At 42.1% G+C, this 72089-nt stretch overlaps 2 long non-coding RNA genes across 3 annotated transcripts in view; both read right to left on the bottom strand.

The window, feature by feature from the left end:
• Window positions 1-1169, bottom strand: part of LOC107321517 — a 13051-nt gene extending 11882 nt beyond the window's left edge. For both annotated transcript variants that reach the window (XR_004309075.1, XR_004309076.1), the window contains exon 1: window positions 708-1169. This is a non-coding gene — a long non-coding RNA (uncharacterized LOC107321517). The remainder of the gene's footprint in view (window positions 1-707) is intronic.
• Window positions 1170-34107: 32938 nt separating this feature from the next.
• Window positions 34108-65354, bottom strand: LOC116654129. Its single transcript, XR_004309066.1, has 3 exons — window positions 65286-65354; window positions 59263-59385; window positions 34108-40246 (listed from the first exon to the last, which is right to left on the bottom strand). It is a non-coding gene; the product is annotated as an uncharacterized LOC116654129 (long non-coding RNA).
• Between the last annotated feature and the right edge of the window lie 6735 nt (window positions 65355-72089).

The raw sequence follows: 72089 nt of genomic DNA, 5'->3' as shown, positions 1-72089 counted from the left end.
AGCAATAGCTGAGCACTAAATGGCACCAGGAGACCCAGTTTTGAATCCCTCCTCCACTTGATTTTACAGGATAAACTTAGCCTTGGTCTTCTAAAGACAGATCTCTCAAAAAATCCATGCTTGATCTCCATTTTTTTTTTCCTGCTTAGTAGGACTTCTTAAATGTGACCTGATTTTCTTTGTTCTCTAATAATTTAGGCTGCGGTACAGACTCCTTCCTTTCTTTATCTGTTCTAGTTCAGGCATGGGAAACAGAAAACACTGGATAGAAAGGAGAAATAAATGAAAAGACTTTCAAACAGTTTGGTTTTAGCTTAAATGAGGAAATGGTGAAGGGATCCAAATGTGGGTTTTATTGGCAAATGAAGGTTTTTATTTTTTTTCAGTGTTTTCCTAAAGAAGCAAAGGCTTGTGAATCATGATGTGTATGCATCTGTCACTACCTTCTGGTTTGCAGTAACTTTAGGCAACGTTGAACATTCTTATCCTAGTATGTCAGAGAGAAAGAAGTTCTGAGATTATTAAGTGTCTATAAGTTTCATAAATGCTGGTCAGCCAGTAAGGAAAGAAAGATACAAATTTGTTTCCCCATGCATAATCTAAACCATATAGAAACCTTCCTCATGCTGTTCACCAAGTTACCATTCAGTTTTCCCAGACGTGGTTATAGGAGAAAGGAATATACACAGTAAGTGAAGAACTGTTACCTTTGATTTCTTTTGAAAGTGCTTTTTCTGGAAACAGGTAAGAGCAGCAATCAACTCATTTTTTCCAGGCCACTCATGATTTTACAGACCTCTTCTGTATCCCTCCTCAGCTACTTTGCAGGCTGAAGATGTCTGGCCTGTTCAGTTGCTCTTCATAAACACAACACTTTTTGCTCATCTCTGGATTTCTTTTGTTAGCTGGCTCCTGTGAAGAATAAAGACAAAACATCCCTTAGTCATGGAAGAACTTAAAAGTATGTGTTCATACATATGCTATTCCCCGTGAACAAGCAGAGCCTGACAAAATAAACTGCTTGCTGGCAGCAGGGCAGGCAAAGGGAACAATGACAGAAGGCTCAAAAGGGAAGGGAAGAGGAGGGAGAGGCACTTAGAGGATCAAATCTAGAGGAAAAGTATGTTAAAAACAAATGAACTGAAGAAAGAACTTGTTGTTGGTGAAGTTGATCCTTCATGCTGCCCTGCTATCTTGTAAAAGGAGTTTTATTTGCCTTTTTGTGGGAGTCCTGGGAGGAAACTATTAAAGGAACAGGCTTTAGGCAGTTTGTGGGGATGTGTATATAGGCATGTGCGCAAGTGTGTGTGCGTGTGTGCTTGTGCGTGCATGACTGTGTTTTCTCCCTCCCTTTTACAAGGGCCGGTTAGGTCGCAAGGTTAAAGCCAGAGGGGACTTATTTTGTGTTGTAAGAATTTTTACAAAGTGTAAAGGATCAAAGTAATTAGCTAAGGGTGAGAGCCCAGGACTGTCAGGGAAGTAATGCAGCCTCTGCCCAGAGTCATGATCGCAGCCGGCCAGACTGAAACTCCAGATACTGAGAATACATTAACCAACAGGTCCAAGCAGCGTGGGGTATGTTGCTAGATATGAGACTTGTAAGAAAGAGGAAAGGGAACATTTTGGATGGAGCAACTGGAAAATGTTCCAGAAGTGTGGCTGAATGAAGCACAGGAGCTTTGAGGTGTGAACATTTTAAAGCCAGCTGTCTGCTGCTGCACAGGCTGCCAAACCACGCTGGCACTCCTTGGGGACTGGGCCACTGCTTCCTGCTCCCAGCTAGCTGGAACTGCTGGAACTGCTCTCTGGAAGCGAGTCAGGGCTCCCAGTAAGAGCTCTGCCTCTATGCCCACATCAATTTTCTCGAGAAAGAACCTCTGATGAGAGAGGCTGAAAGTAGCTCTGGTTTTCATTGCTACAACAACGGTGGTATATGTGCACACTATTTGCTTCACAGCAAGAAAATCAATTGCTATTTGCATTGCACAGTCTACCTGGTGATCTACTGTTCCAGGTTTCTCATTTTTCTGTTTTCCTCTTGTGAAAAGAAATATCCAACATTAGGAAATACATTCCTGACACACATTTTTACATAGAAGTAAAGGGATGAGAATAGATCTTTGGCCAAAGGGACTGTCCCACCTATACATGACTTCCTTACCTTCAGGAGTGGCTTCTGTGTGCAGAAAAGCCAAATTACAAGGCAAGCAAGCACAAACCACACCACTGGTGGTGGCCTGCAAATCCTTGGAGCCACCTACATTTTTGATTGACAGTAGTAACTGAGAAGAATGGATTATGTCCTGTCTTGGAAACAGAGACCAATGTCTTCTAGTCAGCCACAGGAGAAACTGCTGGGCATTGTATGCTTCCACCAGCCAGGCCTTTAGATCCATCACCTCCAAGCAACATTCAACAAAAAGCTGATAAGCAGCCATGTCCCACCACAGGTATAGGGTATAGAATTACTGAGTGGAACTCCACCTATCCTCTCTGTATCACAGATAGCAATAAACCATCCACATTACCCAGAGCACTGGGATCGCATGAGGAGAAGTCGTCTCTACACCCCATCTCCTGCTTTTGTTTGAAAGAAATATCTTTACTCCTGTAAAAGCTTCCTTTTTGAAGTACTGCATTAATTTTATTAAATGTTCATCATCTACATTTCACCCTTCCTTCCCAAAATATGTTCATCTTTGAGAGAGAAAAATAAACCTTGATGCCTAACCACAAGTTGGCTTGGAGCCGCCTCCTGTCTCCAGCCCCTGTGAGGATGAGTTAGTGCTCTGGAACTGTTATTGATCCCCAGGCACAAACTGTCTGGCTGCACGGTCCTCATGTCTCCAACCCTGCACTTCTTCTCCCACCTGAGAGCTTCCTTCTTTTGGCATCCCCCTGCTTCTGAGCCTATTTGAGATGCAAAATGTACAGCTGGCAGGTGTGGCTCCATGATGGCCCGCAGCCATTTATCACACAGTTCTCAATAAGCTAATAGCCCTAATGTGTGAAAATTGATTTCTGGGGTGAATGCAAAAGTCCCGGTGATTTACACTCTATTTCCAATTGATGAGGCTCAATTGATTTCAACGAGTACTAAAATATTTACCATTGTGAAAGGCGAGGGGGAGGGTTGTGGTGTAGGACTAGGAACAGGGTCATCACTCATGGAGAAGCAAACAGCAGCACCTGCAAACAGCACCGTCAGCCCATGGAAGGGCTCATCAGGAAATGAGGCCTTTGGTGCACCAGGAAAACTACTGGGTCAGCATTAATTTGCAAGAAGATGAAAAGCAGTGGCAACAAAAGAAGGAAAGCTTCAGGCTAAGCTAAGATTCACAATGAAAGAACCATCACTTCAGGAGTCACCTGTCCTTTGTGGCTGTGTGCTGCCAGCATAAGCTCCAGGAGGCTTTTTGACTCACGCAGGCTCCACGAGCCCCATGACAAAAAGGCTGTGTTCGAGGTTATGTGAAGCCAAGGTCCAGCGAACTTCCCAAACACCTAACCACAACCACTGTCCACTCTGGAGAAATTTCTCCAGCTTTTCACATGACAGATGTGAGTGCTGACTGCACAGTTTGATGGTTAAGGTGTCAGAGGGCAGCCCCAAGTAGGACACCTCCTCCTCCTGCCTAACGCCTTTTCAGTGTCCCCAAAACAACTGCCCCAGCAAAGATCAGTGTACTCAGGAGAAAATGGGGAAGGGAATGGAGAGGAACAAAAGCTGGAACACTCTTGCAACCCTCAAGATCACTTGCTTCTCTTTTCTTCAGCCCCACAGACTTACTACTCTTTTCTCCAATCTCTTCTTACTGAATCTGAACCACGGATCTTTCCAAGTCTTCCCCTATTTATCAACCTGCTCTTCTTCTTCCCTTGTCTCTACAGGGTAAAGTTCCTACTTACCAGATCAAAGGTTAACACTTGTCAGAACAAAAGCTGTGATAAGCATCTCAGCAATCATTGCCAAGTTTGGAGCTGCCCTACCATCTTTTTCTTTGTCACTCAGAAGAGATTCAGGCTTGTGAGCTTTACACAGAAAATGATGACAAACAATCCCTTCGCAATGGAGTCAGGCGTAGACTCAAGTGTGAAGCTGCTAACAGTTATCAGGCAGGATGGGTCAAAGGGACTCATTCATTGCACATAGCCCTTTGGGACCCTACTGTAGGAATGGAAGTGCTGCCCCACTCCCAGCCTTCAGAATCCTGTCTGCACTGGGACCGCACCTCCACATATGACACTTGGATCCATATTACTGTGGCATGATCTATTCCGAGATCACCTCTTAGTATGTGGTTGTGTATATCTCCAAAAGTCTGTCTTTTCTGAATTTTGAAGACATTGCCATAAGCAGAACTTTTCTAACACTTGTCATGCAACTGCTAACACTCCTATTCACCCAAGATGATAAAATACTCCAGAGACTATGAAATATCAATAAATAAAGAGAATAAACTCTGCTAAAAAAAAAAATATCCTCTTTCTACCAACCTCCCAATGCAGCAACATCAGAAGATCAGGAGCATGACATGCACTGAGCTTAATGTACAGAGAGCCATGACATAACCCCTCCAAACCTCCTGCATTAACCTAATTGCAGATGTAGCACCAGGATCTCGGCTGAAGAAACTCAAGACAACTTTGTAGAATCACCCAATTGAGAATCTGCTTCAAAAATACTTATTAAATCTTTAAAAGGAGCAGCCACAGTTTTGAGCCCCTAGATTTAGACACTTCAGCTAAAGCAAAGCAAGAAGTCAATGGAGCTGTAGCAGGCAACTCACTGAACCTTTATTTATGATTAAAAATTCTTTGCAAACTCCCAGTCTTTCAATCATAAAGGAAATTACTGGCCACTACTTACATTATTCACCTGTGCTATTTTGTTCTTGGAAAGCACAAATGAAAACACCAGCCTTGTTCTTAGGCAGCTTTGGTTTTCGGTCTTAAAGTGCTCTTCAGTCTGAAAGAGCTTGGTTCTGAACATTCAGAACACCTCACTGCCAAGGAAGTCTTTGAACTAACATCAAAACCTTGCCCTTTACTTCTCACTATGCTGAATGGAAGGACAATTCTTCCTTGTCTGTTTTCTTCTCCTCCTAGCATTCTGTGGCTGATCTTTTAGACGAAGTTATTTGGCCAGGCAAAAGTTCTTCTTGCTGCTAGAGTCTTGCTGTTGTGTTTGCTTTTCTCACTTCATTTGAAATGGCAGAAAAGGAGAAAAAGAAAGATGCTGATGTTACCACCAAGTGAATATTGGTCAGTGACAGCAGTGACGAGTTCTGTAAAACAGATAATCTTCTCTGTTGTCTTCTGACTTTCCAGTTCCCTATTTGAAATAACTCATCATTTTTTCTCTCAGTATATACAGTTCAGATGATCTCTCCCTTGCAAGTTCAGGAGATAAAGATGTGCCAGAAAAAAGGAAGAAAACAAATATACACCACCCCCCACACGTCTAATAGGCAAAACCAAAACAAGGCAAGGTTTTCTATTTCTCTGCCAGACCTGCTCTGTGACATCTAAAGACCTCATCAGTTTCTGCATTCTCCCACCTTTCTGGCTTGCTGCAGACCTGCTGCACTTGAATAAACTTGATGCAATAAGCTCTCACCAGCATAAAGCAGCACTAATTGTTATTCACCTTCACAAAAAGATGACGTAGTGTTTCATCAGCGAATGTCCCAAAAGACAATTTAGCTCTCTAGGTGAAAAATGATACTCAAGTGCAAAGTGTTTTTAAAAAATACTGGAAACACATTTTATAAATAATAAAAGAGGAGAAACTTCCATTTTAGCCTATGTCTGTTCCTCCGGCCATCCCCACTCCCCTTTCTCCTGCTCACTCTGCATAGCTGTATCGAAAATCAGAACCCAGTCTCAGCAAATCCTATTGACTGTCTCCTGTCACTCACCTGATTAAAGGTTCCACTTACATCCAAATGGTTAGAGCCATGACTCCAAGCCATTCATAAAACTCCTATTGAAGGATTAGCTTTCACAAACTTTGCCTTAATGATTATGTATTCTATTGATCAGTGGGGAAACTATAAAAATTGACACCAGAATAAACTTTGAAGGACTGCTCTCGCTCAGCAGAATTAGGATCAATTTGAATCGACCGGGATGATAGGGAAGGGGGGAAAAACAACTGCTCTCCATTAGCTGGGTGTAATTGTGATTAGCTAAATGTTTTTTGTTTGTTTGTTTGTTTTTTTCTATCTATCCCTACTTGACTGCTGAAACCCAACAGCATTTTAGTGCGATGCATATTATCAGACCCTGAGGTTAACTCTCTAAAATGCTCTGGTGTATGCTCATGCCACCTTTGCTTCACAGATAAACCCTCATTCATGACTACTTCGATGATGAAATTCTCTTATCCCACTTTAACACAATCCAACACACTCCACCAATGATCCTGTTCACAGAGGGAATAGGCATTAGCCATTGATAACAAAAAGGAAGCAGTATGTTCATATGACATTAGTTCTTAAAATCAATCAGGAATTCTTTGTGTTTTTTTACCCCTGGAATTCTTTTCCAAACCCTTGTTAGCAAGCATAAGTATACATTCAGGTATCCAGTTTTGGCTAGCCTGTCCTAAATAGGAGATGACTGGAGAGAGATGCACTCTGAAGTTCAGTGGCTTTCCTAAATATTTCACTTGAAAACAAACAAACAAAACAACCTGCATACTATTATATTATCTATATTATCTATAGTATATATAGCATAGTATGTATATTAGTATATACATATACTATCTATGAAAATACTATCCATAAAGCCTTCCTCTTTCAAATTTTAGACCTTGAGGGATACAATAAAGAAAATAGTTTATCCGTATGGTTTTCCATTGAGCTGACTGCTTTCCAACTGCTAGCCCAAAAATCCAAACATGTACACAACTGCATTTCTCCAAGAAATTGCAGGTTATCTGGGTTAGCTACTTTTTCATCTTTGTATCTTTACTGTCTAATCACAATTGCCCAATGTCATTTCAACGCAGTCATCATCCGCTCATCCCACCTGAACTTTAGGAAGTGCCAGTTCATGGCACTGAGTTTGAAACAGCAGTTGTGAAGATGGATACATGATCATCTCAAGGTACTTCCCCTTCAGTGCATGGAGAGGATGAACAGCAGCAGCTCTCCAAGAGATTTTACAAAAGCTGCATCCAGAACTTGGCTAACACTTCCATGTTAGTTGCTGTCCTTTTCCAAGAAGGATGGGTAAGAGCCAGTCCAGGGAATCAGATGTTTTTAATCACAGAATTAACCTTATCTAGAGTCCAGCCTTCATGGCCACTGGCATCCAGCTCGAGTTTATATTATGCTAAGATATTTTCCCAGACTCCATTTCCAGGTGGTCACTTTTTGGTATTTTTAGTGGTCTCCTATTTACAGTGAATTTATTCACAGTAATTGTGAATTACTTGTTTTGATACTCACACCTATCATTTTATATGTCAACCCAGAAAGCTGAGCTAGTCCGCAGGGACAGGTAATCAGAAATGAGAGCTGAGAATGAGCTGATAAACATGGGCAATTTGAAGCATTATGGTCTGTGGGAATACAAGAAGGACTGTACAGAGCAGCAGCTGTAGAACAAGATAAACAGCATGAGAACCAAGGACACCTCTAGAAGAAAAAAGTATGACTCACAGCTCCGCTTGGATAAGTGCCCGCATGAACGGTTGAAGAGTGTTTGTGGAATGCTCTGTTGGCATGTAAAGGTGGGTGGGAAAATTGTATGGGCAAATGAGAAAGTTAGAAAAAAAAAACTTGTGAAGGTATGTAAGTGATGTGATAACTTGTCATAAACAATTTGGATTGTTCACATCTGAGTCTGTGCATCAGATGCTGCAATGGTCCTTCCTAAAAAAGAGGGTGGTTAAGACAAAATTTTCCATAAAGACATTTCTGGTGTTATACAAAATATGTAACTGCAGCTGAGCAGGATTTGTCTCATCTAGCTGCAGCAGTTAAAAAGCTGGCTAAGGTAATCACCCAGGCTCTTTTTTTAATCAATGGCACAGGCACCTCTAGGAGGTAGTACAACTCATCTGCTCTAGATGCCTTTTTCAGGACAAAATAGCTCCCTTTCTAAAGAGCATTTGCCAGACACCATATCCGAGTAGCAGGTATGGTCATCTCTGTGGATCTTGGAAGAAGAAAAAGTATGGTCAAAGCAAGCAGCCAAGGTCCACATGATGAATACGAACAACATTTTAAAGCAATTCTGAGATGTTTTCAAATATACAGGCTCAGTGAAAGAACAAAATAATACATTCAATAACTCAAATGCCCCAAAGACAGTCAGAAGTAAAGGCAGTGTCATGAAAAGGAGGATTGATGCAACTTAGGCTCAAGTAAAACAGTGAGTGGACGAGGTTGACGAGAACCTACAACCATACATATTCACATTAGCAGTTAAATAATCAAAAGTCATAGTAATTAACTGCTACAACAGACAGCTAGTAAACGTACAACATCTATTTCTGAAAATTTGGAAGCTTCTCTGGAAGATGTGTCTCCTACTTGTAACTTAATGGATACAAATGTACTGGATTGCTTTGCAGAAGAGTTCAGTCTGGATAATGTAAGCCCTTGATCTTTAATTTTATGAATCTAGGAAAAGAGCCTTCTGACTGGAATAGAAAGGCCAAGTAAATAAACATATCTATTGACATATTCAATATAAGTGAAGGCATAAAATGAAAACTTCATACAACACTTAAAAGAAATACAAACAATAACTATCATAAATCAAAACATTCACAGTCTTAACTGCATGCAAGCTGCAAGTAAAGACCAAGTCAATGTCCTAAAGTACACTCTTTGAATGTTACTTACATAAGTGGTGTCTAGCATTCATTTTACTTCCAAGGTTTTATGACAGTTTCTAAAAGCTCTTAAATGATGACTTTAGAGTAGACAGTATTTTCATTTAGATCAGAGAACTGAAAAAATATGTGGAAAATCATTAGTTTTGCAGCAGACCAATGAAACATATCTATGTCTGAATTTGAAAAAAGGAATTAAAAAAAGTAATAATAATAATGATAGTACTAACAGGAGTGATCCATAATGGATGCAAGCTGAGTAAAGATAACTTAATTGCTGATCTAAGGAAAGCAAAAATAATAGCTAAAGTGTTTCACTCCACAAAGCAAAGCAGATAGAAAGAGATATATGGGGACGATACACTGATTTGGCAAAATTCACTTCAAATCTATACATGGTCAATAACTCCTTGTGGAAATTGTTAGAATATGAGGTTGGTAGCATTCAGCAAAAAGACATTAATAGACATCTAAGTGGTTAAAATAATTTATTAACAACATAGTTTTAAAATATTACGACATGACTAAGCTGATTGCACTGGGAGCACTGCTCTATACAGGCATAAAGTGTCTGTCAGACTTTTAAAGTCATTCCCAACCGTTCATCTCATTCAAGTTTAATGCAGTTCTAGGGGTAGCATGGAAGGGTATTATCTCCACTCATGGCATCCACTGGGTCAGGGTATTTCTTTGGCATACTTGTTGGTAAAAAACAAGAAAGGAATGCTTTCTTGCTTTCATGGAAACACTTTTGGGAAGCTCAAACATTGACCCCCAAACATATTTTCTTTTACAAATTGTTCCCTGTCTGTTCACTGCTAACCACATCTCAGAGAACTGAAAATGATCCATTCAATAAAGAGCTGAGATGGTGAAAATGGAACTAAGAGGAAGCTCACCCCTCTAGACTCTGAACACCTCTGAATCATTTTGACCAAGAATGAATGCTGTTGGGGATTGATCACAAGGAGAGGTTACATTTGGGCTTCTGGGACATCTCCAGATAGTGGGGTGAGTATTTATCTTTCTAAAGAGCAACATGGTAAAAAGTACATTCCCTTTGCAGTTGCCAGTGATAATGGATGCTGTGTGATCTAAAAATCCAGCAGTTAAAAGCTACATTTATTATCACTCTATCTCACACCAGCAAATTTATGATCCCTTCCAGACCTAAAACATCAAAGCAGAGCAGGAGTCAGAGCCTTTTCAGACTGTTATTTTTTTCTTCTTCTTTTCACATAGATTGCTTTATTTATTTTTTAAAAAGAGGTGGGCATTAAAACCAAAATCTGACCTTTGATCCCCTGAGGCAACTCATTACTTACACAGGCAAATAGGGAGCTGAAAGTTTTTCCTGCATGAAACCGTAAATAATTCTTACATACATCCACAAATCACTCTAGGTTGGTAAAGTAAATAGTAATTGGTGGGTTTCTCCCTAGAGGCAGGTCTGAAAAGGGTTGTAGATGAGAGTTAGGGACTTTTTTGTTAAAAAAAACCAACACAACTTTAAAAACCATGTTCCCCCCAGCTCAATGTTCCAGATGCTCTGATAATATGAGAAGTTTTGGAGGTTTGTGCATGGTAGAATTGTGGGGAAGGGAAAGTTTGGCTGTTTTTTCATGTTTAGCAAATTCTCATATTGGAATTTAAGAGATTCACAACTTTAGGGCAAAGGGGAGTATTAGAAAAAATTAAATGCCACATGTGTGCTGCAGTCTTTTCCCTATACAACCCAGGTTTCAAGAAGGGACATTCTTCACATCTCCTCCTGAAGAATCAGTCCCACTCATTGGTTTGCAAAAGCAGCAGATTATGGTATCCTACCCTTCTTTTTTTTTTTAACATGAATGAGGAGCACACATTATCAGCTTTCAGTGTTATATAAACTCTATCCATCTAAAGTCCACCATAGGTCAAATGCCTTCTCAACCATCACTATTTCAACCATTATCCAAATGCATTTATTCAGTAGCAGTCATTCACAGAAAATAGAATAGAATATCTGTACTCGTTAGTGGAAGAACAGTTGTTATAGCAGACCAGCTAATAGAGTGAGAAGGTACACTAATATTATCAACTCCAGTTGACATCTTCCCACGCTGGACCAACCAGATCTGCCTATCAAAAGAATAGGATTACTCAGTGGTGCACTGTTACAGTGCAGTGATTTTCTCTGCAGGAAAATTATTTAAGAGCTTGCTGTTAGCATGCCAAAGAAAAGCCATCAAACAGAGCAAAACACTGTGGTCACAGGAAGAAAAAAAGAAAAAAAGCATAGCTGTTACACTTTGATGAGAAAAGCCTGAATCATGAGAACAGCAAGACAAAGGAGCAGGAAAGGGGATGTTTTTAAGTGTGACTGACACGTTTCTATCTGTATGGACTGACTACAGGCAGATGTGGTTATTTGCAAGGAGAAAACTGGTCCCAGGCGTGGTTGTATTTCCAAGAAGAAAACAGGGGCCATAAATCCACATTTAATAATTGAAACAAATGGTCTGACTTTCAGCCAGGCTGAGCACAGTGCACCAAAGAAACCAAGGGTATTGATTAAGACACAGGTTTTTTCTACCTGGCTTCTGACGTCTTCACAAACTTCCAACGTCCAAAGCTAAAGCCATGTGGAGTTTCATCTTAGAAAAGATTAGGTTTGAAATTTCTTAAGTTTCCTTTCCAGCCCCCTTCAGCCCTGAGACCTATGGCCTGCAGCATGTGCCAAAGTTAGGGGCTCTGCTGAGGACCCAGAGACATTACAGTAAGACATGCAAGAGCTGCGCTAACCTTCCTTCACAGCCTCCTTCATTACATACCCCATATTAGATATAGCCAGTATAAAAAACTGCAATAATTTGCACTACTGGAAATGGGAGTAGCAGAACCACTTGGTATTTTTACCTCTCTGACCTACAGTTTTCCCCAGAAAGGATTTACACCCTCTGGCAGGAATGGTGAAGCCATACATGGAGCTGGTCCCAAGCTGCTGCAGTTTGTATGCAAAATAACAAAGGTAAAACAAAGTATGTGTGGGTTTACTTTTAATAAATTGAATTGAAACATATCATCCATTCAGAGTGTGTTTTACAAAGAGTTCAGTCATCCTTTCTGAAATAATGGGAACTCAGGCTTTTATTTTTTAAGTATATAACAATAAAGTGATTTATTTTTGTTCTCCCAGCAGATCAGGAAATTGGTACTATTCCTAGACAAAGAACAGAAGCAAAGGAAGATTAAACACCCAAGTACCACATTAGATGCCTTTGGCAGAGTGGGAAACCAAACTCATCCCTCCTTTCTGAAATGTAGCTCAGCTTCTAAAACACGAGAGCATCACTGCAGCCCTCATGTGATCAGACACACACCTTCCACAAGGCTCAGGAGCACCAGGCAGCAGTCAGTAAAAGTTTCCGGTCAGCCTGGGCTCAGGTCCTGTCTGATCTCAGGGAACAGATTTCTGGTTTCAGAAAGCAACTGAGCTGAAGTTTGTTTCCATCAGTTGCAGTCTTTTCAATGAAACAGAGAGAGATTTTTCTCCAGCAAGTAAAGCTACAACTCAGGACATCTCCTGAGGTTTTCTTTTGTTTTCCTTCTTTTTTTTTCTCCCCCTAGTTATTGTGCCCTCCCTCCCCTTTCCATCCCTCCAGACTTACTTCATAAACATTAGCTTTCAAGCATCTCTTCCCCCAGAGGACATATCATAAACATCATGTTAAATATTTAGAACAGGAAACCACCTCACTTTTCTAGCTACATAAAAGCTATCTTGGGAGGGTGCACTTTCTGTTCTTATGTCTTTTATTTATTTATTTCCTTGTGCAGATCATTTCAGTACTCAGGGAGCTTACATTGACCAGGGACATTTGACAACATTGTTAAGAAGCCCCTCTGAGCCTGGCTGAAGGGCTATGTTCCTGGATGCCTCGGGGATAGCCAGCATCCTCACAGTGCCTTTGTGGGCCTCAAATAAGATACCACCATATACATAATTATTTTTATGTAGGTTAAAAGAGATCTTCAGAACCATCAAGTCCAATCACCAGCCTAACACTCTTGAGTCCATCACTCAACCATGTCTCTTAGTTCCATACCCATACACACACACAGTATCTCCAGGGATGAGGACTCCACCACCTCCCTGGGCAGCCCATTCCAGTGCTTGACCACTCTCTCCATGAAGAAATTCTTCCTGATACCCAATCTAAATCTCCCCTGGATCAGCCTGAGGCCGTTTCCTCATAGCCTATCATTCATCATCTAAGGAAAGACACCAACACCAACACTGTATAATTACAGGGCTTGGAAGAGGGACTCAACAACAACAAGGCAAGGACTCTTAGTGATACACAAGATGATGTTGAGCTTCCAGCTTGCCCACCCAGCATTTACAGGGCCACTCTCCCTTCCTACTCCTCCTACAGGCCCATGCACAAACAGAACAAGTGTTCCCATCTGAGTACATGGCTGTGGCCACAGGGCCAGGCCAGGAACCAGCTGTGGGCTGCTGATTTCATTACTACCTGCCCCTTCCTCTGCCTGGCACAAGGGAAGGCAGTGCAAGAGTCAGGCAAACCACGAGGCCCTGCTGCAGTCCTGTTTTGAAGATTTAAAAGGTGCAAAGGGGTTGATGTTGGCATTTCAAATGTGGACAAATCTCACCCATTGTACTTAGATGAATCAAATTCTCAGTGATGTAAAATGAAAATTCTTGCCAAGTATGCACACAAGAGAAAGAAAAACAAAGACTATAAAGATTTATAGACTGCTTTAAAACTCATTCACCCTAAACTACAGGCTGCTCTAAAAGCACTACCAATCTGGCTTAAAAGTGAAGGATTCTGATGGAGTGAATGCTTTTGTGAAGACCAACAGAATTTAAGAGCTAAATTCAGGATATTAGTTCAGTAACTCAGAACAATAACACTGAAAGTTTTATATCATCTCTGCATTACATGTTTAAACTAAGAAGGACTTAGGCCATCACGACATACTGCACCACAGTGGTCCACTCCTTTATGCTCACACCTCACACATTCTCATAGAAATGTATCAGCTGGTTGCTGTCAGGTCTGCATCAAAATATATTCCTTCAAAAGGCAAATCCAGCCATCAGGGTAAACCTTCAGTCGTTCACAGGTCTAGATCTCCACGCACAGTTTAACCAGGAAACTCAAACTCCAAGCTGGCAAGACCAAGCCAAAAATCTCTTTACAAGAACAAATTCCCTTGCCACAATCCTAGTGTTTCTTGCTTTTAGTTGGGATAAAAATGAGGAGAAATAGCAGTCTCTGTGGCACTAGAAGCATGGTCACTTCCACTATGTCAGAAGTGGGATCATGAATAGAAGTGTGTGAAAATAAAATGACCAAACATCAAAAAATAACAACAGATCATATTTTGCAATCATTTTGTTTCAGGCAGGAAGGCTGAGGCTGGTTCTAATTTGAATCTAACTGTTGGCTAGGCCCTACCTTATATATTATCTTTGGAATGTGAGTCATTTTGTTGGCTTAGCTATTTCTTCTTCTGTAACATGGCACTCCTGACTACAGTGGTATGTGGGAGCTATTTTTATTGGGTAGTAGTGAAAGGAAGTGAAGGATAGAGCTGGTTGGGAACATTTCAACAGAACCTTTTTTCATTTGAATTTTCTAGTTGGTCAAATGAGAAGTCGTTCACACTGAAATGGTTGGTTCCAGTTTTTTTTGTTTGCAAAGTATGCAAAGCCAAACACATCCTCTACGTAAGTGTGAACTTGACTTTTTTCCTTCTGATTTTACGTTCTTGAATGTTTTCAAGGCTTTGGCTTTTCATCTTAATCAGAACAGTAGCTCCTTTTTTCATGGCCTCTTCAAGAATTTCAGGAACATCAAAACCTTCCACTGATTTCTGTGGCAGAACAAGGAGAACAGTGCACTGTCATGGGTTTGGGAAGGCAGGATCCTTGAAATACTTCCTGGTCAGGGTCACCTTGGTTCTGTAGGATGCGGTCTCTACATGATGTGGTGTGGTCAAATGCAGGTGGTAAACCACATGTTGGAAACCTACCAGTCCCAAGTGCCCACAAAAGCCAAAAATTAAAAGGGTGTATCCTCAATGGATGACCAGCCACTCCTGAGACCTTTCCCTCTGGGCTTTCCCTAACAGCTTTCAAAAGCACGGACAGCTATATCTTAAGCAAAGCTGGCCAGTGATCTAGGAAACTCTTCAATTATAGATGAGCACCAATAAACAGCCAGTGATTTGCTGGAAATTATGAAGTATAAATAATTGAAAAGCAGGGAGTTGGCCCAGAGGTACCCTTCTCTCTTGCTGATTCGTCTTAATGCATTTCCTTGATGTAACTCCCTGCTGTGTACCTAGCATTGAAGGAGCTGCAGGATAATGGCCCTTGAAGAATATGCTGACCTGCTGGTGCAGAGTTATAAATATATGAGCATCTCCCAACTGAAAGGTGCAGTTATGGAAAGGGGGTTAACTCAGCGAACCCAATTCTCACCCCGCTTCTAGTAAGGGAAGCAGAAATTTTATTTGAGTACATAGAGGCTCTTCAATCCCAATGGAGAACACTGCCTGGGAGAAGTTTGTGTGGAAGAACTGAAGTACGTATTAGCTGCTGCTTCCTCATGGTGTCATTAAACAGGAGACTCGATTTGTAGAGTGCAGGAAGCTGCCCTCAGTTCTTTAATGGGCTAACACTCGTAGTCCTTATTGAGGAGAGAGTTAACTTCAGAGATCCTGAGCTTCCAGCATTGACAACTATGGTCTGCAATGGATTTTCAAACAAACACATCCCAAAATGAGGAAAGAAAGCCTTTTCTGGGGCCGCAACACTGGGGCAAGGCATGAAACCAACCCAAAAAAGCTGAGTCTGCAGCTCAGGTCTCCAGAGGTGTTTCTTTGTGGACAAACAGGATTTCGGCTAGAGCTTCTTCTTTACTACAAAGAAAAATCCATGTGGATGTACAGAAAGGACCATCAAGGACATTCATAAATAATCAAGAGCACCTCTCCAAGCACTGATGAATCTAAGCAAATTTTACTGTTAATACTCATTGCTTAACAGCTGTCTTGCATCTTGATGCTTTTGCAGCCTTAGTGTTTAATGTAACTGCGGATGCTGTCACAATCTGTTTAACATCTTTCATTCTATAAACATCAAAGTTTCATTTACAACCAGTAGCAGTGGTTCCCATTCAGTAACAACATATTGGGTCATAATCGTATCTGTTTTCAAGAGCTTTAAATGTGCCACATCTTGCTTACCTCAGGTGTATGAGCTGGGAACAGGGAAAGAACAGCTGTAAGAGTCTGGATTTCAGGGAAAATATTTCACTTGTTCTTCTGAAGGGCTATTCCACTCATTCATGGCATAATATTCTCTCTTACATGAAGATCAGATTGATAATTTTGAAACAACTCTGTATGCTGAGTTATAAACAGAGGGGTTAGAATCATCTGGCTGTCTGCCAGGTAGAAGAAAGAACATGCACACGGTCCCCCCAAGCCCCTCCTGCTCCTGTGCAGCATTAGTGAGCGGTATGCGGGAAAGCTGACTACAAGAAAACAAACATGAAAAGGAATGGGGCGGCCACAAGAAACATAAAATCCTCCTGGTCTAATGAGGTGGCTGCAGAAAGGAACTTGGAGCTGGCAGTGTCTCCAAGGCCAGCATCAGGGCAGGATGGGCTGATGAAGTCTGAGTAGATGCCACAGCTCGTAGCTTTGAAGATCTAAGGAAGCAGCATAAAGGGACATGGAACCAGGGCTCAGTATGCAGATTTTGCTCCATTATGTTTCTGAGCTGTTTTTTCTCTTTTCACTCCCAGCTATGGAAGACGCCAAAGCTGTTAAATATCAAGCATGTATAATGGGAATCCCATGAGCTGGGGGAATGGCCAGGATTCAAGGATATGTCCATAAGAAAGAAGAGAAAAATAAGCATAGAGACGTGGGTGAAAGCGGTGAGGAGGGGGGAGAGCTTAGACCCATGACTTCCCTTTGGTTGCTCTATTTTTTTGAGGTCACGGCTTAACAGCACCAGAGTTTTATTGCTGTTTATTCTATTGTTATTATTATTTTTTTTTAATTTGGGTTTTGAGAATCTATAATGAAACACAGCCCCTTTTAAGCTGGATGCTGCATGTGAGCACACACACCACTGCCCAGAGCTCTCTTGGAGCAATTTCCACGCTCTGCAAGCTGTGATTTGGGCAAAGCACAACACCCTCTCAGCACAGAACCAAAGGAAGCAGGGTTCCCCCTAGACCTCAACACCTCGTTTTAGCACCATGGCACTGCAGGAGCCTTGTCCTGATCACTGGACACTGCACTGCTTTCCATCAGAGACAGATCCCTCCTGGGCAGAAGGCTGTGTCATTAGCACAGTGAGAGCAAAAAGCAGCTTCTGGGGGCAGCAGGATGGTTTGTGCTCTCTGTGCATCCCAAGCTGGGTGTCAAGGCAGGAAGAAGACAGACACAAAATGAGAAGAGAGGAGGGTGTGTGATACAGTGATTTTCAGATGATGCCCCTGAAAATTTGGCTAGGATCTCCTTATCACACAGGATTTCATTCAAACCTCAGATCCTACATACAAAATATGCAGACCATAGAAAACTGCCTTTTCTATGTGACTTGCATGCTTTTAATATAGGACACAATTTGAAGTGAGAAATACCACCACTGTCCCAAGCCACCAGATCTGCCAGCATTAGATATGCAGGCTATGCATTAGGTACAGAGTACTATGAGGAACAGAGGGCAATGGGATCACTGTGGACCTGGCACTCTCACACTGTAACAGCCAGAAGTTACTGGCATTTGTACCAAAGAGATCGTGAATACACTCAGCAAGGAACAAAATGTTTGGGTCTGCTCCCATTTTCCAGTGGGGCTCTCTTGATCCCATTTCATTCTGCCACTATCAGCTGGGATCCTTGGCTACCTAATTCTGAAACCACTCCTCAATATTTTCCAAATATTTCCATGATATTTTTAAGCATTTTCCTTGAAGTAAACACTATTCTCTGCCTTTTAGAGATGGTGGAATTGATATACACAGGCAACAATTAGTGCTCTGCCTAAGGCTACAGAAAATGGAGGCAGAACTAGGACTCCAACCCTGATGCTGTGTGCTCATCCTAAGGTACTCCCTTGGAAGTCATTAACTTACCTTTAAGAATCACTACATCTGAAAAATACTATGAAATTTTGGCTTGAGGATGCTCTTTGGTCATTGTTTGCCGGGAAAATACTTTTGAAACAAGATGAATTCACTATTAAAATGTTTAAGTAAAAACAGATAAAAAAATCTAAACTTGCAAATAAGCCTGGCACAACTGTGGACAGGCTGCCAGGAAAGGCAGCAGTTCTTCCCTTCCCATTCCACTTTGCCTGAGTTTGTATAGGAAACATTATACAACAGGAGGTTGGTAAGATGAATAAGAGCTATTTTTATTTCCTCAGCCACTTAGCTAAGAAATACATCCACAAATGCAGCTTTGCTCAGGTCTGTCAGTTCTCCTGAAGAGGCTCCTTCTGCCAGCATTTGTTTCTGCTGCTTTGCTTCGTTTGCACAGGTGAACCTGAAGTTCAGTCACTGCTGAATCCCTGATGGAGCCATTTGACCTCAGCACAGCTCTGATTAAACAAGTGGCTGTTTTCAGCTCATCAGTTAATGTCAAATCTCAGACTGAGAGACAAGCACACTATGAAACCCCATGGCTTCGGCTCTGCTCCCTGGCCGAACCCTGAGCCTCAGCACTGAGGCGTGTTTCTGGAAGCTCTTCACATCCTACACAACTAAAGAAGGACAAGCGGAGGTGGGGAATACCCTCACCATGTACCTAAGAAACCCACTTTGGAGCTGCATCATCCCTTGCACTCTCAGATTCATTATGAAGATTTAAATAAAGGAATAAAAACAAAGGCACAATTTAATAGGACGACAAGACACAGATAAATACACTGAAAAAAAAGAGAGATATTTAGAACACAGTAAGAATCATTGCCTCTTCCAAAACCATCTCTCTTCCCTTGCTTTCCTGAAACCACTTCCCTCTTTTCAGGCATAAGTCCATAAGGAGAAAAATGATATTTTCCCCCCTTCTTTTTGATAAAATAATCCATTTTACTGCTTCAGACAAGCTGTTATTCATCTTGAACCTGTCCATCCCTCCCACTGGGAGCTCCAGATTGATTTACCAGCTAATCCAGTTAGCAGCTCCTGCCAGCCACAGCATTCCAACATCCCCTAATACAAAGCAGAGGAAAAACTGCATATAGACATACGTGGGTGAGACAGAGAGCACACATATGCTTGCACATGCGTGTGTCTCTCTGTGTGTTTTAAGGTCAGAGAGAGAAAGCCACCTAGAAGTTACATTAACTCAAAATTTCTGGCTTGTATAAGAAATAGTGTTTCCAACAGGAGCAGGGTGTTGAAACCAGATGATCATTGTGGTCCTTTTCAACCCAAGCCATTCTATGATCATCTCCCTGTACTCAGCCCTGGTGAGGCTGCACCTTTAGTACTGTGTTCTGTTTTGGGCCCCTCACTTCAATAAAGATATTGAGTCCCTGGAGCACGTTCACATTAGGACAGTGGAGCTGTGAGGGGTCTGGAGCACAAGTGTTATGGGGAGTGGTAGAGGGAACTGTGATGGTTCAGCCTGGAGAAGAGGAGGCTCAGAGATGTCATAATCCCTCTCTGCAGCTCCTGGAAGAAGGTTGTGGCAAGGCAGGGTCAGCCTCTTCTCCACATTGAGAGGTGATGAGAGGGAATGGACTCAAGTTGCAGCAGGGCCTGGATACCGTTGCAAGCACATGGCACTGTTGACCATGGCTCCAGATTGGTGGGTCACCCATCAGCTGCTAAGCCCTGCCACTCTGGGTTTGCTATTCTTTTACTGAGAATTGCTGTAGCCATACCGGGAAGGTGGAAAAGCAGAGAAGAGCACTAAGTGGGAAATGAGCAAGTGTCACGAAACAAAATCAATAGCCTGGAGCCAAAGCTGTTTCTCTCCCTTTCCTGTCTCTGATTTGTGTGCGCGCATGTGTGTGTAACTGCAGGGCATCTTTACCTCCTCCATTCCCTTCTTTCCCTGCCACTGCAAACGTTGCAGAGCATGATAATGAAAGCTGGTGTCCAAGCCACCAGACAAGCCCATCACTGCAATCAGAGCAACTGCAAGAGATTGCAGCCTGCGGGCTCATCAAGCTGTCCTGATGCCGGCCAGCCTCCTGCACATGAAGATGCCAGTCTCGCCTTTCTCCTGCTCCTCCTCCTCTTTGGCAGCCCAGTCTCCTCACCCTCCTCCTGCTGCCACGCTCCCCTCCTGCCCTCCCCCTCTGCTCGTCCACACACAGCACCAGGAATGCCAGCCCGGGCCACATCCCAGCCGCTGTCTCTTAACGATTCTGATAGAAAATGCCCAGCAGGCTGAATCTTTCCTAGAAAAGCAAGGGGAGGTCGGAAGGCATATGGTTGCTGTCCTCTGAGCTCCGGGTGACAAGGTCTGTGATGCTGCATCCTTCCCAGGCAGAAAAGGGAAAAAAGACAGAGAGAAAGAGAGAAAAATTGCCTGCTCGGGCTTTGGGAAATCACAGGCTGCTCCCTGAAGTAAGCAAACCTCCCTGACCCTGTGCCACACTGCTGGACATGTATCACACCACGCTGGCAGAACAGAGGCTGGCACTGTCCTAAAACTGGAATTTAGAAATGCACAGAGACTGAAATATGTCGGTATTCTTTAGTAGAGTCATGGTCTGTGGGGAGGGGAAGGTTGGCACTGGGCTGCACTCCTCCAAGGGGCTCACTTGTCCATCAAACAACTGAATTCAGAGGCTGCAAGGATTCAGGACAACACTATTTCCAAGCGCTTTATAGAGATTATTGGAACAAGCCCTGCCCTACTCATCCCTATCATTGGCATGGAGGGAAGTCTGCAATTCCAGACTCCGTTTTTGCCCTAGCTGTAGAATAAGTGTAGGATACTACACTGCAGGACTTCTACAGGGCTGTCTTTCAACAGCAGCATGTTCTCATAAAACACAGAGTGGAACTACATGTATTTCCTCAGTAAATGAGCACAAGGGCTCCTCTTTCATACAAATGAGTTCTCTCAACATATGAATTCAGTGATCTCTCTTACTACTCCAACATAAAGCTTTTTCCAAACCATAGACCTCACCTTTAATAATCAATATTTCTTTTCCACTTGCTCAGTTTTCAAGGTCATATGTTGAACAGATTAATCACACTTTTAGAAATCTCCTCTTCCTAGGCTGATGCTAGCACCAATGTTATGAGGAATTTAAAGCAAAAACACACTGAACAGGGCTTGTGTTTGTCTTGCCAATGGAATCCTACACCAAAAAAAAGAAACTGCTGTTTGTCCAGAATAAAAAGGGCAAATAAAATTATTTCCAGGCTTTTAAAGAAGCTATTACGCATAGCAAAGTAAAACAAAAATTACTTGATGACAGTGGCCTTTTACAACCTTACAGAGAGCAGGCATACTATGGTGTTAACCAAATGCTCTCTATATTCTGCTACTCTTCCATGTGCCCTTCAGTCACGGTACTTTATTTGTAACACAGAACAATTACCTGTAATCCTAGATACTGTCATCTCCATTGATTCCATACTGTACCTCTTAAAAATATTAAACTAAATGGATTTACATCTAGCCTGCATTTGGAAGGCAGTGCTCACTATAAGCAGCATGAAACAGAAATTCAGGAACTTTTTGTCTTTTAAACACAAAACACCTCTATTATCAAGATGATTTGTATCCTAAAACCAGAGAAATAGAGTAGTTACACAAGGTGCCAGTGAGCACCATCACTTCTAGGAAAGCTGTGGCTATCCACAGCACTAAATAAAGATGAGCATGATGGAATGGTGATACAACAGGTATAATGGCAAAGGGACCTGAGCAATAGGAAGATGTTACAATAGGAAAAGTGCTCACCCATCTCTGAAGGTCTAGGCTCACAATAGAATCACCACAAGGGAGGGATCTCCACACAGAGATCCTTTCCCAGTGGCACTCAGCCCTTCAGTGGGGTCTAAGAGAGCTGCAGCCAGACTCCTTTCCTTCACCTGTGCTCATGGGGCTGACCAGGCCCTTTCCCCAGGTCTCAATCAGTGGTTCATGCCAGGACTCAACAACTACCATACATCTGCTGCAGCAGAACTTAATCCACAGTCTCTATACCTATACTGGGAATGCATTGGTTTGGACAGAATTGATTCTAACAGAAAGAAACAAGAGTCTGCCAAGCATAACAGTCCAGGTCTGTTCAGTCTCAGTGTAAGATGGACGTAGGGTTCAAATGTTTCTGCACTGATAGAGACTTGAAAGGGAGCTGTTTCCTGGAAATGATTTAAATGAAAATATCCCCACTTAAAATTTTCAGTGAGAATCTTCATGTGAGATTCTACGTCATACCAGGACGATGTCTTTCAAGATGTCACAGGATTCCTGCCTTGATTTGACCTTCATCCTTGAGTTTCAGTGGCCAGCTTTACCATCAACTCTGGAGCACCACTCTACTATTAACCATTGTTTTACTTTTTTTTAACCTGAGGATCTGAAAGCATTCTACCAGTATCACATCTAATAACTCCAGTCATCCCCTTTCTTGGAGGCAAATAATACTTACTGCCCTTCTGTGGCAGACAGGTACATTACTCACAGTGCGCTGGCATGAGATGAAGAAGGTCAAACAGTAATGAAGTGGCAGTGGTTTGGAGTAGAACCCAGAAGTCCAGTAGCCCAGACCCCTGTTTAATCTACTAGACTTGGCTATAACCAGTTTTTATGTTTCAGAAGGAAAAGCGGAAGAGTAACGACTGTGACTTATCAAATGTCTAAAAACAAGTAGGGGAAAAAACCAAGTGCATGAGGCTGTCTGACTATTACAAAATGGTGAGCACTTCTGCATCCATTCCTCTTGCCATGTCACTAAGAATTACAATCTGCCTTAAATGCCTAAGCACACTGAGAACATATAATAATAATTATAGTGTCAGAATTCCCTTGGAGATCTGAGCAATATCTTGTTTCCTGAAGTAGCTCAGGGAGAAGAGACTGTGACTACAATTTGCCCATTCTTTCATAAGCACTAAAAATGTGGATATGTTTTCAATTCCTGCTGAAGGGGCAGACAGCAGCCACCTGTACAGTGCTGCTGATAGTCACGACATGTTCATGACACTGGAGTGAGGGTATGTGACAACGGATTCTGACACTGCTCCATAATGGAGGCACCTCGGATTTGGCAGAAGGAACAAAATTCAAAGTCTAGAATACCTGAACGTGCCTGAATGCCGCGTCTTAACTTGGCAAGCCGGTGACTCATTTCATGCTCAGAATCTTCCATTTTAATGATTTCTCCATTTTCTGCTCCGCTAGAGTTTGACCACATCACTTACCAAGGAATTTCAGCTCTCCTTGCTTTCAGAGGGAATACACATTCTCCATCCCCCCATGAAGCACTGCTCCCTTAGAGGCTGCCCGAAGAAGCCTTTAAGCCATGCACAGCTCCTACCTACCAGTGCCAGATCTCTGCATGCTTTCTGGGCCAGGAATGGGTTAAAACTATCAGGGCAACAACAAAAGCAAAGATCCTGAACATCATTTCATGCAAATGACCTTTCAGTGGCTTCCTGTTCGTTCACTGTGCTCTTGTCTGCCAGGGCCCTGGGGCCTTCAAAACCTGAGGCTAGATTTTAACTCATCTCCCCTTATCTGCTTGACTGACTGTCAGCCTCGCACATCTCCCTGCTTGTGATGAAGGCCTTAATTAGTGCTTGTCTGTTTACCCTTTTCCTATTGCCACCTCTCTTTTCCTCTCCCTCTCGCAATTCTTCTCCTTTCTCTCTCCCTCTCCCATCACCCTCAGGCTTGTTTGCTTAGCTGGGCAACTCTTGTTTACTCAGTAGGGAGGTTATAATATATGTAAATAAAGTGAGCCAAAAGTCCATGGAAAATAAAAATATAGATAAAGAAATACCAACACAGGAACATATTTTCACCTTCACTGATAAAGCTGGCCTCTCTCTTTTTTCTAGCAAACAAAACATTTTGCTGTCTTCTGAAATCAAAAGCAGTCAGGGAATGGAGCTGCTTCCCTCCCTCCCCCCCCCACCACCAACACACACACACTCCCTGTCCTTGGAGACTTTATTATCACAAAACACAGACAGCAATGATCACCTACTGCCCACCTGGCTGGGTGCTTCTGGAGAACACAATGCCCACTTCCATCACCCCAGGTGGTGGAAAATCTCCTACTTGGAGAGGGCATTGAGAGCTGTGGAACCTGTCCAGCTTCCAGAAGATGTAGGGATATGGGATGCACGAAGATGAGGCAGGTTTCTCCTCCTTCAAACAGTCCCCCTGGTTACCAACATACTGTAAAACTATCCAAAGAAACTGAGAAGAAAAAAAAGGAATGCAAGTTGTGCTGAGCACCCAACATCCCAGAATTAGCTCTCATTCATGTTTTTTATTAGAATCACACAGTCATCTTGCTTCAGAGGTCTGGTCAATACAAAACTGCAGTCTGAAGCCCTCAGACAAGATCTCAAGGCAGACACACACACATACTTAAAAATCAGAGATATCCTGAAGATTTCTTGAACAAGCCAAAACACAGGAAGGAAAATAAAGCCAATCTCATGCAGCAATTTACTGTCAGCCTCAGAATCGGAGCCTAAACCTTCTGAACACCAGACTAATTCTTGTCCATGACACCTTACCCTCTGTACTGACTGCGCTGTAAAACAACACATTAAAACTTGCTTGCTTCCTACAGCCATTCAGCAGCCAGGCATGGAATGTCCTGTCCTCATGCAATGCGTCTTCAGATGTTTCCTCCAAGCTTTCTGCTGTTTGGCATAACTGGAAGCCATTGGAAAAGCTATGCCAAAGAAGTCACATCACAAGGACTGCTTACAGTGTGTTTTACTAAGTGTCCCCTCATGAAACAGCTCTCCATAGACAAGAGGCTGAAAAACTCTGATGAAAACAAAACACGCCAATGCCCTTCTACAGAAGAGGCAATGACAAAATCAAGAACTTGTGATGGTGAGGATAGGGTGGCCACATCTTTCCAATAAGCAGAGGACCAGAGCTAGCCTGGGTGGTAAGAATTATACCTTATATCCGTAGATAATGGGATACAGCATGTATTCCTGCAGTGTCATCAGACAGCTGGGAAATCTTACCTGCAGAGTTTCTCCCATCATATTCCTCACCAATAAAAGCTGCTTCATGCCCATAATACTGCTCATAAAATTTGCTTTGTAGCTCGACGTTTAGTAAAGTTTCTGCAAGCCTTACAGGAAAGCTTGCAGGTTTTGGGATCAAAAGAGGACCCATGACTATTCACGTAAACACATGATGTGAGCTGGAGTTCTGAGCTGCTCGGGTGCTTGTCAAAGGAGTTTCAAGACTTATCAAACCTCACAGGAAATAGAAAAGCTCAGTGGCTGCCAAAGAGCAAAGGACAGAAGAGAATGGTTCTCTCATTAGATTTAACAGTGTCGGGCTCACATCATGAGAGAGAAGAAAAAAGGAACTGGATTGAAGAAAGTAGGGAAGGAAGCATAGAGAAAAGTGAAGATGAAGAGAAAAAAAGCGGAGAAAAACCTTTTCTCTCTTTCAGAATGGATTACACAAATAGAATCATTCTTACTTGGGAATAAGTCAATAGGACATAGTGGAGCCTGGAACAGAGATAGGGGCTTGAGGCGAGGAAGAAAGGGAAAGACAGACAGACAGGAAGATCTTAGCATAAAAGAGAGAAAGGAATGTGGTAATACGGGGATAGATGGAGACAGGGCTGTTGAATGTCCGGAAGACAGTCGTAGGCCTGGCCAAACATGTCCTGACCCATACAGCAGCTCAGCTCCATACGCAAGGCAGACTGCTGGGTCTGATGCTGGGCTGTGCCATTGGCTCCCAGGCACTGCAGGACTCATCCCACTCACTGCAGCTTTCTGGGACCTCACTGGGAGAAGGATCCTTATAACAAATCCAGTGAGGTTAACAAGAACAGAGTAGAAATATCAAGGGGAAGAAACCGAGCCAGTAATATTTCTTGTGACAGTTTGTAATATTTCTGGGTTACTTCTCGAAGACTTGACATTTTTATGCCTAAATCTGTCAGTGGATCCACTCCCAGCTATGAACAGCTCATGAATCAGAGATGCAAGGTCATTTTTAATTGGGTTGAGAGATGTTTCAGGGTCAATTTGCAAGTATTTGTAAAAGGTGAAATTTTAGAGACTACTTACTCATTAACAGGGTGTGTGTGCAGGCAAACAATTAACTGCATTTTAGAAGATGATCAGGATTGCTAGCTGCCTGTTGGGGCCTGAGCTTTAAGATCTCCATTTGTCCCGATAATATCTTCTAAGACTTGAACATTGCAAGAGGTTGCGTCACTCCATGGCTTTAAATATTAGTGACACACCAGGTGAGAAACACCACACCTCAGTCCTAGGGTGAACAGAGCAGGGATCCACTCAGTACAGGCAGTTATTTCCCTTTTGCCTCTAAGGTTCAAGGGCTGGAGCTTCCTCATCCTAAATCCCACATTCTTCAGGTCTAACCATGCTGAAAGCACTGACGTCAAAAGGAGAAAACAGACTATTTTCTAATAAGTCATCGTGCATGAGCTCTTTCTTGAGCCAGAAGCTCAACATGCATATGATTCTAAACAATATGTAACTCAGCAGAAACACACCACCAAGCTCTATTTTGCAAACAGTGAGAACAGATCTGCATGACCAAGAGAAGAAGAAAAAAGGAGCAGAAAGGGCCTGTCCATCCCTCCTCTCTGCTCACCTTCAGGGCAGTCAGGGAAACTGTTATGGGACATGTCAGCAGGATTCACACTGGAGCTCATGACAGAATAATATTGCCTGGCCACAATCTCCAATGGGTCAGGGTAACCAGGAATTGCACAGGCAGCCAATAAAGCCTGTCTTCAAGAGCTGCCCTTACATTTTTCTCCATTAAACAAACAAACAAATAAATAAATAAAATAGGTCAATCACAGCATCAAACAAAAGCAACAGACCCAGCCTGATGCAGCTAATTAACAATAGAAATAACAGACATAGGGATTTACATTATAAAACAAGGCAGCAGCCCTGAAACCCACCATTCCCTCTCCCTGACAGCTGACAAAACTGTTCTGCCTTTTATTGGGCATCTGCCAATACCGACTGCCTCTGAAGCACACATCAATGCTTTGCTGACCACGGAGCTACTTTTACTTACCAGGTACTACCATACAGCCCAGGAGCCTGTAATTCCCAAGACACCAAGCAGTGCTTAGCTGTCAGGGGGGCTGTTGTCCCACTCCTGTCTCCTCTTGTCTGCAAGGAGTTCACCAAAAAAAGGAAACAAACAAACAAAATAATAAAACCAGCATAACTTTCAGAAATGATGCTCTAAAATATTAACTGAAGGTCTAGAAATGAGTTGCCAAGTGAGCCCCACAGAGGATATTTGTTTAAGTACAAGCTAGGACCGTCATCTCTTATTTCTCCAGAGCTCCTGGATGCAATCCATTTAGTTCTCACTGAATACTGCTTCTTGACATGCAAGTGTCTCACTGTTATTACCTGAAAAGAGTTCAGCTGTAGCACTAACTACTGGCAGCATCTGCTGAAAACGAAGAAAGATGAAAGAAAAGAATATTCAGCTGCTCTGAAATGTTCCTTTTCTCTTTGACTGCTTCCCTTCTTTGTCCAGTGATCTAAATGATGCCCATTACCCCTCAGTGCACACTCTCCTTATTCAATAGCTTAATAATTTTCAAAACATCCTTCAAATTTATTCTTGTGGCTAATAAGTACTCCAGACCAAACAACACAATTTCCACACTCATCAAGCTAAGTTTCCATATACACTAAGTGCAGTTAACAGAAGTCATGCTAGATCACCTTAACACTGAACCATAATATCACTAAAGAAAGAGATGCTTCATTTATTTTGCCACTTTCTCCTCTCAAAACATGAATTTCCTCTGTGTTCATATTACTAAGTCTCTATTTACATAGCATTTCTGGATCCTACTGAATAATGTTATTCTTTAACATTTCTACATTACAGCTAACAATGGTGATGTCTTCTACACTCAACATTCTACAAGGGTGCTCTGAAACTAATGCCTTCTCTTTTATGATGTTGGCGCACAATGTCAGAGGTGGATGTTGGTATGGAAGTAGGGGTTGAACCTTCCCACCAATATCCCATTACATTTTGCTGATGTGTGACAGATGGCAACAGAGGGGAACTCTGACAGAATGGTATCTGACATGGAAGTGTGTGTGAAGCAAGTGGGTGGTATTCAGTTCCTCCCTGCGGAAAAAAATGGTACTTGCTGGCATTCACTGATGATTACCGAATGTTAATGGAGACCAGTCAGTGGCTGTAGCACTGTGAGGGGTGTGTGGTGTTTTTCAGCAGTGGTGACAGTGGCAGTGGGTCACCTCTGCTGGTGCCGACTTCTATGAGCACAGCACGCAGCTCTTGTTCATTGCTGGTGAAAATGAAGAGCTACTGGTGATGAAGGTGTTGAAAAACAGTGTTTTGTAGCTGAGAATGTACTCTATCAATTTGTGTTACTGTGTTCTTCATAACTGTTGTAGTTTCCATGGAAATAAATAGGAGGCATTACTTTCAGAACGACCCACATCATTTCACCAGCCTATAGAAATACATTTAATCACAACCATATTCATTCAGAAGCACTTGGGAATGTGTCAGAGCCCCCATCTCTAATGTGTTTGGCCTATTTACTATCATTTATCAGTTCAGAACCTTCCTATCTTGCCAGCACTTCATTTTTAAAGCATGCGTGTTCACAGGCCATGTTCTCAAATGGAGTAGAGCAAGATAGCACCACTGGATTCATTTAGAAAATTCAAAACAGATTAACACAAAAGCTCTTGCACACAGGACTTGATTAAACTGGGACAGTCATTGCTAAAGGAGCCACTCTTACATCCATTTCTGAATTGCTGGTTATCAGCCACACAGGAATGAAATGAAGCAACAGTGGTTTCTGGGGCCGTCTCATCAAGTACTTCTGCCAGTGCCTTACCCCTCAGACACAAGGGTCTTCCCTTCAGTGCAGTCTGGCAACAAGCACAAGTTCTCTATTATTTTTAACATTTAATCACTAAAAAATTATATTAACATTGCTGGACTGCGAGACAGACTTTTCAAATGGAAAATGTTCCACAGCCCTGTCTTGTAAAGATCAGCCGCGAGCCATTGCCCTGACTCCACAGTCTCCAGCAGAAGAAAAATGCCAATTTTTCTATACTAATTAATGCTCACCAGGGCAAATTAAAGAGGACAGTCATTGCACAATGCACCACTTTGAACTTCTACAGATGTCTGACAGCCGTGGAGCCCTTTGCATACACACAGCCAACAAGCTCTGCAGTTCCCCTACCAACCAAGCACAAAGTCCCCCTGCTGGGTCTTCTCTGGGAGGAAAGACATAATGCAACCAAGAGAAGAAAAGAATGAGCCTATGGGTGGGCCAGGAATAAAACCTGTATCTACTGGCGCTCATTTTCAGCCTCTCTATGGCGGTGTGATGCCAGGGCTGACATTCCATCATGCATTAACCTCCTGGCTTCTGCCCAGCATGCTACACAAGGAGAGATAAATCCATCTTCTATTACTGGGAATGACTGAGGATAGAGGACCTGATGTGAGCAGTGGATCTAAACAAGCACCTTGTTGAGTCTGTGCTGGTCTTCCACTGCTCCAAAAGAAGGCAATGTGCAAGCAGTGTTGATAGTACCTAGATTTTGTTTTCTGACATGAAAGGAATACTGCAAAATAAAGGCAAAGTACTCCTGGATGGTGCCAGTTACACAAAGAAAGGCGTACCCAGTCACAGCTGGAATCGCAGAATAGTTTAGGTTGGAAGATATCTCAAAGATCATCCAGTTTCAAACCCTGCTGTTGGGCAGGTTGCACGCCACTGGATCATGCTGCCCCATCCAGCCTGGCCTTGGGTCCCTCCAAAATGGGGCAGCCACACTGCTCTGGGCAGCCTGTTTCAAATGGCTGTGAAGCCTTTGGGATTTTATAACCTTCTGAAAATTCATCACATTTCTCTTACTGTGAGTTATGGGAACACTCTAAGAGCAGTAAGCTGTGGCACCAAAGCAACAGCAGATGACTTAAAATCCCTTGAGCCATTACACAGATCTGCATAAACAGGATGTAGCTGGTTGTGACACAGCTCCATTAATTAGCAGAATTAACACCTCCCCCTTTACTAGAAAGTCCTTCAGACACATCAGGATGGGACTGTACCCAGCTACTACATCCCATTGGTCAGCAGGAAGTTCCAGGTCAAGTGCTAAATTCAAATACATCACATTTTGTGGATCCTCTTATCTAATTCTCTATAATGTACTGTGAGATACAACTGCCTGCACAGACAAAACAATTTCAGAGCACAACTCCTTAATTGTAACAAAGCAGAACAAGAAACTGAAAACTGAGAACCTCCCCCAACTGATAATCCTGAAGAACTGTTTGGTAGAATATAAAGCTTTTATTTACTTAGCAACAATTATATTTTATTGGGTTTAATATTGATTTAATTGTACAGTACATACGAAGACAATACGTACACCTCAGAGTTAATATTTTACCACGTCATAAAAAAATGAAACGGAACTACTTTCTAAATATGACGTTTCAACACGGTCAATATTTACATTTTGCTACCCATAACAATTAAGGATTTAGAGTATTTGTGCTTCAATACCTTCCCTGAAGCTGGCTGCTCCCCACAACCTCTGATTTCCAAAGAATAGCACATTTCATCAACATCTTCCATCACCAGACGTTCTGTCCCCAACACACTTTAGTTGGCCATTCCCTGTTTTCTCCCTCCTCCTTCTCTCCTCTCTCACACAGCAGTTGCTCTGAAGGAGCAGACAAGATGCTGATGTTGTTTTGCTTCCACTTTCATGCCAACCCTGCTGATGCCATTACCTTGGCTTTGGAAATGGAATTTGGGCTAGGAGCCAGCTGGCACTGCTTCAGCAGCATTTTCCTTTCTGGAGCTTGGCATACACCACACCAAAAAGATGATCTCCTCGATAGGTTGTGCAACACTTTGTGGGAAAGTCTAATCAGTGGACAACGTCCCTTTCAAGTTCACAATGGCTCACACTGGAAAATGAATTAAATATTTTCCTCCTGCCACGTGCAATCAAGAATCACAAACCATCTGCATTCTTTTTGGTTTTGCTTGGGGATGAAGAGAAAGTTTGTTTTTCCTTTTAATTATTACTTTTTTTTTTTTTTTTTTTTTTTTTTTTTTTTTTTTTGTGTGTGTGTGTGTGTGTGTGTGTGTGTAAAAAAAAATCCAACCAAAGGAACAAAACTGGAAATACCAATAAACCAACAAAAGCAGAATGTACTGAAAGAAAAGGAAAGAAATGATCCTGGGGACGGGAGCCCCCATCCACGTAGACCATAACTCACTGCTAGGTAAAAGTCAGCATAATACTTAATCCCTGCTTTGAGGTCAGCAGTGAGGGTAAAGAGAGCATAGGGAATTGCTTCTCTTCCACATGGGGTAAATTCATTTATGAAGAATAATGGCTGCACCAGTTCTGAACACATCCCTGCCTCTGTGAATAGCTCTCTAAGCCCAAGCAGCACTGAGCCTGAAACATTCCTGGTGCGTGTTCCTTCTCGCCTGAATCAATAATAGGGATGAGTGTCCATCAGACAAATTTCTTTAGATATTGGCAATTGCATCTGTGCATCTGTTTTGTACCAGCTTCTGAAGTCTGTTAGAGAATGACTTTTCTAGTAATTACAGCTAGAACTGAACAGGTGGCAGAGAACTTCTCTGTCCCATGAACAAACAGAGACCCATTTCCTTTCTGAACTAAACTTTTCAGAAGGAAGATAGGTGTTCCAGTAGCAGGTTTAAGCTGGGGGGAAATGCAAAAAAAGAGATGATATAATATTTAAATCCAAATCCTCATTATCCATTACTTTTGAAATCTTACTGCTCTATGACTTGCCCTGCTGCCAGGTTTATTGCTGCTGCTATGTATTTTCCTAAGCACAAATCTCTCCTTTTTGCCATCTTTCTACAGATACCTGCCAGGACAGAAGCTCTGGAGGAGGAGGTAAGGAGACGGGGATGCAAACCTGACCTTTCTGTTTCCACTTTGGGTCACACTCTGCCTCACCTTTGGCACAAGCTCTAGTTAAACACTTTAATTTTCCCACAGCTAGCAGCATTTCAAAATCAGGTGGCCTATATCAGAAGCTGGAGAACAGTTCTCAGAGCAAACAGTTGGGCTTCTCCCCTGCAGGGGACCTGCACTTCATAGGTGGGAATTTGCTTGGTGTTAGGCTCCTCTAGGTGTATTTTAATGTTGCCCCTAACCCCCTCCATGCAGTCATGCCAGGCTGTGGGCAAGGGTAAAGGAAGAGGAAGAATAGCTGTGCCAAAGGAATACTGGCGCAAGAAGCACCAGGAGTTTCACTCTGCTGAGTGTGATGCATTTGAGTGCAGCTGACAAAGCCAACTGCAGGAGACTCCCCCCGACGCTCTCTCTCACTCCTGCTCTACTGCCTAGAGCAGTGAGTGCCCTATCTCTGCACAGCTAGAGGTTTTGAACACTAAGCTAAAGTTACTCAGGAAGAGCAACAAAAAAATCTAACAGTGAGAACAGACTCAGTGAGGGAATCTCAAAAACTGAACACAAGCAGCCATTCACTTTGTGCATGAAAAAGACCTGCAAATCCAAACAAAAGGACCTCATGCCTCTCCCCACCAGCCTGAGTACATTAGCATGGTCCAAAGCTCTTGCTGTGGCTGAAGTCATTGCTATCTGTTGGATCACACTTTGCCTGCTATGAAATGTATCTGTTGTTTCCTGTTTCCAGCAAGTAGGTGGCCTACATGGTGTGAAACCACGGCCTGCATTGCTGACAACCTGACTTAAGGGAAGGTGAAATGGGTAAAGGAACAAGAATGAGCTATCCTACCTCAGATTCTCCAATGCAACAACAGGAGAAAAAGAAAAGAAAAGCAATAAATAAAATTTTAAAATAAAAATAAAAAATGGATAAAAGGAAAAATGCCAAAGGAAAAACAGGAAGAGATCCCAGGTAAGAGGGCACAGCCACAAATGGAGGAATTGCACGCAGAGTGGATTTGTCAGATGTTGGTCAGCCTAAGATAACTGGCTTTCAATTCCCACTAAGAGGAGTTCTACAACTCCCAAGGGATCCTCTAAAACTCAAATTTACTGGAGAAATATTTAATTGACTAGCAACTACTGGAATCTGAGAGACAGTAAACATAAAGAAACTGTGTTTAGAAACTCCATCAATAATAAAATCCATAAAAAAATGTTTTTCAATGGATGTTTCAGGATGTAGTCAGTGACTGCATTTATGAATAAGCAAATAATTTCACAGGTTATTCTGAGGTAAATTGATCAAATTAAATAATAATTTCAGGATAACTGAATTGCCTTAAACATAGAGATTCAGACTCATAGAGATGCTATGGGGTCAGAGCAGGTGCTCTCAGCACCTATCAAGATTGACTTTACCTTACCTATTCCATGACCCTGTAAAGGTAGTATCACGCTCTGTTTAGGGTATGCTCCCTTAAAACATGGATACACAGCTGCCAGATTTACCTCTCTTGGCCTTTCATACACAGATAAATTTGTCTTTTAACCTTACCCACAGAAATTATTTCCTACAAAGTTGCAACAATCTCCAATTAGATTTTGATGTCTCCATCTTCACTGTCTACATTAACTGCACAAGGTAGCATACTATAAAAACATGAAAACCATAAAAAAAAAAAAAAAAGAAGTAAACTTACAGAAAAGTTCTGGGTAATAACATGTGATGCAAGACACTTTTCTCTATAACAATACAATTATTCTCTCTATAACAAGACAGTTCTCTCTATAACTTCTTGAAGGGAGGTTGTAATGAGCTGGGGTTTGGCCTCTTCTCTTGTGTCATTAGTGATAGGACTACAGGGAATGGTTTCAAGCTGTGGCAGGGAAGATTCAGGCTGGACATTAGGAAATATTACTTCTCAAAAAGGGTGGTCAGGCACTGGAATGGACTGCCCAATTAGGTGGTGGAGTCACCGACCCTGGGGGTGTTCAAGGAAAGACTGGATGTTGTCTTGAGGGACATGGTTTAGCAGGTAATAGGTGAACGGTTGGACTGGATGATCTTTTAGGTCTTTTCCAACCTTGGTGATTCTATGATTCCCATTATCTGTTCCAGAGTATCAGTGCTGATTAACCTCACCTGAGTCCACTTCATGCTCCAAGGAGGTAACTTGTTCATCTACGAATCAGTATGTGAGATATCAGGACATCAGCACAAACACCACATTCACCTCCAAACACATTAAGTTCTTAATTCCTGCTTTTGTTCAGGACATCTACCTGTCCAGACCTCAAGAGAATATCTGTATTTTTCTCATTTTTTTAATTACAAAGAGCATGCCTAATGCTCAGTTTACCAGTAATTATAGGTCCTCACCATCTTTAACCATCACCGTGAGGCCACCTCCTGCCCATGAAGCAGAGGGTCTACAACACTGCATTATTCTGACTCCACCAGGGTTGCACTTTCCTGTGCCTCACATTTCTCAGATGAAAGCTTCTGTACCATTTGTGTACAGTAGTGTTTGTTTGGGCTGCTTGCACTGCATTTCTTGAGAAGGTCTGAATTACCATGTGTGATTTGAACCCCAGTACCCAGGAGGTGCCATTCTGTAAATCCATCCCAGGACTTGAGTGTTTGCTCGGCAATGGAAGTCTAGGTCAAACTCAGAGCAAAACTGCCTGCTGCCTCATTTCAATATTCAGTGAACACGGCAAAGATTAACATTTCCTCTCTTGAATATCTAAATATTTGCCCACAATCCCCCTGCTAATGAGCAAAGACAAGTGCTGGTAAGTGGCAAGCAGCATTAAGCCTAGAGTCAATCAAATGAGTCCAACAGGCCCTTCAGCGCAACCACAAGGCCCTTGCAAGCTGAATTCAAAGCTGGTGGCTTGCAAATGGCCCTTCTCTCCCACTAACTCTCCCCCCACCACACAGCCACACACATTCCTCCCTCTCCTTTCCTCTCCACCCCCTTTTCCGCTCCATAACCCACTTGGGGGCATAAAAAACTGGTACTGAGAAACCTGCCAACTGCTTTAAACTTTGGAACACAGGCTCTGGTCTTGTCAGCTCTGAGCCTTCCACACAATGGAAAACATTACACATTTCGTTAGCTAACGACTGCGCTGCTCATTTACATGTCGTAGGCAAATACTAACAAGGTCGCAGCCAGAAATTGCGGTCAGGAGCTGCTACTGCTCCTGGCAAGAGGTTAGTGCCTGGAAAAGGGCTGCACGGGAAGCTCTTTAAACACCTTGGAACATGTGCTAAGCTGCTGAAGTATGAGGTGTGGTGACAGCAAGGTGTTGAAACAGCACTTTTAAAAGCTGCCAGTCATCATTAACACATCTCTGCAGAGTATTGGCAGCCAAGGCAAAGCCAACACCTAGAGCATCTTCTTGAGGGGTGGGTGGGGAGAAGAGGAAAGGAAGCAGGTGTGGGGAAGACAAAAGAAGCACACAGATCACACGGAGGGGTTTTCCCTCTTGTTAGTGTGCTCAGAAATTCCCATCCTTGCTTCCCTTTGGCATCAAACAGCTGGGCAACCTGAGTGGGAAAATATGAGCCTCTGGGAAGTTCTGACCCTGTCCTCATTACTTTGGGGATTGGGTATTTCTGATACTTGTGAATTTTGTGAAGCAACCAACGCAAGGCTGGGAGCAGCACAAGGAACTGGGAGCTGCTGGTTCAGCAAAGAACCATCAGCTCAGGCAGCACAGGCCACCAGCAGGAAGTTCTCATCAGCACATGGCCAGGCTAAGTGCAGTGCATCTTGGAGAGCATCATCTGTGTTTGTACACATGTGCTCCAGTAGAGGTACATCAAGGTCTAGGAAAGCAGTTCCCACTTACCATACTCAGTCAGCTCTTGTGCATTCCTCTCGGTAACTGGAAGTGCCTTGGAGGAAGAAGAAGCCCACAGGAGCTGTTGGCTGGAGATGCAGGGAAACAGAAGCCTTCAGGCCTCCCGTTCTCCTATAACTCCTGGATCACCTGCAAACACTGAATCCAAATTCTGGAATAAAATATACTTGTCACTTCTTTCCTTCAACAGAATTTGTCCAAATTTTATGGATCTTTTCCTGTCAGAGTTTTGACTGATACATTTTTTAGCTGCATGCTTCCTGAGATTAGTTCCAACTTTATGGAGAATTCTCCCTATCTCTGGTTTTATACACCCAGCCACTTTATAGAAGACTCAAGTCACCAATATAAATCCTGGGCAAAAGTGCACCAGTCATGATCTGTTCCCCAGTATAAAAACTAGAAAATGGAAAAAAAGAAGGAAAAAGTAACACTAAGAAGCAGCTGGGTAGGAAAGTTTGTGTCAAATAAAATAGACAAAACTAAATGTAATTCTATTTTCTAAGAGTCTAAAACTATAATGCATCAAAATCTTAAATATTTATTTGAAATTATGCACCCTAGTAATTCCATATTATAAACCTGTGCAGCAGAGAGGCTGTAATTGTAATGGATTTAATAAAAGCTATCATATTCCATAATTCAGCAGGAAAGATTATGCACAGCTCCTAGATGCAACTAAGAATAGCTAAGTTTTTTCTTGCTAGTGATTGTTCTGAGAACTAAAAGAAAGAAAATTATACATCTCTTTCCTTTTTCTCCCTAAAGTACTCAAGAAGCACCATATCCCACTGATGTGCAGAATGCTCTGTTCCCTTCTCTTCAATAAGCTTCAGGGCAGTTGATTCATTAACCCTTAACAAGCACAGGATTCCTCAATATTTAGCAGATTTCACCTCTATGTTTCCAGGATGTTGCTCTAAGAGAACAACAATCCTTACCTGACTCCCTAAGAAAATATTTTCTGTAGTTGGGACCTTTTGAGCCCATGGTCCCACCTCACACAATCCTGACATGGGGGAGAGGTTTCCAGTGCCTCCCCCAAGCAAAGTGAAGACAGCTGAAACCCCGCAGCCCACCTGTCAGAGCTGCAGATTCCTCCCCAACCATGATCTGATGCTTTGCTCAGCCCCAGCATGATGGAGGACTCAGCAAGGACAGAAGTGTCACAAAATAATCAGACATGTGCTACATGTCCATGGGGAAACCAGGTGGCATTCAATATGCTGTTCATGCAAAAAAACCTGCTGCTTCATTCACTTCCTTTCTTTTTTAGCTAAAACTTAGTGAAACTGAAGAGCTAAAAGATGAGAAAAAGACAGATCTTTAAGGAGACACTACAGGGATTAGATTCTTCATTACTATTAAAAAAAAGTCCGAAGTGACTTCCTTAAAGATACAGAGGGAATGACTGCAGCACATCTCTCAGCATCCATATTTTCAGCAGAATAACTAAAACTTTTTGATAATTCTTATCTTACCTGTGGATAATCACTACTGGAGAGGAAAGGTGAGGTTAAAAGAAAAAAATAAAACACTTCTTTAGAGCCAGACAGATTAAAATCACCATCCAACTTTCTCCTTCTCCTGTTGTCTCCCCTACACTTACACATGCTCACAAACCCATCTTGCAAACACGCTCCATCAGTGTGATGGATAGATGCCACACCTGTTCCCAGCCCCTGTAGGGAGGTTTTCCTCATCCATCTTCCAGACAGAGACTGTTTCTTCATTCTGTGCCTGTGAAGTCCTTAGCACAATGAGGCTGGGCCCTCTAGGCAATATCAGCATAATAAATAATCATAATTCAGGAGTGTGATGCTTTCAGATCCTAAACTTACATTCTTCTGAGCTCCCACCGCACTTATACACGTGTACACGCCCTTCTCTCTTTCTGAATGTGACCTCTGCTCTCGTTCAAAGCCAAAACCTGTTTCTTCAGGGCTCAGGTTCGGCAGGGGATTCCCGGACAGCTCTCTCAGGCTGCGCGTATTCCTGTGCCGCCAGGTGGGACGGGATGGCCATCAATCTGTTCACACCTTGTCAGCAAGGGGCCTGCTCTGAACATATCCCTCGTCTGGCTCTAGGAAATTGCTGCAGACTATGGCAAGGAGCAGCGAAGAGGAGCCGCGCACAGCTGAAGAGACATCAAAGAACATCTTGCACCTTACTCTGAAATCCGGGGCTGGGCAAGACTGAGAGGAGGCTTCTGTAACTCTGGTTTTGGACCACCCTATGAATTTTGAGGGTGACACGACGACTTGAGTGTGGTTCTGCCCCCAAAAAGACTCAATTTGTGCCCGCCAAGCCTTCACTGTGCCCCACAAGTCTTCTATTTTCCTCTTTCCCCTTAATTGTAGCACTGTCCTCCTCCCCTCATCTGAGCTTTTCTCTGTGTTAAAACTAATGGGTTTACCACATGTTGGAAGGCAGCAAAAGGAAGTGGTGAAGTGACAAATGGGACTGCTTATGCTTTAATTTATTATGACAGTCATGCCCGGGTCCACAAAGTAAACTGAGTCAACAGAGAAGGACTTTGTGCCAAGTTATTTATCCACTTCTTGAAGTGGGGGATCTCTTTGTCCCCAGCCAGCCGTGAGGCTGGTTAAACTCATCAAATTTATTGATGAACAGAAGCAGCGGGGAATTTTCTCACAAAACATGTTGTTGTTGAAAAACTTGGATTCATCCAAACCAGAATCTTTCTTCTAGGAATGGTTTGGTGTCACTGAATTTCCAGAGAGCCAAGAGGGGAAAAAAAAGATTGAGGGGGGCAAAAACCCAAAATAATCAAAACATGCTGGTTGAACATTGACTAAAGAGACATTTGTGTTTTGTTCAAAATAACTTTCTGTGCTGTCTAATTAAATTTTGAAGTTTCATTTCAATTTTTTTTCTTCTTTTCTTTCTCAGCTATTTCATGGAGATGTCCAAACAAAACATTTCAACTGAGAAAAACTTGTATATTTTTTCCTTTTTGTTTGTCAGCACATGGTATTTCTCAGGATTTTCTCTCCAGTCCAGCACAACACAAGATTTCAGCATCTCCAAATGTCCTAACTAGCCATAGTCATGTATGCCACCTATTAACTCACTGAATGTGAGCCCAACTACAGACAGTTGTCCTACATGGCTAATGGATTGTTTGTCCAAGACCTCAGTTGTCTCTATCTGTAGGAAGGCCAGAAGACAAAGTTGCTGCCCAGCACATCACTAGCAGATCAAGGCACTTGACAACCCCTGCTAATTTCATTTTGGAAGTTTGCAGAGGCATTTCTTTTGTAATTAACTAACTACCCTTAGTATTGCCAAGGAATCTTTTCTTGCTCCACCGTAGCCCTCTGGCTTTTCTCTGATTATTAGTGTAAATCTATTCCTGGGAGCACTGTCACCCGTGTAGGTCATAGAATGATTTCTTTCTGGCCCGGGAAGGAAACTTCCTAACTGCAGCATCTCATTGTCAGATAATGTTTTTCAAGGGGAAGGAAAGACTGGACAAACCTCATGGAGGAGCCAAGGAAATGCTGAAGAACTTTAGAAACCACCTGCAAAGAAATTCAGAAGGTGCTGTGTCTCTGTAGCGTGTATATGCAGTACAAGCCCAGAGCCATGCAGACTTTCACTTGTACCCTGAGCACACAGAGATCTGCATGATACCCCTTTAAAACACTTCTGTGTCTTTGCTACTGAATCACATTCCAATATTGTGACACAACCTCCAAAGTAGTATTTTAACAACCTGCAGTCAAAACAAGAAACTATTGTTTGCCATCCTGCTTGCACAAGCACCCTTGCTATTGAGCTGGAACGTACCCACATCCGGATAGAGGACACCAGGACTACCAATAAATATTCCATCCAATAGAAGAGAATAGGGCTTTGATCCAGCAGGTATATCAATCAACAGCAGCTGAGTATGCCAGCTCAGTGTAGAAGTCCGTGATGGTTTGTGCACTCTCCCGGTATTCTCTGTTCTGAGGATGTTGCTTTCCACCCTGCTGCATGGACAAAGCACTATGGGCACTGAGGACATGCAGTTTGATGCTGTGTGGATATACCCCTCACTGCTCCTGCTTCCTAGGCTGAAATGAGGCAAAACCAAGATCTGAGCAGAACCTATGTGTTCCTCCTGTGTCTGCATCTCTGTTGTCTTTGAAAGGAGGGGTGCAGTTTGTGTTTGTTGAAGGTTTTGGTTTTAGACTGTCTGCAGACTCAGGCAAATGCTAGTTGAACTCCAGCCATATTTTCAAACATTTCTTCAGATCCGTGACAGCTGGAAACCTGTGGGTATCTGTTGGGAGTGAGGGAAAATGAAAATTGAAATGTTGCTCTTCTGAGATTAGAGGTCAGACATCTTCCATCTGCTGTGGGATAGCTACATCCGTACCAGTAAACTTTACACTTTTGTTTTTCTTTAATCACAAATGCAAAGAAACTGGCATTTCCAGACTGTTTCTTCATCTGACCCGCCAGAATGGCTCCTGTGGGATGCGTTGCCCCAGAAGTGTCATTATCACACTGCAAGCACATCAAATCAGATCAGAAGCCTCCAGTACCGGTGCTGTCCAAACTCAGATGGCTGAAACCTGTCCCAGATGCTGAGGGTCTCCAAGTCTGACAAAGCTCCAGAATGGGCTGCTGCCATTCCTTCTCAAGGATGACAAGTGACAACTGCCCTTTTCATAATATGGACCTTTCTCAATCTCTCTTCATAATCTGAGCAAGTTACTGACCTCTGGAGAAGATGCTGGACTTCACTAATCTGGTGAACCTGCTGCCCAGTCTATTGGCCTGTACCTCTGGCATATGGGCAAAGTAGCAAAGTTTACCTTCAGTACAGCTTCCTGAAGTTACAGCTCATATGGAGAGAAAGCAAAACATGGTAATAAGATTTGCTTCCCTCCAACAATGCTAAAGAGTTATAATTCATAACTTACAACTGAATTCACTGTACAGTCAAGCGTTTCTAATGAGTTCTCCTAATGATCTCGCCCTAACATTTGACTTCGTTATGTCACTTCTGCAACAGTTTAAGTATAGAAAAATGTGTCCTTCTTTCAGTAAGGATCATTCAATGCTCACCCATCTCTTCAGTAGTACAGAGTGGTGGCTCTGGGGAAGCCTGCCCTTTCCCCAAGCCTCTGCCTGAAGGACGTGCCACGCAGAAGGTTACAACAGAGCTGGGAGGGGAGCATTTACCAGCTGGTACTAACCAGACCTTTTCCCCAAAGGTTTTTTTCACTTTAGCAGTCCTAAACACAAACTTCAGATATCCCAGGAAACCTTCAGTTGCTGCAGTCCCTGTCTTTCCATTAGGGATAGAGCTGAAACTCATTCATAGCGATTTCCAGCTTTAAAGGGCTGAGAACAAAAGCTGTAGGCTTTTCTTACAAAAGCTGTAGGCTTTTCTTACAAAAGCTGTAGGCTTTTCTTACAAAAGCTGTAGGCTTTTCTTTTTTTTTTTTCTCTCAACCATTCTAGGGTTGAGAGATTCAGTATTAAAGATGCTCCTGACATTTTTTTCTTGTGCATTACTCAGCCCAATCTGTTTAATGGGTCTTCATCAGTGACTGTGATTGCTGATTTGTGCTGGCGACATCATTCAATTGGACATGGCTCTGAAGCAGAAGAATAATTATTTCCCATCTTCCAAAAGACCATTTAATTCACGCTCCCCAATCTCGGGGAACAGATAACCCATAGCCCTTTTAGTTCATTAACTCTCTGGGGCAGTCATCAAAAGATTGTCAGCTGCTCAGAGAGAGGTTGCACAGTTAGGAATTTGAAGAGAAAAGTGGCAGCATCCCTTGTACCAGGGACTTGGCATGTGTATCTCCTGCTATTTAACCTGTCCCATTCAACATCTTCCCAGAATGGAAGGAAAAAGAGGAGAGAGGGGGGACTTTGATTACCTCTCTTTATTCTACCAGACAAGAATCAGGTTAGCATGCAATCCAGCACCATCTCTCCCAAGGAAAACTCAGTGCCAACACAGGGAAACATAGCAAACCCAGACACCGGCAAAGCCCTGTGATCAGAAGAAGCAATGGTAATACTGGCGTTTGGGATCCAGTAGGATGGGCTCAGTGGAAGGACACCTCCACCATGGCTAATAGTGGAACCCAGCACACAAACTGGCCAGACTGGGACCACAGCACAGGACATATCTAAGCTGGCCATCTTCAATGAACACTGCAGTCACGTAAGATCTGGCAAAAGATTATTTTCTTATTTATTTTCCCTTTCCACTAAAAATATCAAAATAGCTTGAAAAAAAGGATGACAACAAATAAAAATGCTGCTTTAAGACAGGAACAGAAGCTAGAGCTGTGAGGAGCCAAGAGCTCTAAACACAGCTAACAGCACGCTGCAGAGGAGGTGGGTGCTACCATTCCACCTTGGTGAACAAGGAGCTGAGGCTGCACATGAAGGCACAGTGCTCACCCAGCTTGCCCAGCCACCCCAGTCAGAGCCAGCACCAGTGTTGTGTGTCCTGTGCTTGCATCAGCATCCATGTCTCACCTCAGGCACCTCTGTCCTTGAATTAACTCCAGGCACTGAGTGCACTTGGAGCTTCTTCAGTAAGATGGTAACTGTGCAGACATTGCAGCCAAAAAGCTCCACCTCTTTGAGATTATGAGTGGAAAGTATTTAGCTAAGAGGCTTCAGTAAATCAGCCTGAAGCCTCCTCTCCTCGCTTGTATTATTTATCTCCCTATCCCCTTGACCACATTAAATTCTTAAAGGCATCTTGGCAGTATACAAACACAAAGAGGGAGCTTATTGAAAGTACCAAACATGTCCTAATTGTTTTCTCCTGTGCTCCTCAGCTAAAACTTCTAGTGCCATGAGTGGAAACAGAGTTAGACAATTACTGAGGCACTTGGAACAGTGTGTCCTTAATGCATGGGAAGTGGAGAAGTTTAGCAGTGCCGGGACCTCTTGAATTGAAATCTTTGCTTTGTAATTCATTTTGCCTTTCAAAAAAGACCTTGTCTCCACTTCTCCAGCAGCAGTTGGAGGACAATAACCTTGTGTCCCTAATCACAGGATACTGTGAGGTTCTCTTAAACAATACTCATTAAAAAGCTTTGAAAATGATAAAGTGCTAAATAAATATTCAGTTGGACTGCAATTAAATTTTTTGGCATGTGGTTTACGTTTAAGTGAAGAAATGTCATCAATAAAAGTCAACGCATTCCTTTTCCCCCTCTCTCCTTCTTACTTTCTTTGACTTTCTTTAGCTATTCCCCAGATCTCTGTCAGTGTTTGCTGAATTTTCATAAGGGAAAAAATTACTTCCTAAAATGTTCAAAAGCTTTTCCTCGGTTTGTTATTAGAGCAATTATCTAGCATAACACACTGAAACAGCACAAAGTATTCTAATGGGAAACAAATGTGCCAAAGAAGTGACCAAACTTGGAATCTTTATTGAAAAATGAGGGGAAAGCGATTAGCCGAAGAGGCAGCAACGGAAAGATTTTCCACCTGGCCTTGGGCAACACATCAAACAGATCTCAAAAGGGTGCTATTTATAATTGTTGTCTGGCTGTCTATGGACCCCTGTCTGTCTGTCAGTCTGGTCTGTTGTCTCTCTCCACCCCCTCCTCTGCCACGTGTCTTGTCAGTGATTTGTTTATACAGTGTGTTTTCAGCGGGGAGGGGATCAGTATGCAATGGAACCCACAGCAAGGATGCTGATTTCACAGTTCTATCACTATGGAATGACTCCGTGGGCTTCAGTGGAGTCACAGTGCAGTAAACAAGCAGAAAACTTCCCCAGACACTTTTCTGCACATCTGCTCTGTCTCCCTCAGGATACAGAAACTTCTGACCTGTTTGCGTTACTACAAAAGAAGACAGACATGGGCCACTGAATCATATATGAAGTACAATATCTTGTCTGTTCATTTCCTTCAAATAAAATCAGTTCAAACTGGAGGAAAAATGTTGGCAGATCAGGGAGGTCCAATTTCACCTTCACTTTGCTCTGGTATAAACAGCTATGCAATTTGTAGGTCAAAGGCCCATCAGTCCCAGGGAGTTTGCTTTGGTATAATTCAAGAAGCAATTACATTTTGCAAATATTGAGATGATTTAAAAGAATATCCATGCAAGTTTTAGGACCTTTGGCATGACAAACATAGGATGTGAAAGTATCATAATAGTAATTTTTCTCTACTCACTAATGATTGTTTGTCATTCTCCTTTAATAGTTTCATTTATTCAGTTTAAATTGGAGAATAAAGGAAACACTGAGTATCTAGATTCTCAGCTAGTATAATTTCTTGCAGTTCAATCGGAGCCCTGGAATTAGAATCTTACAGTAACTGAGGGGCTACTCTTCTTACAGGTACTTGTAACAAACCTCCCAGCACAAACACAAATGGAAACAACCAAATGGAAACAAAGTCAGAATGACTAGTTTGCAGACAATACCTATAAACTGTCTAGGAGCTACAAGAGAGGATAACATTAATGGAAAACAAGATCACTGAGTGACAGAACTGCAAGCAAGTAATGGGCAGCACACTGGCAACAAGAACTATTTTTCGCAGGTGCCAAAAGATGAAGGCACACAAAAGCCCACAAGCATGACACAGCTTCATTAACTAAACTAGGGACTTTTGAAGTTCAGACATGAAAAATAAAGTTTGATTTTATCTCTTTTAAGATTCCATTTACCCAAAGATGTCCAAACCTCAGAAGAGGTCAGATGTTCAGTGCAGATAACCACACAAAGTTGGGTGTGTAGTTGAAGTCTATCCAAATTATTCCAGGCTCTTGAGGATGAAGGATGGGAAACCTTGTGAGAAGAGGTAAGAGACACCACCAGAAGCTTTCTGGTACATTCTGCTTTCACTCTGATCATAAATACTGCAAGAACAGCCTTCATTGTGGTATTTTAATGTTTCCAATTTCCAACTTCTCTCAGCTCTACTTAGAGCAATGCAGTTATAAATGCATACAATCTTCAGGTAAAACTCTGCACCTTTGTTGGAAGAGCACTGAATAGCAGGAAGCATCTATGCCCTCACTCATCCTACTTCCCATACACAGTGAACCATTCCAAAACAACAAGGCCTCAAATATGAACAGAATTTCACAATTGAAAGGAATTAATATATTCAGTCGCATGTTCTCCCTCTGATAATCAAAGGGCCAGATGAGGAAAATGTGGCAGTTTTCCTCCTCTATCCTTGCAAGAAGGGGAGCGATTTGCTTCTTACCTACATGTGTACGTGCAGTGACTGGGAGCTTCTAAACCTGAAGCTCCCCGCACTGTGCTCTCAGTAAGGCCATGAAAAGCACTGGATTCTGAGGAACTGTCCCACACAGTCTTGCAAATATTCTGGTGCCCAATGAGAAAACGTTGGAGTCTACAGCAGGGGATGTCTTGAAACACAACTGTTCTGTTTACAGTTTAGCCTTGTTAGTTCAGCTTTACACTTCAGTTGTACTTGGGGCACTAACTAAGAGGACTTTCCCCAGAGGTGGAGGAACCCCTGGGAGATTTCTGACTTCAGCAGTCACTAGATAGAGAAAATGGAAGTGACATGCCCATGGTCTCACAGTAGGACATCAGCAGAACCAAACAGAAAGCTCTTCTATTCCCTTTCACATAAAACTAGCTGTACAACACCAAGGTGGAAACCTTTACTTCAACAAATCCAGAACTTTATGATGCTCTCCTGTAATAAACCTGCTCTGAATTTATCCTTTCTATATCTTCTGATGGTACACCTACAGTGTGCACTCAAAGAAAGGAGACTAACCACAGATGCCATTCTTTTCTCACCTTGGACAGGACAGCAAGCCCAAAATCCACCCTGACACATACACTGAGAAAATGACCTATGCATTATAACTACAGGAATAAATGCAGTACTCTATAGTATTTGTTGTCCTTCAGAGAAAAATAAAAACTGGAAATCGATCTCTGACCTCATAAAATCTCTCATTGAATAACTCTTGTTCTACAAGGGGTCAGTGTTTCTGGATAAGAACCATCCCATGTCTGTTCAGTCTTCCTTCAGGTACAGTCCAAAGCTTGTTTTCATGAATAACCTCCAACTTCCCTAATACATTTCTTCCTTTCCTCCCAGACACACCCTAAGCCCGCTGTACTTTCCCCCAAATCAAACTCAGCAGCCTCACACATCACATACTGAAATATTTAACCATTCACATCTTCCATTGAAGGGTGGCTGCATAGGCAGGATTTTCCAGGAGACAAAGGCCTTATTTTCTCTTCTTCTGACAGAGTTTATAATGGGATATTATATGTTGTGTGAAGCACAACGACTATCATCAGCATAAAGCCCTGTGGAAACCATAAATTTCGAGCACATCATCTACATTCTTACTCCCAGTAACAGGAATGCAGCTATGGCTGTGTAACTGCCTGGGATGCTCAGGCTCCCTTAATCAGCTCACTGACCACTGCACGTGCTCAGAGAAATAGTTATACAACAACAAAAAAAAGCTTTTGTATTTTCAAAATTACTTTAAAATGAATAAGAATGCTTCCAGAAGACCAATAACCTTCTCAGGCTGCAAGAAATGCCATATAGACAGCCCAGCTAATGACAGTAATCAGACTCGGGTCTTTCTGGAGGCAAAATGGACGTTTCCTGCTTGCCTCGTCAAAGATATTGCATATGAAATCTTTTTCCTGGTAGATCTACTTTTGAAACTCAATCAAAGCCATCACATCTATTTTCCTAAACCAAAGCTGCTCTCATGTCTTCCTAGGCTTGCTACATTGAGGAAATACTCTGTAAAAGTGACACCATACCTACATACTAAGACACTTCACTGGAAGTCAGGTAACCCGCATTCAGGCCCAAGTCTTACCACAAAATAAATTAATATGGTTGGCTGAGCAATTTAGCTTCTGTTTTTCTTCAGGCTCCCCCTCTTGTCTACTGGGATTGCGTGCTCTGCATGAGAAGAAAAATGTTTCCCTCAGTGTTTACTCAGCAGCCAGACTTCATCACGGTAGGTCTGATAGTTACCATCTAAAGAGCTGTTATCTAACCAAACTGTCCCCAACCTGTTCTGGATAGTGATTTATTGTCTGCAAGGGAGGTTCTGATAGAATGAACGTATTCTGAACTGACTTCACACAGAGACCACTTCCTCATGCACTGGAGTCTGAGTAGAGTAGGATTGCAGATAGCAAACCTTGATAGCTAACTGAATAATTGAGTCAAGGAATAGCATTTCACACACCTGTGAATGCTTGTCTTCAAAGCCAGTCTCCAGCTTTTTCTCTTGTTTAGGACCATGAGAAGAAATAGCAATGGCTGGGTTTGTGACCTCCAGTTTTACTCACAGGTTTGGTTTTCCACAGTGGTAGCACACACAGTCCCACATTATTGCTGATGAGAATTTCAGGACGACAAGATTCCTATGAAAAGCATCTAAGGACAAAATTTATTAATTGTGGTTTTTTTTGGTATGTTAAATAAATCCAACACCTTCTACATATGTGTTTCACAGGCTTTATGTGTTCTCCTAATGCTTTCATAATTGGAAGTTTCATTTTTGCTTTCAACTGAAGATCTGCCTTCCAGACTAAGTCCCTGATAAATATTAGTGTCTTCATGCCAGGCAGCTACAGGCTTCCACCATTGTTAACTTAACAGATATAGTTCTAAGAAGCAACACAAGCAGCAAGGACACCCATGAGAAGCCAGCGAGATAAGTACAGCATGAGATCTATAGACACAGCAGAGAGCTGCCTCCCTAACTGCTCTTTTCAACCCCTTCAACCATCTGAACTCACAGCAGCAGCAATACATGCTATTTCCATCTTTGATGGAAATGAACCCTGCTGGGTTACATAAACATACATAGCTCAAAAGATGTCACAAGTCTGACCTCTGCCTTTCTTGTTGGATTTCTCAGTATCTGACACTGGCTGTCGAACAGAATAAATGATGGGATGCAGAGAGAGAAACATCAACGAGACCAAAGGAACTCTGGCCAAAAAAAAGAAGACAACAAAGGACTGTGGAGATGATCTAAGGATGTCACTTGGCAACATTAAGATTATTGTCCAGTTCTACATGTATGACTGCTTTCAGAAAGCTGGTAATAGTTCATTTGTACCTGCTGAGATTAGAAGACCAAAGGAGACAAAGAATTTTTCAGCTCTTTCCAATAATAAAGGCAACACCATCATTCTACCAGGTAAAATATCTTTTTGTGTAACTCCAATAAAACAATGGAGTTTTATCAGTGATAAATTTGGTTCAGTTTGTCATGATGCCAAAATAGCAATAAATTTGCTGCTGTTGCTTGCATGTCTGGTGTGAATGGCAAGGCAAATATTGCTCTGATATGGTCTCCTTTTCAGAAAAACATCTGGATTTCTACTGCTTGCAATTTAGCTGCATAGACAATGAAGGCATTATTGTTGCAAAAAGCATTAGAGGTTTCTATAGCACTGGACATATTCAAGTGACCTTCAGAAGAACCAATTTTAAAAGGCAATTTTAGCACACACAAAAAAAGATGAGAGGCACCTCATCACAGCTACTTTCGATGCCACTTACTGGAGTGAGGTTCTGCTACATCAGCTACCAGACAGTTGTATAGGATTTAATGACGAATATAGTAGTTCCCCAGAGGATTTTATCATTCTTCTACAGAGAAGAAAACAAAGTCTTACAAGTCCTGATGCCAGTAAACATATAAAAAGAACTGATGTACCAATATGAAGAACACTGTACAGCTGCCTTATTTGTACAACAGAAACAAACTTCTGGAAGCAGCGCCTTATGGCCTGACTCTCAGAGGGCATTAGGGGATTTCATTCTCCATCAGCTGTTACTACTCCACTGATAACAGTAACAAGGTCACAGATCATTCTCTAACACTACGAATTCTGTTCTAATTAGGAATGGACCAAGACCACCAACTTGCATATCAACATTCTTTCATTCTTATCAGGAGTTGGGTCTGAAAATCCTACAGCGAGCTGCTGTGTTTTCAGCTTCCGAGAGCTATATTTTTGTTCCTTCCCTGAGGAATAACATTGAATCAAAGAGCTTGCTTGAACACATCATGCCTGACCCATACTCAAGCTGTAAACTTTACAAGAGAAATATGTTTTGTTTCAGCTGTTCTCTTTCTTTTGCATCGTTATTTTGCCTTCTTTGCTCAGAGGTCAAAGAATCAGAGCTTTCCATGTCCTGGAGAATGTGCTACTGCAATGAGAATACAACTGCTGGCAGCTCTTATCCCCAGGAACGATTCTGCCGTTCATACCCTGGATTAATCCATGACTTGACAGTCTCTAGTGCCTATATGTTCAGTTGCCTCATTTTTCTCACAAGACACCGCTACTTAGTTTCTCAACTGCTAACAGTAAAGCTATTAGTACCATCCCCACACTCCTTCCAGTTCTGTGACTTGCAGATGTTTCTGACCAAAAAAGGGACCTTTAGGGACTGGTGTCTGAACTTCCTGTTGGGGTGAGAAAGAAAAAAAGAAAAGCTGGCCTGATCTGGACTGCCCTAATTTGATTCCCAAGGAGGGAAATCCCTTTTCATTTCATGCATCCCTCTCGCCCCAAGCACTGCAGCTGTGCAGTGGGATTAACCCAGGAGGACACAGCCAAACGCCCTGCATGGGACTACCCATGGCTCTGCTTTCCCACTGCGTCTCTCCCACCAACCACATGATGCTGCTTCTCCCCACGACACCTCTCAGAGGTCATTATTGGTTGTAGCAAGAAAAGGAAGTGAGTTGTCAGTAGTAAAATATAAACCATCTTAACTTATTATGGTCACAGCGTGTTGTTAAGTCTTCAGCAAGTGCTTTTCAGCTTCGCACCAAGGTTTTGAAAGATGTCGTTAGACTTCTACAGCATTTTAAAGGGACTATGAGATGGACTGCTACATCGAACATTGCTTGTATACTTACTAAATGTTTCCTGGTTCTGCTTTTAAAAGCAGATTCCTACCAGGCTGTAGCTGATGCTGAAATGGCTGGTGTTTTCCTTTACATTCTTCTTTCATACATTTTAAGGTATCACATAGGTCCATCAGATGTGTTAGCAGCATACAGAGCCAGATACTTCCCAAAGAACCTAAAGATGTCATTAAGAAAAGAAGTTTACACCCCTGTAGAAAATCCAACTCTTCTGGTTTTCATAAACATTATTCTAACCTGTGGGGTGCTTTCCCACATCATCTTGCTTCTTCCTTCACAGTTCAAATCCTGGTTCCCACAGGAAAGAATGGTGTCATACTGTGGCTCAAGCAGGAGAAATATATTCTTCTTTCTCCCTTGGTGGCAGCGGCAGTCAAAGCTCCTGGATGCAGGGTGAGGCAAGTTCAAGTGAAGGAAGAAGCATTTGACTGTTGAAATTTGGAACATTTGGTAACCATGGCTTAGCAGGATTGAGGGTGTCATAGAATCACATAGCTGAGTACCACAAACATGGAATGCAACACTAAGAGAGTAGAAAGCAAAGTGAATTAACCAGCAATGTTTCACTTAAATTACATTAATGCCACAATGTCAGTCTGACATTTTAAAATATACAGTCATCTGTTTTGTTATGTCTTTGAAGAAAGCAGAACATGTAGGAACAATAATCACACCAGGGTCAAGAGTTGAGATTGTTGTCATTCTTTATAGTTTGGCACGGCAAGAAGCGGCAACCAAGACAGAAGCTTCCCCATGCTGGGCATGGGACTGGCAAGCAGGGGAGGAGAACAGAATGACAGAACACCAGGTAGATCTCCTGAGCAAGAACTCTAATCACTGCACTGTTCACTTGGTTCATTATCATTCCAGGACACAGGAATGAGAAAAGCACAGGTCTCTTCCCAGATTAAACTGTTTCATCCTCTTTTTTTTTTCCTTTTCCCTCATTGTTACAATACACACAAGGAGCCTTTCTGCTTTAATCACATTCTGGAGGAAGAAAAAAAAACCAGCATGGAATATTTTGTTTCCCGTATGTTGCTATGTTTTCCCCAGTGAGGGGAAAAAAAAATCCACCTTGCGAAAATAACACCTTGTTCCTGCACATATTGGCACTTGCACTGCTTCCGTGTCATGTTTGCTCTGTCAAAACAAGTTTTCCTCGCCCCTCAGGGTCAACCTAGCTTTTGAAAACCAAGCTGTCGTCTCCAGGCATCATCACTAGCAGTAGCCAGATAACAGACTACAAGTTCACATTCCAGAATGGTTATGACTAGTGATGAATGAGCCAGCTCAAAGACAGAAGGAATTTCCTACAGGTTAGACTGACCTTCCAAGAAACACTTCTGTCTGACCTAGTGAAGGCAGCAAAGAGGATGCAGTAGTGCAGGGGGCAGGAGGGGGAAGCGAGAAAACCCTGATTACAACAGAGCATATATACAATACAGAACATATCATTATTGTTCAGTGGATCTGCATCTCTACCCAGAATGTTCCAGGTGCCTTATCAAACTATAGGCAAAATAATTATATAGCAAAGCAAGATAGAGAGTAATGATGTTTCTTCCACTGATGTATAGGAAAACTGAGGTAAACGTGGTAGACTATAGGATGACTTGGAGACACCCAAGGTCAGGCTGGACCCTGGCCCCTTGGTCAGATGTAGATGCTCTTGTTCATTGCAGGGGAGCTGGAGTAGACTGCCTTTAAGGGTCCCTTCCAATTCAAATTATTCTATGACTGTCAAGGAACAATGTGCTGAACAGTATGACCATTTGCAATTAACTTGCTTAAACATCACGAGGAACAAGCTGACAAAACATCCCCATTCTCACAGCATTACGGGTAACCCTGTGTAAAACCCATAATCCTCACCCTGGAGCTATACAGGGGCTTCGGACCTGAGGTGGGAACCAGACCTTGCTGCATAAGGAAAGCCAGAACCTACATCCGCAGCTACATCACTTCTGCTGTGACTGCCAGTTCAGTCTGCTGTTTTGCCACTTTCAGAGTATCTGAAGGCATACCAAGCCTTCAAGCCAAGAAATTTATCCCAAATGTTGCATTTCAAATAGTCTATTCATATAGTGCTTGTTATGAGATTATAACTAATCCATGAATTGATAGCATCTACATTCCCCAGATTTCAGCTGCAGTCCTAAACCGTTCCATGGATCTAACGAGCATTAATTCCGCATTGATCACTATGACTTGTAACCACTGCACAAGGATGAGAAATGTAGCCTCTCTGTCATCCTGCCTTGAGTATGTTACCAGCCCCACCTCTATCCTACTGTAGGTAAAGCCACTACTCAAAGCTCAAGGTAAATTTTTCATTGATGGAAAGGACCACAGAAGACTTTCCATTTTCTGCAGAGCTCTGATGCAGTAGCCCTGACAGAGAAGATTCTACAAAAGATACATTCAGCTCCAAGATACTATCATAAACTCAGGACAAGGTATTCAGAGGGTGTCGATCTGCATAGTTTCACTAATCCTGCATCAGCTAACAGCCTGATTCTTGTCATTCACCAGCTCATTTATAGGAGACAACACCAATGCAGAAGACACCAGAGAATGAAAAATTACCCTTAGGACTGGTGAGTTTATAATGCTTAGGGACAGACTGCATATTTCCCAAATTAAATCTGCCTATTTAGCCAAGGAGAGAAATGGAGACTTCAAGGAATGTGACCCGCCAGCTGTGGAAGCTGTATGCAGCATTTAGAATTTTGCAGCTATATTTAAACCTTCAGAGAAATTACAAAGGAGAAAATTGGGAAAATATTTTCATTTACAAACCACTTTTTTTTTTTGTTTTAAACCTTTTATGAATCAATAATTCTTGTTCTTTGCTGAACCAGAAACACGCTGAGAATAAAAGTTTTGATTGCACTATTTCAGGGTTTCCTCCCACAGCAAGAAAGAGGGAGTGATAAAAAAACCCCTTGGACTTCAAAAAGCATTACAGTGAAAGTTCAACTCAGTTCTAACATTGTTTTCTGACTTGGTGTCTGCAATGACTGTTAGAGTTTCATAATACAAAAAACATCTTTTTTTTTTTTTTTCCAGTCACAAAAAGGCAACACAACAAATCAACAGATTTGCTGCCATGTGAGAATTATGTCCTGTGATGCGTCGCTACCTACAGCTTATAAACCTTCTCTTAAATTGAGCAACAGAAATAATTTAAAGAAATATTAATGTCCATATAATGATAGTCAGGAAACATCACTGATGAGAGTGATGACATACATTTGTTCTAATTCTACAGTTTTTTTGTTTCATGCTGGCACTACGCAAATAGTACAGCCCCACAGAGAAGCCAGCCCAGCATCCTTCCCCATGTTACTCACAGGGCAAGGGGAACAAACATGTTTGCTGTTGGTTGTGCTTATTCTGCCCTGTTCTCTCTGCACTTTGTGCTTCATCGCTTGCCACAGTCAACAAATATCCTCTGAAGGACCTGTGTGCACAAGAGAAAGGTTCATTCCAAGTCCTGATGAATAAGCTTACAGCAGGGAGGAGGCATTCGTTTTGAAAAAGGACAGCTGTTTTGACCCTGAAGTAGCAGTAGGCTGCAGGGACCCCTGATCTGAGTCTCTGTGCACTAGGAACACTGAATACGGGCACCTCTTACATCAGCAGGTAACAGGGACTGTGAAGAATGCGACAATAAAACCATGATCCAATGGGAGAAAAGGGAAAGGATGAAAGGCTGGGATGATGCCCTTACCCTAAAAGTCACACTGAAGCTCAGCACTCAGATCATCTATGTTAACATCAATTTTTTGAGTATTATAACTATTTCCACTCCTCTTAACTCTCCAGCCTTCTCCCCCTCCCTGCACACTACATCATGTCGTATGACTAATGAGTTTGACCCTTCTCCAACCCCTATCTGCAGTCTCTCATGGCTCCGTCACTGTGTGCTTCCTGCCTTTATTAAATCAGATGGGCTGTGTGTGCTGTGAGTCCCAGAGCCAAAGGAACACAGAGACAGAGAAATGAAGGCCATCCTCTGCAAGCCTCCAGGGCTGTGTGCTTTGTGCTTCCTCACTATATTACTTCAAGGATGTTCCACTCCATCATCTTTTTTTTTTTTTTTTTTTTTCACTCTCATGATAAAATCACTACTTCCTCCTACTAGAAAGTAAAGGAAAGAAACACATGCCTCTTCATCATGTCATTCTGCATTGTGCAGGACTGCAGTATGAGCTTTCCAGGATATTTATTATTGTGCTGCCTTACTTCAGCAAGGGTGATTCCTGTAGCTTCTGTCTGTTGTCCCACTCCCCATTTCTCTCTTTCCTCGTCTCACCTCCCTGCACCTTTCACCTTTCTATTCCTTCTCCCTGTTTAACTCACTTTGACCATATGACCCTATCTTAACATAACTTACCTTGCAGCCCAGGTCTCAAAGAAAGCCCATTGCTTGCGCTGCCCCTGTTGGTAGTCTTAATGTAAAATGAAGGTTTTCAAAATCCATGTATTTTATTTCCAATTTGAACAAAACCAAATAGAGAAACATTAGCACACTGCACAACAACAGATACTTCTTTCCGCAAGGCTTCAACCCATGCAGCCCAGTACTAATGCCATCATGCGCTGCCAACAGCACTCACCTATCACTGGTCCTGACAACATCTGGCAGATAAACATACATAAGTGAGAGATCTGTGTCACTCGTTACAGTAAGAGGGACTCAAAAGTAGATCCTGGAATTGAATGCCACACTTCCTAGGGTGTCGGATGTATAAATAGTGTATGTAGAATCAATAAATGATTACTAGCTCTGTTAACAAGTGGCTAATGTCTTGTTACAGACTTTTATAGAGTCCAGTTGGTCAATAGGTTGCATTTAACCAAGACTTATGATCATCTACATCACATAATAACTATGCCTGTAATATGCTTACACAGTCTATTCATCATGCATTAATCCTTTTAAATTTATTTATTAATATACTCTTATTCTAATGCTTCATCAAATGGAATAACAACTGGCAAAAGAAGAAGAGCTGTGCATGCTGGAGACATGTTTTACCTTCTGTGGGGCGCAAACCCACCCCAGAGATTAGACCCAGAGTGTTAGCTCAGGCTGGGAGCACACTTGGGGCCTGTCAGCATTTGGTTAGAGGGAACACAGATCAGTAATTCCAGAGAACAACAAAGCAGGAAGCACACTGAGATATCTCTGGGGAGAAAGCCATAGACAACGAAAGACTAAACAGTCCAGCAATGAAAGTAATGAAAAGAGTAGAAACTATTGCAAAATCTCTGCTTAATCTCTTTGGACTAAATGCTCTGCCTACAAAGTCCTTCATTGCAGGTATGCAACTCCTTCAGGTGAGGAGCTGTGCAACCACATAATGCACATAACACACTCATGACACTGACAAGAAATAGGAAGCCCCTTAGGTTGCACATCTTCGAATGAATTCTTTCATATGCAGAATGCATCCTGTATTATAAGCTCCAGCTTGTGCCTGCTGACATGCTCTTACATTTGTCAAATGCATGGATGGGATCCCAGCCACATTCCCACAGACAGAACAGAGCAGCTTCGAACACCAGTAAGCACCTTTTACACCAACATTAGTTCCCTCCATATCCTTCTGAGAGCAAAGGCATTAAAGCACAAGACTCCACATCTCCTTTCTTCCCTTCCTATTGCTAGAGTGGGGAATGCAAATACCAGTTATTGTGCATATAGTTGTGAGGAGTGTGAAGCTTTGCCTATCATTTTAAAAATTAAGCAGTTAGAGGGTATTTCAGAAATACTTAATGGGATTTTCCCACCAGTAAACCCTGTGCTCAATGGTACATTTTAATAAGAACAGAATCAAAATCTCATTTATAGACTAAGAAGGTTGTAGTGAGGGTAACATTAGGGGAAGCTTTGCCAGAGAAAACAGAAGACTTAATAAGAGCTGGGCTCAAGAGTATTAGTAAGAAAAGTTGTGAGCTGCCTACAGGCTTTTTCTCTTCTGGTATCAGAGTGGAAGAAAAGCCCCTGTGGTTGATTCATTATGCTGTTTCATTTCTTCATATATAATTTACATGCAATGTAAATATGGTAAATTATTATTTCTGGATTGCATTCTTGGGCCCTGATCCAAAGCCCACTGAAGCTGAGAGAAAGTCCTCTCGGTTGCAAAAATCAAACGTTATTGAGAAACAGGCTTATTGTCGGCCAACGTTCATTAGAAAGGAGTTTATATTCTAGCAAGGGTTAAAGACCCCTGCTCAGCAAAATGTTAAGTACATGCTTAACTTTAAGGTTGCACTCAAATCCCAAGTGGATCTAAAGCACATGTTTAATTGCTTTGCTGAATCAAAGCAAGTACAGATTTTTATCTGAATTTAACTGCAGCATTAATCTGGACTACTGGTAGCTGATACCACAATGAACTTTCTTGGTAGACTTTAGGAACTTATTCTAGATCCATCTAGACACACACATACAAAAACAACCCAATCAACCAAATAAATAAAGAAAACATAAAATAAAATCACCATCATAATGATTAGGTTTCTTTTGCAGATGGAAGGAATGAAAAGAAAAAAGGTTCTGCATCATTTTAGTCCTTAGATGCAGACTTGCATCTGTTTTTTCTTTCATATGAACTTCTGTGTTCATCACTGCTGTTTTGATTCTCTCATTTTGCACTCCCAGGGCTCAGTGGGTAAATCCTTCTGCCTCAGGAGCAGAAAACACTCCTTATTTGGGTGGCAAAGCAAAGCCAAGAGTCTGAAATCTCTGTGCCTTCTGATCCCAATAATCCACTGTTGGAACAAGATGACCTCAAAGGTCTTTTCCATTAAAATCTTACATACTTAACAGTTCTTTTGGACAAAAGCAGTAATTCAGATGCTCATGGCCTACCCCTCACCCCCCCCACCTTACCTTCACTGTCTTGCATTAAGGTGGGAGCACCCATGGACAACAGGACTGTCTTTGCCTCCCTACTGCAGCCTGACTGCTACAGCTTCTCCATCATTCCACTCTTCCCACACTTGAATTTAAAGACACCTTCACAACCTTCCATCTTCTCAACACTTTTTGTCAGGCAACAAAGAGCGCATAATCCTGTTCCTAAGCTTGGGAACCAAAAGTCTGGCAAGTTTAACTATGGACAAACCTGCTGCTGCTCCAGTTACTGTGCAGGTCCAAACAAGCTTTCCTGCTCAGGCAGAGTAGCCTTTTTAAAATTCAGTTTATTTCAAAACTCACAACCCTTTGTCACACAAACTCTTGGCAATTTCTCTGCGATCACACAAAGCAAAGCACTGACAATACCTTGGTCACAAATCCACCAACTTACCCTGGTGCTGAAACATCCAGCTCAGCCACATCCTTGCTTACAAACCATCCCACAAGCTCCTTCTTAGGACAGGCGCGTGTCTTGCATCTCAGCAGCTCCAAAACCTTCCCTTGCACTTCTCCATATGGAGAATGCTCTCAAGGACACCTTAAGCCTTTCTCCCTCTTACTCCCCATATAAACAGCAATTCTGATGAATAAAGATGGCTGCAAACAAAGAAAAAACTTTACGCTGCATGCACAAGACCAGATATCCATCAGTTTTCCTGCTTGGGCCCTCTTGTCATGCTGCAAACGCACAGAGCCCCAAGTGCACGCACCATGTCACAATCTTTCAGCACCCTTCTGATGACCATGGCTGCTGCTGCTTTGGGGGATCTCTAGAGAAGCACTACAGAGTTGTACACTGATTTGTTAATGTCATCAGGAATGAGGAAACATTGCAGGGGAGAACTCATACATATTAAAAACAGAGAGACAATGCTGACATGTGTGCTGGAGGTCTTTCAAGGTTAGCATATGCCACTGGATTAATCCCAGCAGTATTAAGGTAGAGGCGAGAAATGCTCAAATTATTTTACTAACTTCAAAAGGAAAGATTTTTATGTCTCTACCTCTTGGTATCCTTATTCTGTCTCAAGCCAGGAAGAGCTAGAAAACTTTCAAGAAAGCCAGCTCCATAGCTCTGACCAATAGGTTCCAAAAAGTGTTGTAATCTTGGCTCACTCAAGCCGATTTCAAGAAAGGAACATCTGTGCCAGAGTTATAATAATTGCCTGTCAGGAGCCTCTTTGTTGCAAGGAATATTTTTTTGCTTTTAAGTGGAAACTGGAACAGCAATGGAGAAATATCAAAGCAGCATTTTGCATCAGTGAAAACTTCTGACCAAGAGACAACAGCTAATTCCCTCCCAATTTATCATCATTTTAAGCAGTCTCCCAGAAACACGTTGCGACTGTCAGTGGTTGCCCACAGAGAATGATTTGTTCTGACCCTCTCCAGATGACCAAGAGTCCTGATTTGCCATTAAGCAGCAGAATTGTGTTCAAACTATTTGCAGTGATTTTCTCTTCTCTGTTTCTGCTCCAAAGCTGCCCCAGCTGCTGCTCTCCAAGAGGTAGTGGAGGAATAATAGACTCTTGGGACTCTAAGTCCCCACTGCACCCATGACATCTTCAACTAGAAATTCCACAGGAGCAGCAGTACCATTTTGGTTCAGCTTCCCAAGCCTTGCTCTGCAACCAGCCTGCTGCTCCACCTTTTGTAGCAATGGCTTTCACTCTGGCTGCCAGTCAGCAGAGGATGGAACAGCAGGTATTCCCCTTTTCCAGAAATGGATGATAACACACCATCCCTGAAGGTGCAAGAAGCTCACACTCATAAATCAGGGAAATTAATTCCACAGGATTACGTACATGCATGGCTTACATCCCATAATCCCACCCCAAGGAGAGTTTCCCTGCAGCCCCAGAGCCTGTTTTACAGTTCCCACCATGCCTTCAGGTGTGGCTGCTGCAGTGCTGCAGGGGCCATGGGAAGATTTACAGCTGCATGCAGTTGAGGGGCTGCAGTTCAGCACAGGGCAAAGCCCCACCCGGGGATGCCTAGACTGCGTGCTATGCTGCCCAACCATGCAGGCATGCAGAGTGGGACTCAGGGCTGTCTGCAACCTGAAGGACAGCCTCATGCTCCTGGAAGCAATGCTAAGTGGCATCTCCTGATTAAAAAACACAGATAATGACCCTAGCTTTAAATTCAGCAGCCTACTGTGCAAATAATGTTCCATCGAGACGCTTTCTAATGAAAGCTAGCAAATCTGTTGAGATGGCAGATCTACAAAGCAAAACAAACAGAGAAATGAATAAGATGTCTACAAAGGGTTAAGCCAGAAATTGCTGCCATTTAGTGACTGGTGTGCAGTTCTCCTTTCCTTGGAAATAAGTTCTTTCTTCGCAGGAAAGTATGAAAAGCACAAAAGTGAAGTGACGTGAATAAGGAACTAAGATCACTTAAAAACAAGGTAGAAAACATCTCACCTCAATAATATCCTGGAGGCTGCTGGAGCTCCTTCCAAATCCATTCTCCCTCACTTCTCCTCCCTTGGCCAGCTCTCCTACACAGGCCACCAGAAATACTGGGTATACCACCTACTGAAGAAACTGCATAGACGAGAAAATGAAAACATCTATGGGTAATAGGAATAGGCTGATGAGTTTCTTTCTGGCCATCAGAACAGGCTGGATATGAGCACTGATTGCAGGGTAACACACATACTTGCTTTCTCTGCTGCTGCCTTCTTATTGCTACATTTTTCATCTTGTCTGATGTTCTAATAGTCACTGCTTTCATTATTTTAGAAATAAAACACTATGTTCTCTAGGTCAGTAATTGTGTGCTTGTTGTCTGTGCTGTCATTAGCATCATGCAGCCTGAATGGGAAAAATTAAGCATCTTTCAGAGTTTACAGTGAAGATCAGTTAATAAGAACTAAACACCACATGTGGAATCTGAGGTCTTGCCAAGAAGAGATGTAAAATTTCTCCAGCAAAACTTCCTAGTTCATAAAGCAGCTGAGTTGTCACACCACATGGTAAGACATTAAACAAAGTGGCTATCTGCAGGTGTTGCAGTTTCCAAACTCTCCTTACAGCAGCACAGAGGCCATTCACCTCTGATGGGATCCCGTGCAAAAACCTTGCTCTGAAACCACCACTCTCTAACTCACACTGTCATTCTGTTACGGACTTGGCTCGCACCACGCCTGCTGGCCGCAGATACATGCCAGCTGCGTAGGAAATTGCAGTGTACTTCTCTCATGCCAGCTTTTAGGTGTTGCAGACTTACTCATGCTCATACCATCAAGCTGACACACTCTTGATTTGCCCAGACTCGAGCTGGCATGGCTTGGGGAAAGACATTACTGGTCAGCTCCAGTTGACTCATTCCCAGTGGTTGTGCAGTCAACAGAACTGACATACATCCTACACAGAGCTTAAACTTTGCTTTACCTCTACTGGAACAAAAGTGGTTTCTCATCCCTGTAATTATGTACACTACAGTGATCTTTTCATATTTCTGGAAGATCTGGTTTCTTATGTCATGTATTTTAGCAGCTATCCTGTTGTGGGGAGACAACGCTGAATTTCCTTCAGTGTCCTGGCTCCTTAACAAGTGCTTACGTATCTAACATCTCCTGACATCACCCTGCATTCTCTCTAGACTCTTCCCATTCTCTAGTACAGCTCTCTCAATCTCACTCCTACATTTTATTCATCAGAGAATTGTTTAAGCCCGTCAAACCTGATGGGTCCATTAGTGATGGCACACCTATTAGCTACCCAAACCTCAGTGATACCTGGAGGTCACCTGGGCCCAGTAGCCTGTTGGCAGCACTTGCTGCTAGCTGTGTCTTCACTACATTACTAGAGAAAAAGAACCTGAACTCACAGCAAGATGGGTCAGCTGCCAGAAGTCATTTTATCTATGCCGAGAACACCCTCAGTGTCAATTTTTCTGTATCAGATCCTTGACAACTCCTTAGTGGAGAAACAGACATATCCAGATACCTCACCTCATCATGCTCAGCATGGAAAGAAGTGCCTAAACTGTGCTAATACACACATACTCGTACACGCAGTTGAGAGAGCAGGAAAACCTAAATTGTGACAGCGAGAACTTGGAGCTGATGCTGATCTAGCAATGTCAATATGCCAGTAGAATCCAATCCAACTCTGAGTATCAATGCTTATCAACATCAGCTAAAATTAACAGGAGGAAAAAGACTTTCAGCGTATTGCTTGCTAAATTTCATGATGGCGAATTTACATGCAATATATAACTATTTAAAGTGAAATCAATGTAATTTATTTGGAATGGGAGAGCACAGTTTGTAAGTACTGTTACAATGAAGCATCCACTAAGTCTCACCTGCAGGTCAAATTTGAAAGTGCTTAACCAATATTAATAGGAGATTCAAATTCTCACAGATTGAGAATATGAGAGTCTTACTATGATAATGACAACCAACTTATGACAGTCTCCCTTCAAAATGAATTAAAGCTAGTAAAGAAAAGAGGAATCCTCCTGGTTACTGCATCCATTTCCCTGGAAGGAATTTGAGAATCCATGAATCCTGTGACACTCCTATTCTGTACATCTGGGGCTAGGACTTGAGTTGAGAAATGAACTTTAACTACAGGTACATAATAGCAAAGTTCTTCATCCTGAGGAACTTATGCACTTGCACACAGAGCATCTAGTATTGATTTCATATGCCATTGACTGAACCCAGCATGGTGATTCCCTTGTAAACAGCAATCATCTCCTGACATTATCTTCGTTAAGTGGGAACAGGAAGGGAGAATAGACAGGAAGAGCTAAGAGTCAGATTCTTAAAGTGTTCAAAACCATCAACTCAGCAATGGATTTCAAAGAACTTAGCATCCCTTAGAGAAAGGCAGACTTCCAGAAGAGGTCAGATGCTGGCAGACACAGCAATCACAAAAGCCCTCTCACCTGTTCAGATGGCCAAGCAGCAGTAAGGATTTCCTAAAAGGTCCCACCCATATCTGTGGCAGTCAGAGAGATGTTAGAGCAGGAATTTACTCACTGGCAAGAGCCACAAGGATGCATTGATAGAAGTAATCAAAAGAATCTAAGAAAGAAGACTTGATAAATGAAACCAAGTTTAAAAAGGGACCCCTGACACCAGTACTCAGTATTTTTTATCTGTCATTCCTGAAAACACAAGGAAACAGATTATGGCTCTGTTCTAGATGCTGGCCAACTACATTTCTCTAACACTTTTTGCCCTGTCCTGATCTCCTTTACCTCACTTCATCTCCCAAACAGTATTAATTCCAGTTTACTCTCATGCAAGGGACTGACAAATTCAAAGATTTCTGGAACTACAAAGAATAGAAAGCTATAAGGGTTTTATAGTACCCCAGTTAATTCTTGGAGGAACCCATATCCCAGATGTCTGTCTGCCAGATCAGGCCAGTATCAGTTGTAAAGACCTTGGTAGATAACACTGCAAGACAAACTGACCATACTGACCAAGGTGAAAGGAAGCATCCCAAGATGTACAACAGGAGTTAATGTCAGTAAAGGTACACATGAATTTCTCCATGCTGGAGAAATGCAGCTGATGCCAACCCAAAAGTAACTGAATTATCCATTTGTAATAGATGTCTTCTAAAAGATGTATTTCTCTATAACACTAGATTTGCAAGGGAACAGTTTCCCTTTCAATTCTTAAATATCTCTTTATAATTAGGAAGTATGTCATTCCTGCTCTTGTCTCAAGATTCCACTGACTACAGAGGTCAAGGGGCCAAAGAACATAACCTTGGGCACTTGAGGTAGAGGTCTGCAGTTAAAATGAATGCATCTTCCCAAAGCACAGCACTTTCTGGAGTGCTTAGATGAATCAGGTGGAGAAACTCTTCGAAGTCAATCATCCTTACATTTGTAAATGCTTTGACTCTGCCATTACTCACCTGACTCTGGTGCTTTGTGCTCTTCTCAATATATCAATATATAAACCCAGGTCATGGACAGATGGGTGTTACAATGCTTCCTCAAATATTAGTGATTTATTCCCAGTCTCTGAGATATTATTTTAATATATCTTACTTTGTCAATATAATTGTGATGGAATGCCCCTTCAGGTGAGTTGTAAAGGTGAAAAGAAAAACAGTCTGTTCAAAGTAGCAAAGAAATGAGGAAAAGCAAACAAGCAAGATGTGTTAGATACTGTCTCAGAAACACCTGCATTTCAACAGTAGTTAAATGGATGTAGACACAATGTTTTATCAAGGCAGGTTTTAACCCCAGACAGCTCTCCCACTGCACATTTCTAACACATTATGCTGTGACAGTTCATGAAGACTGAGAGAGACTGGGATATGCTTGACATGAAACAAAATACAGGCAATAAAAATACTTTTCTCACAAAGTTTAGGTACCTGCAAAAATCCTATGGAAAGCAAAATGAATGCTTCTTCTACACTTCAGCTCAAAGATAATACATACATACTAAAAAACCACTAAAGTTTATAGTAGAACATTAAGTACGAAATACAGAATAAGAAGAAACAGTGATAGAGTTTTACCATTTTACCAAAAAATACAAATACAGACTAACTGCAACTTTCATTATTTTCTATGGTGTAAGCACAGTCTTGAATGTACCTGCATTTCTTATTGAATGTAGTACTTCCTATAGTACTCTTTACATGAAAAGATGTTTATGGAAAGACAGACATGACAGGCAATCAGCCTGAGTAAACATTATGGTTCATAGTTTGTATTTTTTTACATTTTGTGCAGCTTTGCTATTACATTAATCTTGTTCTATTGCATTTAAGGGAGCAATAGTTGGAGCCGACAGCTAAGTTGCTACCACCATCAGAGCTTTGGGATCTCAATTTCTTTTCTCTTCAATTAAGTCGACTTTCTGCAAGCTTCATTGATTTTGGTAGAACTCCCAGGTCATATCTTGATGATGACAGCAAATGAGGCCCAATGTCTTTCAGGGAGCTTTTCATCACCTGACAGGTAACTCGTTTTAAAGACGTTTTGTGAGAAGCAGATTAAATACCTTAAAACCTCTTTTGGAGGCTGTGTCAGCACCAAGCCCCAAGCACTTTCCAAAAACCTCTAGATCCAAGAAACAGCCATCAAAGCCAACAACATCTTGCAGGAAGAAAACCCGACCTACCTTTATCTACAACTTGGGCCCCAAAGTTTACCCACCCAGCATGTCAGACTGGATTACACATGGCTGACCAAAACCAACACTCTCTGAAAAAGCCTCATTATAACTTGATTCTTCTTTCTTCAGTAATAGACAGGGAAATGGCGCAAGGGATGAGTATAAAATGTAAATGCAGATGTATAGTTCTTCTATTGCCTTCTCCCTCTCTCTTTCACTGTGTATAAATAAAGCCCCTCTCTATATAAATATAAAACTATGCATCTTTGTGTACTGGAGCCCAGGGCTAATGTTGAGCTGACAATAGTGGCACTAATGCTAATGAATTCTGATTATTCGGATCGGTCATTAAACTAATAAGCCCATCTCCAAATTAGCGTGGCTGCTTCAGCCAGCGAAAATTTAATCAAATCTGCTTCATTATTTCAGACGTGGTGCACTTGGCGAAAGTGACTGCAGGAAAGGAGAATGGGACCCTCATCTGATAATTTTATCACTTGACTGCCAGACCATGAAAAAATCGGTGTGATGAATTTTTTTTTCTGGGGGGTGAGGGTGTGGAGCAGAGGGTGTGTGTGTGTTCGTGTGCTGCTTCAGCTTTCCCTCATGTTCCCTCTTAATTAAACTAAATCCATCCTCCCTTCCTCTGCCCTGTAACTGTTTTGTTTCTCCACATCTTCCCCACCCCCCTCAGTATCTTTGCTCTCTTCTCTTCCTTCCCTCAGGTCCTGCTGTGCCCCATCTCCTAGCCTTTGCACGCATGACCAAGGAACAGTGCTTTCAGCATCCGCAACAGAGGTAATACAGCACTACAGTCTATCCCTTTCCAAACCCTAGTCTCCCTGCACACAAATTTGCTCCCCTCCCTTTACCCTCTCACCCTTATTTTTCCTTTAATCTCTGAAAAAAACACCCAACAAAAACAAAACAGCAACAACAACAAAAATCAAACAACAGAAGAAACAAACGTGTCCGCTGGCAAAGAGAAAAAAAAGGGCATTTTTTGTTTCCCTCTTTTGCTTGGATCTCTAGTATTTTCAGTATGATGGGGAGCGTAGAGCAACACGCATTCCTATGTACGGGAGCACAGAGCAAACTAAGGACACAGTCTCAGGACACGTAACCAAATACATAAGCACTTACTTAAATGCAAACTCAAAATTACCTTTAGTGGTTGCATTTTGTAGCATTTTTACACCTGTGCATAAATTAGAAGCAAATTTCTTGGCTTCAAGGGCAGTGCTGCAACTTCACCCTGTATTGAAGAATGCTTTTTCTGGGCAGCCTTCTTCCTCCTGCAGGAGTAACACTGCTCCAAAAGTGAAGGCAAGCAAGACTCACCTTTTGCATACATCTAGTCCACTCACACATGGCTATAAGGGAATGAGAATCTTTAGTTCTTCCAGTTACTAAAGAGAAACAAAACATTATGAGATTCCCCAAACCAGCTGTAGGTATAAAAAGAATACTCCAAAGTCAGAAAGTAAATAAAATCTGAAAAAAGATCAGGTCTCATAAATGTGCAGCATGCACCATGCTCTTATTTCCGTAACTGTGTTCAGAAAGACAAACCTCATGCTCCTTTCAGTACTGGATAGCCCAACTGGAAGTTAAATAGAGAAATGCATCTAGAAAATAGTAAAGTACCGCAATAGCCAGGAGGAGGAAAGGCGTCAAAGCAAAGCACTGCCTTCTCCAGTAATGAGCAATTGTTCAAAATCCAAGAAGACGTGTGAAGGAAGAACAGTCACTTGAAACAGCACTAGCCATTCCCGCTACAGCATGGAGATTTAGCAGCCCTTTGTTGACAGTGGTATTGAAAGCACCTGAAAATCTGACACTGTTTACTGAGGATTGAAATTCCATTAGACATTCACTCTTAAAAACTGACACTCATTTGTTACATTTCAAGTCTCATGACTTTCCAGGTCTAATTTAGCCAACCTGCACAGAACTGGTGCTTCCAAAAGGCTACTCCATTATTTCAATTCTGCATCTTACGTTTAAGATGTGATGAGTGCTCCCTATATTATTGCCTATATTTATTCACTGATTACACTTGAAATACAGATGGTTCACTTTCACTTCACAGTTGTCACACATCTATAATTAGGTAAATTGACTTCTGGACCAAAGAAAAATTCTGTGTGATGAATCTTGGCCTGACAAGGCCTAGTGAAGATCTGGAACATCTAGGTGCACAAGACTGATCTGCAACAGAAATTCTTATAACTGAAATCAGACACTGAAGATAAAATTGACTGGCAGCTGCCCAGGCTGTCAACAGCATCAAGCATAATTGTACAGATGCTTTCCTACTAAAGGTACCGGAACGAGATTCTACCATCAAACACATGAGCTCTAAACAGTAACATGAAAGAAGAAAGAAAGGCTATGAGTCTAATGCCATCAGCTCAATGAGGCAAACATACCCTTCTAGTTGAAGCTCAGCCTGCTAACTTCTTACCAGACACCAAGCTTCAGCATGTTACATTTTCCTTTTTTCCATCTTCCACACATTATCTAGGCATCCTTACTTGTGCAAAAACCAGCCTGTGGACCTCCTAGCAAACAGATATCTCATCTAAATGCTCTTTGGTTTTGCACAGTAGATTCCAAACAGAATGGTCTTATTAGTGCAGACAAGCAGCCAAAGCTCTCAAACAGGACCACCCTTCAATCTTCCTCCCTCAAGCTCACTAAGACAATAAAGTGGTTCAGAGCAGTTTAGCTCCTCCTCCCTGCTGCCCTGTTAAGCTTTCTGAGCTCACTTATTCAGTAAGACATTTTGATCTAATTTTAGATTGGAAGAACTGAAAAGCTAAGAGACAATTAGTCTGACTAAGGCTGTATGAGGTAGAGCTAGGAAAGGAACTGAGACCTTGTGACTGGCCATTTTAGCTGTTAGCCAACTTTTTCTTTCAAGATTCATATTGACTACACTCAGAGAAGTATCTGCCTCACTGACCCGTGTACAAAAATGCCAAGGAGACAACACAGACTGGTGCCCGTATCCAATCTGCATTAGAAAGAACGTATGGCCATTATGAGAAACAAAACAAAATTAACAACACATCTAAGAGTGGAAACCACAACAGTATTGATTCCCCAAAGGAGAAACTACAGAAAGACAAGCAAACTCAAAAGCAGATGTAGAGAATGATCAGTGCAAAACATCTCTGAATTTTAAGAAAATAGCTACAGAGAATATGAGCAGGAAATTCACAGAATGGGATGGGGAAACAAGCTTTGCTGCTTGCTTTGATGAGTTTCATTAGAATACTCACAAGTGGGAAAAACACACTTCTGAGCAGCAGAACCAAGTAAGTGTTAAGTAGGCTGAATCAGAGACAAAATGTCTGCAACACACAGAATCATAGAATCAGTGAGACCACTGAGATCATTTAGTCTAACCATCAAATCATCCTCACCATACCAAGCAACTGTGTCACTCAGAGCCACATTTACCCTTTTCTTGAACACGTCCAGGGACAGTGACTCCACCACCTCCACAGGCAGCCTGTGCCAACACATTACCACTCTTTCTGATAAGAAATTTTTCCTAATATTCAACTTCAAGTTCCATGCAGCTCTCAGCATCCCCATAGTGTCTGAAAAAAATCATGATTTAGCAAAATAATACAAAGAATATTTTGGATGCTAGTCACTAATAGTAATGACATTCTATGACCTAGAATATCTCTTTCAGCCATCACAGTTTTTCCAAGACCTTGTCAGTTCCATCCACCCAAAAAATTAAAACAGCAGTAAACTGCAGCTAGAAGCTCAAAAACATGGTGTGCCTGGAATAAGAATTAAAACCTTCCTTTTCCAGTCACCCAAGAGCAAAGGTGAAAGCATTTGGCAGCACACAGAAGATGTAGCATGGACTTCTCGACACTAGAGGAAGCAATGAATACACCACTAGAAATGAAGCTCAGGAACTGCTATGCAGCCATGCCCAGACAGAGATGTGTTGCATGCTGCTCATTATCTCCCACTTCTACCCACTTGTGAGAGGCACGCTACAGAAAGGGAGCCAGAACACACTTCTAAAGCTATGACCACGGCAAGGCATTTAGAAATGTGCTTTCCTAAGTGAGACAGGCTGACCCCGCTATCTCTTTGAACCTACGTAGCAGAAACTATTCCTTTTCTTTTTGTCCTGGTGTTGGTGACAGCCAGGATACAGTACACAGAACTACACAGCGATGCACCCGCAAAGCAGGTCTGCAATGAGAGCTCTTGTGTCCTATCGCCTGGAGGAGGCCAGGACATTTAGACTGTCCGCTGAAAGGGCTGGGGAGACCTTTGCAAATGACACACCATTTAGGAGCCCTCAGATTCAAAGAGACAGGTAATCTGGTGGCCTTCTCAACTTCTCAACTCTCTTTTCAGTCGTCAAGACAAAACCCCAATGCAGAGGTGAACTATCCCCTCCTCGGAAAGGCCTTGCAATAGATCTGTGTCAACAGTGATTAGCTGTTGCCCGGCACGTCATCCATTTGCCATTTGTTAGGCCAAACATGCCAACATTGGTAATCTAATCTATGGCCGGCAACGGCCTCTTCCAGGTTAAATGTATTAAAGGAGCCGAGGGAAGTGGGCTTGTTTTGCTGGCTGTGGCCTGCAGCTCTCCAGCAGGCCTGACTCCCCCCTTCCCGCCCCGGTCCCCTGGAGATTGCAGGGGTCAGGACCTGCACAGCATGGAGCTGAGTAAAACACTAACAGAGAGAGATGAGAGGATATTGGAAACATATTTGCAAGGCCTCAGCACTTTGGAAATCTGAGAAGAACATGAGGCGTTAAGTTAGAGCTTTCACTGCTGGGCTGTGTGCGTGTGTGCACTTTTTTGGTGTTGTTTTTTTTTTTTTTTTAAATAAAACATGTTTCAACAAGAATTTGATAAAGACATCAGTAAGAAGGATAAGGCTGAGTGTTTTTAACACAGCAGTAGCAAAAATGTGGTGCTCTGTTCATCATAGAATCCATGTTACAAGACCTTTTAACCCAGAGCTCACATGTTGGGAAGAGGAATTGCTTGATTTTAGGGATATATATCAAGTAAATCTTCTCCAGCAAAAATGTTCACTTTAGACTCTTCTATAGATCCCAAATATCCAGAGCTCAGAGCAATGCTTGGTGGTTTGGCAGAAAGAAATGTTTCTGGAGATTCCTAAAACGGAATTGCACATCTGAAGCTAAGCAAATTACCACCAGTATTCTCAATTATATTTTTGCCCTATAGGGAGAGTAAAGGAACTCTCCTAGAAAGATGCGCCTTATCTGTTTGTAAGCTGCTCTTGAGCTCTGTCTCAGACATAGAACAGACCAATATCCCTAATGAGAACAAGAAATGAACAAAAGGCTTTAACACAATGAAATGTATACAGGACTAGTACTCAATGCCAAAGCTACTCATTGAAACAGACTAACATCAAATTACAGATGAAAACACTTATGAAAGATTTCCTAGAAAGTTCCTTGCTTTGAAAAGAATATTCAGGATGTTTCACAACTGATTCCCCCCCCGCCCCCCAAACACAAAGGAGATGTTGGTTCCCCAGAAACCTCATGGACATGAGCTGACCATTCTCATTATTATTATTACTCTTGCTTTTATAGGCAGTTTTCTCTCCCAACACTAGCTTAGGCCATGTATATTCTTTGTCCTGTCAACATTCATGAACTTGGGAGAAAATTTCATACTCACTCACATGAGAACTGTGTGCAATGCTAATTCCGAATGGAAGACAGCTTTCCTGTATAGTGTCAAACTCCACAAGTACATGATTTGAGAACTTTTTTTTGAGTGTCTCAGCACAAAGTAGCATTTTCTTGTTCTTCCCTTTGGGAAAAAAAAAAAAAAAAAGAATAATAATGATAATAATAATAAAAGATCAAACTAAAACATTTATGGCTAAATGTGGTGTGTTCCTACATACTGAGAGTTCCCAGATGTTTACTGAATGCTAACTTCAGGAAGCCAGCTCTTTCTTTGTACTTTGCTTGGCATAAATGCATATTTTTTGCTCAGTTAATTCTTTGTTGCACATTAAATTCGACATCAAATAGGCTGCTGACACTACCACCAGTGGGATGGGAGCCAGATACAAAGGTGGAATCAATCAGCAAAGGGAGATGATTAGCACGGACTGTGCTAGCAATTCAGTGCTAAGCAGACAGAGCCTGACACCCAGAAGAAGGCATTTAATACTATGGATGCTAAGTGGAATAGACAGGATACAGCAGCTGCAAGCAAACTTCACTTTCTTTAATGCTGTATTTCTGTTTAACATCCCCTTCACTAGAAGAATGGACTGGGGGAGACGTCCATGATCTGCCTTAAGAGATGAGAGGATTGAGTCTTCTGGGGGACTGCTGAAGGACAATGGCTGTGGGCAATGAGACATTAAGTGCCAACTCATCCACCAGTTAAACTTAGCATACCAGTTGTGTAGCTCAAGCATCTGCAAATCACAGCAGAGATTTAAATCTCACTTTTTCAGCCTGCTGTCACAAACACAAGCATTATGAGTACAAGTGTTTTCAAATGAGATCTTGCTATGCTACTTAAATGCAAGAACTACCCTCTGACTTTTCCACTTTCTGATTCACACTCAGAAGGAGAAAAGGCAAAACTACTTCAAAGAAAAAGAAAAGCAATTTACCTTGCTTAACTGCTTCCCTCAAATCTGCAATAAAAACTTGTGTCTGAAGGACTTACTTTACCTTCAAAATCCAATTGCAACACAAACACATAGCAAGATTCCCTGAGAAAGATCATATTGTCATTTGGGTGTAATTCAAAGACCTGAGAGCTATAGAAAGTAATCTCATTTATATTGAGGACATGGGAGCAACTGTTGCTGAGTCCAGCCGATATGCTCCAACCATCAGCCCCTCAGAACAGGTCCTTCTCAGGTCTGGTCTGGAAAGCACTTCTGTTTTAAATCCTCTTCAAATGATCTGCAAGATCTGGCTGCAAAGCTTACTCTCCTTCGCATTTTATTTTTCCCTCAGAAAGAGACTTTAGGAAATGTTTTCTTCTTTGGACAATGGCACTGTTTTCCCCATTCACAATGTGTATTATCTGTGCAAAGCCAGAGCTGAGTATGACTGTATTTATAAATATGTTTACTTCAATGAATTTGATGGGATAACTTAACATTTCCTGATCTGGCCCCAGTCCATCCTTCAAAATATCATTTTCCTTGCTGCTCTCTGGACGGGTTTTATGTTTTGTTTTGCTTCTGTTTTCTAATAGACAAGGCTCAAACATATGAAATCTGAACCAGACAAATCTGAGATCTACTGGTGCCAAACAGGTTTGGTATCAGATCTGTATAAAGACTGATTAAATGTTTACCAACTTCTGTTTATGTTTGGACCAGGGCCTGAACTGCAGGCATAGCTGTGTGTGTTGTTTTTTTGTTTGTTTTTTCTTTCGGGGGGGGGGGGAGGATAAATTGTGCTTTTTTTTTTTTTTGCTTCAGAAGGAAGCTGTTTAGGGCTCTTTAGTGCTGTTAAGAAACAGAAAGGGAGCTGCAGTGGTGAATTATTGGCATGACATTACTCTTGGGATCCCAAAAAAGAAATCCTATTAAAAAGAGTCCTTGTGATCTCATCGCTGTGTATTTCATTGCTCTTCAAGAAGTTCTGCTAAAGTCATTCAGAGAAAATTTCCCCAGGAAAGGCCCAGGGGAGAAAGCGGTTGGATCACCAGTTGGTCTGTTTAGCATTTACTGCCTCTGAAAGCAAGAGTTTTTTCTACAAGCAGCACCACTGTCAAACGATGCATGGAGATTCCTGGAGGAAAAAGAAAATGTAGCCAGGATGCAATATTTCACAACATTCTTCTTTTACAGGGAGACCTCAGGTCACAGTACACCTTCACATATTAGAAGTATACTACTGACATTGTTCCCACTAATAAAAAGTTACCTTTGGTCTACAAAGCTGACCAGAAGTCATAGTGTGATGTCGCAAGGACATCCCCTACTAAGTGTCTGAAATCCTGCTGACCACCGGACCCAAGCAGAGGGCAATAAGCTATCTCCAGGACATCACCAACATTTGTTTTCATGGAGGAATCCCAAACCAGTGCATTCCCTGACAGTTAATGCGGACGTTTTAATGAAGTTC

Source organism: Coturnix japonica, chromosome 15 (genome assembly GCF_001577835.2).
Source record: "Coturnix japonica isolate 7356 chromosome 15, Coturnix japonica 2.1, whole genome shotgun sequence".
NCBI lineage: Eukaryota > Metazoa > Chordata > Aves > Galliformes > Phasianidae > Coturnix > Coturnix japonica.
The sequence above is the reverse complement of the archived record's forward strand: the minus strand, read 5'-3'. Positions and strand labels throughout refer to the sequence as shown.